The sequence below is a fragment of the Prionailurus bengalensis genome, chromosome E1 (assembly GCF_016509475.1).
Source record: "Prionailurus bengalensis isolate Pbe53 chromosome E1, Fcat_Pben_1.1_paternal_pri, whole genome shotgun sequence".
NCBI lineage: Eukaryota > Metazoa > Chordata > Mammalia > Carnivora > Felidae > Prionailurus > Prionailurus bengalensis.
Window position 1 is genome coordinate 28,504,987 of NC_057347.1, and position 60,948 is coordinate 28,565,934.

A 60,948-nucleotide genomic window follows, 5' to 3' on the forward strand; every position below is an offset into this window, starting at 1 on the left:
GGCAGTTGTGAAGAAATTAATATTTACTGGTGGTTGTTGTTGTATTCAACTTTAAGTAGGTTTTTACCAGTGGGCCTACCTGATGTCCAGACAGAAAGAGAATTTAGTCAGGAAGGGAGCTGGGGGGAGAAATGGAAAGAGAGGTGAAGGTGAGGCAGGCGTGAGTCATGGAAGTCTCCAGCTCAAACTGTGAAGTGACCCCAGGGAGAAGGGTCCACAGAAGCAGTCCCTGTAGAGCCTGGGGGATAAAGCTGTTTTAAGCTAGTCTGTGTGGCTGCTTCCTTAGCAATCAAATGAGTGTTAGCAGAGCCTGTCCTATCCTGGGAAATTCCTTTGCTGATCGGTGGCCAGCGGGTATCGAAAAAAGGAAGGGCAAAGTCTAAAGGGTATGACATGTGTCTGGAGAGAGAAAACCCTGATCACCTAGACGGTGGTGGGTAAACGTCCTGTCAGAGGTGAAATAACCTAACAATTCTTTCAGGGATAACCTGGGTAGGGAAGTTTGGGGAAGAGGAAAGAGAAAAAAAAAAACCAAACTTTTATTTCAGCCTCTACCGTAGGCCAGGCAGAGTTGTTGTTGTTTTTTTTAAAGTAAACTCTATCCCTAAAGTGGAGCTTGAACTCACAACCTTGAGATACAAAAAGTCACATGCTGTATCTACTGAGCTAGCCAGGCACCCCATAGATGGCATTTTTTATTTTTTTATTTTTTTTTTATTATTATTTTTTTAATGTTTTTATTTTTGAGACAGAGAGAGACAGAGCATGAATGGGGGAAGGTCAGAGAGAGAGGGAGACACAGAATCTGAAACGGGCTCCAGGCTCTGAGCCATCAGCACAGAGCCCGACGCGGGGCTCGAACTCACGGACCGTGAGGTCATGACCTGAGCCGAAGTCGGACGCTTAACCGACCAAGCCACCCAGGCGCCCCTAGATGGCATTTTTTAAAATAGCAGTTTTGGGGCGCCTGGGTGGCACAGTCGATTAAGCGTCCGACTTCAGCCAGGTCACGATCTCGTCCGTGAGTTCGAGCCCCGCGTCAGGCTCTGGGCTGATGGCTCAGAGCCTGGAGCCTGTTTCCGATTCTGTGTCTCCCTCTCTCTCTGCCCCTTCCCCGTTCATGCTCTGTCTCTCTCTGTCCCAAAAATAAAATAAACTTTGAAAAAAAAAATTTAAAAAAAAATAGCAGTTTTAATAAGATATAATTCACATGCCATATAATTCACCCACTTAAAATATACAATTCAGGGGGTGTCTGGGTGGCTCTGTTGAGCATCTGACTCTTGATTTCTGCTCAGGTCATAACCTCTCAGTTTGTGAGATGGAGCCCTGAGTAGGGCTTGCGCTGACAGCACGGAGCCTGCTTGGGATCTCTCTCCCTCTCTCTCTGCCCCTCCTCATACTCTCTCTCTCTCTCTCTCTCTCAAAATAAATAAATAAACTTTTTAAAAAGTTTATTAAAAAAAAGAAACAGAGATAAAATAGACAATTCAGAGGCGCTTGGCTGGCTCAGTTGGAAGAGCCTCCAACTCTTGATCTCAGGTCATGAGTTCAAGCCCCACATTTGGTGTAGACATTACTAAAAAAATAAATAAATAAACTTAAAAAATAAATTAAAATAATAAAATATACAATTCAATGGTTTTTCGTTTATTCAGAGTTGGGCAACCATCACCACTATCTAATTCCAGAACATTTTCATCACTCTAAAAAAGAAATCCCATACCCATAGGCAGTCATGCCCCTAACACCATTTTGGCCCAATCCCCACCCTAGGCAACCACAAATCTACTTTGTCTTGTTTGTCTGGTCTAGACAGTTCATGTCAGTGAAATCATAAGATATGTGGTCTTTTGTGACTGGCTTTTTTCACTTAGCAATAATGTTTCCAAGTTTCATTCCTTCATCTCTTTTGTTTTTATAGTTTTTTTTTTTAAGTTTTAAGGGTTTTTGGTTGTTTTTTTTTAAGCTCCACACCCAACAGGGGGCTGAAATTCACAACCCTGAGATCAAGAGTCATGTGCTCTACTGACTAAGCCAGCCAGGCTCCCCACTACCTCATTTCTTTTTATTGCCAGGTAATATTCCATTGTCTGGATATGCATTTTGTTGATCTGTTCACCGGTTGATGGACCTTTGGGTTAGCCCACATTTTGGTTACCGTGAGTAACGCTGCTATAAACATTCATGTACCAGTTTTTACGTGGACGTATGTTTTCCTGTGTCCCAGAATACATACACAGGAGTGGAAGAGCTGGGTTGTATGGATAACCGATGTTTAACCATGTGGTGCAGGGCCAGACTGTTTTCTTTTACTAAATTTTTTTTTTTCAACATTTATTTATTTTGGGGACAGAGAGAGACAGAGCATGAACGGGGGAGGGGCAGAGAGAGAGGGAGACACAGAATCGGAAACAGGCTCCAGGCTCCGAGCCATCAGCCCAGAGCCTGACGCGGGGCTCGAACTCACGGACCGCGAGATCGTGACCTGGCTGAAGTCGGACGCTTAACCGACTGCGCCACCCAGGCGCCCCAAGGCCAGACTGTTTTCTAAAGCGGCTGCACCGTTTTCCACTCCTACCAGCGGTATGGGAGGCTCCTAATTTCTCCACATCCTTGCCAACACTTGTTATCTGACCTTTTTATTATATGCATCCTAGTAGGTGTGGAGTGGTATCTCATTGCTTTCCCCGATGCTAATAAAGTTGAGCATCTTTTCACGTGCTTATTGGCGATTTATATATCTTCTTTGAAGAAATGTTTATTCAGAGCCTCTGACAATTTAAAATTTTGGTTATTCGTCATTTTCTTACTGAGTTGTAAGAGTTCTTTATGTATTCTAGATACAGGCTCCTTTATCAGAGATACGATTCGCAAACATATTCTCCCATTCTGTAGGGTTTTTCACCTTCCTGATGTTGTCCTTTGGAAGCAAATGTTTTGACTTTTGACGAAGTCCAATTTCGTTATTTTCTCCCTTTTACCACTTGTGTTTTTGATGTCATAGCTAAGAAATCATTGCCCAACCAACCCAAAGTCACGAAGATAATTATTTGCTTCTCTGGGCATTCTGTTGGTGTGTGGCAATTTTGGGTCAATTATAAAATAGAGACAGAGTTAATTAATGCATTATTATATCTTTGTTCTATAAAACTAATTTTTCTTGCCTTTATGTCAGCAAAATCATGAGTTATATCATTATAATCCATATTTTTCACACAATTCATATTGTATTGACAGTAATATCTAAAGCAAGGGTCAGCAAATTAGGCCCACTGGGAAAATTCAGCCCACCGTATGTTTTTGTAAGTTAACATTTACTGTCACACAATCTCAGTCATCCATTTATTTATTGTCTATGGCAGCTTTCCCCACAACAGCACAGCTGAATAGTTGTGGCAGATATCACAGGCCCCGTTAGGCCTGAAATATTTACTATCTGGCTTTAAACAGAAAAGCCTTGCCAACCTTCAATTTAAAAGATTAAAAAACAAAATGTAATTATATTCAAAATATATACATTTCATCAAAAATGTTAAAGTAAGTGTCAAATATTTAAAATGTAAAGTTATAGTCATGCTTCGGAGTTTCCTCTAAACATTAAAAATTATCTATTGAAATTCAAATCCAAATTATAATTGGGGACCTGGGTGGCTCAGTCAGTTGAGTGTCCGACTTCAGCTCAGGTCATGATCTCACAGCTCGTGAGTTCGAGCCCCGTGTTGGGCTCTGTGCTGACAGCTGAGAGCCTGGAGCCCGCTTCTGATTCTGTGTCTCCTTCTTTCTCTGCCTCTCTCTCTCTCAAAAATAAACATTAAATTTTTTTAAATTAAAATTATGATAAACAAACACCAACCTTTAAATTAAAATACTCTAGGGGTGCCTGGGTGGCTCAGTTGATTGAGCATACAACTTCTGCTCAGATCATGATCTCACGGTTCGTGGGATCAAGCCCTACATCAGGCTCTGTGCTGACAGCTCAGAGCCTGGAGCCTGCTTCGGATTCTGAGTCTTCCTCTCTCTCTGCCCCTCCCCGGCTCACACTCTCTCTCTCTCAAAAACATTTAAAAAAATGTTTTTTAAATAAATTAAAATACTCAAACTGATGTTTTAATTTAATTTTTTTGGAAATTTTAATTAAATCTTTTTTTTTTTTTTAGAGAGAGAGCACGAGTGGGGAAAGGGGTGAAGACGGAGAGGGAGAGAGAGAGAGAGAGAGAGAGAGAGAAAGAGAGAATCCCAAGCAGGCTCCATGCCCAGCGAGGAGCCTGATGCGGGGCTCCATCTCACGACCCTGAGATCATGACCTGAGCCAAAATCAGGAGTCGGAGGCTTACCTGCCTGAGCCAGCCAGGAGTGTCAAACTGTAACATTTTTACAAAAATAAAACTGTTCTCAATTCTAGCATTCAATGTCCATCTAGTGATAATGTAAGTTATCTTTATCATGCTTCACGTCATATTACCTACATACATGCGCATTTAAGAGTAATAGGAGTTGTTTAATATTTCAACATGTTTCTCAGTCCCTCTGTGTAACTTTGGCAAATGCCACACTAAACAGTGTGGACCACAAACGGAACATGAAGAGAAGCAAGAGAAATGGATCTTTAGCACGACTGGGAAATGCTACATTATGTAAAAATCTATTGCATTTATGCCGTCTGAGAGAAAGGACTTAACAAGTTAGTTTGTCTTTTCTCTTACCTAAACCCTGTGCCACTCAAATCCACAGCATTCTGTCCCCAACACAGAGAGCAGCACAACCCATTCTGTTTCACAGACACTGGGCACAAGCTGTGGAGAAGTGCCAATCTGGGGCCTGAAGAGCATCTGACACGAGGATCGATATTTAGAAGTCATGCTGGTTCCACACTGAGCATAGAATCGAGAGTAACAGAGGCACTCGTGGGTTTCTTTTGTTTTTTTCTTCTATATGTAGCAGGTACTACCACTTATGTGGAAAAAAAAAAAAGGTACCACATTCAGAGGCCTGTTTATGCCTAAAATAGGTATATCCCCTTTCCTAAGGGGAAAGGGGATTTTTAAATACTTCGTAAAATCTACGTAACAAAATCGAGGCACCTGTGGTTTTGTTTGTTTAAGATTTTTTCAAAGTTTTAAAAAAATATTTATTTCTGAGAGACAGAGAGACAGAGCACGTGTGGGGAAGGGGCAGAGAGAGAGGGAGACACAAAATCCAAAGAAGGCTCCAGGCTCTGAGTCGTCAGCGCAGAGCTGGACCTGGGGCTCAAACCCCCAAGCCGTGAGATCATGACCTGAGCCGAAGTTGAAGGCTTAACTGACTGAGCCCTCCAGATGCCCCTAAGATTTTTTTAAAATTTTTTTTGTTTATTTATTTTTGAGAGAGACAGAGACAGAATGCGAGTGGGTTAGGGGCAGAGAGAGAGGGAGACACAGAATCAGAAGCAGGCTCCAGGCTCTGGGCTGTCAGCATAGAGCCCGACGCGGGGCTCGAACTCACAAACTGTGAGATCATGACCTGAGCCAAAGTCAGACACTCAACTGACTGAGCCACCCAGGCACCTCCCTAAGATTTTTTTAAAGTAATCTCTACACCCAGCATGGGGCTCGAACCCACAAACCCAAGAACGAGAGTCGCATGCTCTAATGACTGAGCCAGCCAGGTGCCCCAAGGTGCCTGTGTTTTTAAAATAAATGTGTATTTGTGCTATGTGCTGAGACTAGAGCGGGAGCCTCTCCTGCCTGTGTCTGAAGGCCGCATTCCTGGGACAGGAAGAGATTGGCATGAAAACCTGAAGTTTTAGGTAGAATCATTGTGGAATTAGTAACTAGGAACCAATGTCTCAGTACAGAATATCTTATTGTAATTCCAATCTATAACCATATTGTGGTCCTCAGTCTTTAAATAAGTCTGGTCGGTTGGCTTCTCTTAGATAAGAGATCTTACCATCCCATAAAGGTATAGAGGATGTAGATGTTTGAAATGTTTTAGGAAAGCTAACATATTAGAGAATTTAACCTATCAAATTTGTGATTTTAATTTGAAATGTTTAATGTCATTGGATTTTTTTAAGTTATATTTCTTAAGTTTATTTATTTATCTTGAGAGAGAGAGAGAGAGAGAGAGAGAGCAAGCACGGGGGAAAGCAGCAGAGGGAGAGAGAGACAATCCTAAGCAGGCACCTTGCTGTCAGCGTGGGGCTCCATCTCACAAACCTGTCATTAGATATTTTAAATTTTTTATTAAAGTACTCCATGCCTATGGGGTGTCTGGGTGGCTCAGTCGGTTGAGCATCCAACTTCAGCTCAGGTCATGATCTCTCAGTTCGTGAGTTTGAGCCCCGTGTTGGGCTCTGTGCTGACAGCCTGGAGCCTGGACCCTGCTTCGGATTCTGTGTCTCCCTCTCTCTGCCCGTTATCCGCTCATGCCCTGTGTCTCTCTGTCTCTCAAAAATGAATAAATGTTAAAAAAAAATTTTTTTTTTCTTTTTAAGTACTCCATGCCAGGGCACCTGGGTGGCTTCCAACTCTTGATTTTGGTTCAGATCATAGTCTCATGGGTCATGGGGTTGGAGCCCGGCATCAGGCTCCGAGGTGACAGCACGGAGCCTGTTTGGATCCTCTCCCTCTTTCTCTGCCCCTCCTCTGCTGGTGCATGCACCACCTGCCCGCCCCCCCCCAATCCTCTCTCTCAAAAGAAAATAAATTTTTAAAAAAGGATTCCATGCTTTGCAGTGTAAACTATGTTCTTTTTAAATTTTTATTTGTTTGTTTGTTTGTTTTTATTTGAGAGAGAGAAAGAGAGAGACAGACAGACAGACACATGGGGCTCGATGTGTGGCTCGATCCCACAACCCTGTGATCATTACCCGAGTCAAAATCAAGAGTCTGGCCGCTTAACCAATTGAGCCATCCAGGCGCCCCAATGTAAACTAGATTTTTAAACGTAGTTTAAAAAGTGAAACAGTGACTTGAGACAACAAAAAACAATTGCTCCTGGTCGATTCCAGTAGTAAACATTTTCCATTCTTTTAGCTCTTCTTGTAATTGCCTCCACGTTTCTGTGATATACTGTTCTTTGGATTCATCAATTGCAGATGATATTCAGTGACTTCTTATGATGTATGAGAGTGTTTACTTTCTTACATCCCCTATCCAACTTCCAAATACAGTAAAATCACAATTTTTGCTCGGATCCACATTTCACATTTTAGTTACCATGACTATGTAAATATTGTTCAAGGCTGATCCAATAGTATACAATGATTTTACTTCATCTCTTGTAAGTCTATGTAGTTTTCCTGGAATTAATAATTAACTGAGTTTTAAAATAAACATTTCTATTTTAGAACAGTTTTAGATTTACAGAACTATTGCAAAAATATAACAGAGAGATCCCATAAAGCCCTCACCTAGTTTCCTTTATTATTAACAACTTACATTACTTACACTAAGGTATAGTTGTCACAATTAATGAATCAGTAATGATGCATTATTAAACTTATTCTATTCAGTTTTCCTCAGCTTCTCCCTAATTTTCTTTTTCTGTTCCAGAATCCTGTATCCTTGGACTTCTCCTGATCCTGAGAGCTTCACAGACCTTTCTTCTTTTTATGACTTCGACAGTTTTGAGGAACGCTAGCCAGGTATTTTGTAGAAAACCATCAGTTAAGATTTGTCTTATGTTTTTATGATTAGGCCGGGGTAATTTATTTTGGGGAAGAAGACCATTCTCATCACATCATGCCAAGAGTATGTTATCATCAAGCATATCATGTTATTGATATGTTGGCATTAACCTTGATCCCCTGGCTTAAGGGAGTATTTACCAGCTTTACCGCTATAACATTAACTCTTCCCCCCGCCCCATTTCTATACTGTACTCTTTGGAAGGAAGTCACTATGTTCAGCCCACACTTAATGAATGAGGAGTTAGCTTTACATAAATTATTTGGAATTCTTCTATATGGGAGATGTATCCATTCTCCCCATTTATTCAATACTTATTTGTACAGTATGGACTCATGGATATATATTTTAAGTTTATTTATTTGTTTTTGAAAGACAGAGGTGGGGGAATTCCAAGCAGGCTCCCTGCTGTCAGCACAGGGCCACAAACTGTGGGATCATGACCCGAGCCAATATCAAGTGTCAGATGTGTAACTGACTAAACCACCCAGGGCCCCGTGGATATATATTTTTTATACTTTGGGTTATAATCCATTACAAGTTTTTTTTTTCATTATTGTTTAAATTGTCCCAGCTTGGCCATTGGGAGTTCTGTCAGGTACCACCTGTATTCCTTTGACGTATCTCCATCGTAGCAGGATTTTTTTTTTTTTAAAGCATTCTCTTACTTTCTGGCACTAGAAAATGCTACAGGCTCATATTGTATTTTTCCTGCTCCAGTTCTAGAATCAGTCGTTTCCCTAACAAGTCCCGGCTCCTTCTACTGGAGAATAGTATTAGAAGCCAAGATCTGGATGCTTGGTGTGCTCACTGCCACTGGGGTGCTTTGCTTCTAGGCCCTCTCAGCTGACAGAGATAGGAGATACACATGGTGTACTAAACCATGTATACATACATATCTATAAATATTTTTATAGGTAGCTATATAAACATGAGTTCATACCATCTCCGACTCTATCCCGTTACCACAGGGATCATTCTAGTTCTTCCCCTTGCTTATCTGTAAGCTCCTATTCTGACAAGGACAACATAGCTCTCACTATCAGCCATCCACTTACCCGCTGGTTCAATTCCAACACACACACAGTTTTTTTCAGAATTATTAACCTGGGAAGCAATTCGTTTATGTACAGTTCCTTTTGTCTTTAGTTTTACAGACTGCACTCATTTCCAAAGTTACTTAGGTCAGATCTTCATTCTCCCACCACCTTCAGAGAAGTTGTTTCATATATTTGCAATGTATTTAGAATCGTTTGGTAGATTCTGCATTTTGTACTGGGTTCCCTCAATCTCCTAAGTGATATTTAAAATTTGTATGCATTAAACTTTATGCTCTTTATGCTATAAAGTTCTATGGGCTTTTAAGATAAAAAGTTCTACAGGTTTTAATGTCTTATATTCACCATTAGAGTATCATACAGAATCACCCTAATAGTTTCATTCCCCTCCTCCTGAGCCCCTGACAACCACCAATCTGTTTATCATTTCTGTAGTTTTGTCTTTTCCAGAATGTCATATAAATGGAATCATACAGTATTTAGTGTTTTCAGACTGGTTTCTTTCCCTTCTCAGTATGCATTAAGACTCACCCATGTCTTTTCATAGCTCATTTCTTTTCATTGTAATTAAATTATCCCACTGTATAGGTACACCCATTGTATAGGTACACAAATCTCATTTTTCATGCACTTAAGTTTCTTTGAACTTACCATTAAATCTTGTAATACTCCTCAGTATTGAAATGTTTCTTTTTCTTTTTTTTAAGTTTGTTTATTTATTTTTGAGAGAGAGAGACAGAGAGAGTGAGTGGGGAGGGGCAGAGAGAGGGAGAGAGAGAATCCCAAGCAGGCTCTGCACTGTCAGCACGGAGCTCGATGTGGGGCTCGAACTCATAACCCTAGAGATCATGACCTGAGCTGAAACCAGGAGTCGGATGCTTAACTGACTGAGCCACCAAGGCACACCTGAAATGTTTCAGTAGAAGTTTAACATGATCAAGTTTTTTAGATGATCTGTCTGTTACTTTTTTCCTGTTAGAGACACCACACCTGCAGTTTTCCAGTCCTGCTCCAATCTAAACTAGCTGTCCTCAAAAGAGCTGCAGCATTGTCCTCCTGGGTTTGTCCTCTGACATCATGCTGGAAATTCCTTTGTCTCTTTCTACATAAACTTCTTGTTTTCTGCAACCAATGTCTTCTTTTTTCTTGGTTTACTCCTTTTAGTGAAACATATCTTCCGGCACCTTGCTGAGAAATAATGAGTGGAAGGTATATCACTGAAAATTCTGGCTTCACTCATGATCAAGAGTCTGGATGTGTAAAGAATTGAACGTTGAAAACAAATGTTGGGGCGCCTGGGTGGCGCAGTCGGTTAGGCGTCCGACTTCAGCCAGGTCACGATCTCGCGGTCCGTGACTTCGAGCCCCGCGTCAGGCTCTGGGCTGATGGCTCAGAGCCTGGAGCCTGTTTCCGATTCTGTGTCTCCCTCTCTCTCTGCCCCTCCCCCATTCATGCTCTGTCTCTCTTTGTCCCAAAAAAATAAATAAACGTTGAAAAAAAAAGAAAAAAAAAAAGAAAACAAATGTTTACTCAGAAACGTCAAGGAATCGTTCCATTGTTGTTGTTTTAGCTTCCAGTGTTGTTAATGAGAAATCTAATAATGTTCCGATTCAGGGCTGGGAGTGGGGGTAGGTGACCTGTTTTTTTGTTAAAAGCTTTTAGAATATTTGATCTATAGGATTCTAAAATTTCACAATGATATAACTTGGTAAGAGTTTCCTTTTTGTTCATGGTGCTAGGCATTTGGTGGTCTATCCATTTGAAGACTCATACCTTTTAGTTCTGGAAAATATTTTTGTACTATCTCGATAACATTCTCCCTACCATTTTGCCTTTTTGGGTGGGGGAGGACACTCAGTAGTACTTTTTAACCTCTTGAATTCTCTGATTTTCTTACCTTTTCTCTCCTTATTGTCATCTATTTGTTTTTCTAGTTTCTGAGAGGTCTCCTTGATTTTCTCTCTCAATTCTTCTGTTTTGTTTCTTTTTCTTCTTTTTTTTTAATGTTTGAGAGAGGGAGGGAGAAATTCAGAGTGTAAGTAGGGGAGGGGAAGAGAGAGGGAGACACAGAATCTGAAGCAGGCTCCAGGCTCTGAGCTGTCAGCACAGAGCCTGATGCAGGGCTTGAACTTCTGAACCATGAGATCATGACCTGAGCCGGTCAGATACTTAACCGACTGAGCCACCCAGGTGCCCCATGTTTTGTTTCTTTAATTCTTACTATCATACTTTGAAGTTTCAAGAGTGTTCCTTTCTTAGGCGCCTGGGTATCTCAGTCAGTTAGCCGCCACACTCTTGATCTCAGCTCATGTCTTGATCTCAGGGTCATGAGTTCAAGCCCCATGTTGGGCTCTGTGCTGGGCATGAAGCCTACTTAAAAAAAAAAAAAAAAGTGGTCCTTTCCATGATTGTTTCATATATACACCATATACACATGCATGGTCTCCTTCTTTCCTATTTATTTTCTTTAGTCTCCCTCTTTCTTGTTGGACATTTTCTTTAAACATCTGGCAGTTCTTGAAAGAATATCCAATGGAAAAAAGACAGTCTCTTTAACAAATGGTGCGGGATAACTGGACAGCAACATGCAGAAAAATGAAATTAGACTACTTTATTACACCACTCACAAAAATAAATTCAAAATGGATGAAGGACCTGAATGTGAGACAGGAAACCATCAAAACCCTAGAGGAGAAAGCAGGAAAAAACCTCTCTAACCTCAGCAGCAGCAATTTCTTACTTGACACATTCCCAAAGGCAAGGGAATTAAAAGCAAAAATTGGGACCTCATCAAGATAAAAAGCTTCTGCACTGCAAAGGAAACAATCAACAAACCTAAAAGGTAACTGACGGAATGGGAAAAGATATTTGCAAATGACACATTGGACAAAGGGCTAGTAACCAAAATCTATAAAGAACTCACCAGCTCCACACCCGAAAAACAAATAATCCAGTGAAGAAATGGGCAGAAGACATGGACAGACACTTTTCTAAAGACATCCAGATGGCCAACAGGCACATGAAAACATGCTCAATGTCGCTCCTCATCAGGGAAATACAAATCAAAACCACACTCAGATACCACCTCACACCAGTCAGAGTGGCTAAAATGAACAAATCAGGAGACTCTAGAGGCTGGAGAGGATGTGGAGAAACAGGAACCCTCTTGCACTGTTGGTGGGAATGCAAACGGGTGCAGCCGCTCTGAAAACAGTGTGGAGGTTCCTCAAAAAATCAAAAATAGATCTACCCTATGACCCAGCAATAGCACTGCTAGGAATTTACCCAAGGGACACAGGAATGCTGATGCATAGGGGCACTTGTACCCCAATGTTTATAGCAGCACTTTCAACAATAGCCAAATTAGGGTAAGAGCCTAAATGTCCATCAACTGACGAATGGATAAAGAAGATGTGGTTTACATATACAATGGAATACTACTTGGCAATGAGAAAGAATGAAATCTGGCCCTTTGTAGCAACATGGATGGAAATGGAGAGCGTTATGCTAAGTGAAATAAGTCAGGCAGAGAAAGACAGATACCATATGTTTTCACTCTTATGTGGATCCTGAGAAACTCAACAGAAGACCAGGGGGGGAGGAGAAGGGGGGAAAAAAAGTTACAGAGAGGGAAGGAGGCAAACCATAAGAGACTCTTAAATACTGAGAATAAACTGAGGGTTGATGGGGGGGGGGTGGTGTGGAGAGGAGGGGAAAGTGAGTGATGGGCATTGAGGAAGGCACCTGTTGGGATGAGCACTGGGTGTTGTATGGAAACCAATTTGACAATAAATTTCATATTAAAAGATAAACAAAAATAAATAAACAAACAAATAAACATCTGGGAGTTCTTGACTGGCCATTCATATTTATAAGTAGGCACCACATAGTTGACTGAAAGCAGCATATATATGGGTAGGACTTGACTGTAGGAAGAACTGGCTACAATTCTTCTGCTTTTGGTCAAATTGAAATTTTCCAGAGATTCTATCATGGTGTCAGCCTCTACCACCTATGAACATGGTACCCTGTTTCTCTTCCATGGGTTGTGTGAGGGAGTTTGGCTTGTGGTTCAGGTGCTTAGGTTTGTCCTTCTGGGACTCTACCAGTCTGCTGAGTCATCTACTGCCCCCTTCCATTTTCTATTTTCTACTTTTCCCACTTTCTACTTCCCTGGATGGCTTAAGGCCTCAGATGTCTTGTACGTTTTATCCAAGATTGATCTTGTATTTGGTCTTTATCCTCATGTTTTTTGAGATGAGAATGGGATCGAAATGTCCATACTGTACCGTCTGAAAATCTGAAGTCTTCTGGAATCCTGCTTGTTTAGAAAGGTTTAATATTTATGATTTTAATCTGAAAAGTTGAAGAGAATTTGGTTAATTTTCTACATGGAATTTTATAATTATTGGGTTGGTAAGGAGTGTTACGTTAGGAAATTTCGTTTTGTATTAGATTTTCATGATGGCCATAAGTGGCATATATGGGTACCATTCCCAGCACACTTCTGCACCCAGGGTTCTGGGTTCAATGAATTATATCAATTAGATGTACTGAAGCCCTAATACAACAAACCGTAAAACTTTCTGCTACAGACAACTATCTATTATCTAAACATCTATTGTCAGCAGCAAAATAGCTACATAGTAATGTCCACAATGAAGGTCTCTGACCAGTTGCATGGAAATGATCCAGCTGTTCTCTCCCACTTCAATAATACTTACTGCACACGCTCAGTTGCTTATGGTTGGCATACCAGAAATTAAGTTGAAGGAGATGGAAGATTGGGATAATCAGTCAAAGCCAAGACATCAAAATGACAGTATCAAATGTCAATATACTGAATACCCAAGCATCGGTGTGTATTTACTGGGCAACCTCTTTGTGCCTGTGCTACAGGCTGAAAAGAAGAAGGCATGACACCTTTCCTCTTGAGGGTTTCAATTTACTAGAAGAATCACGACAGACCCCTGAGTGACAACGACCAAGTAAGACAGAAGATAGAAGTGTGGCAAGGTCCATCTTCCTGATAGACACTTTGCAGTGTGTAGTGCTGGTAAAATCTGAGGTTGCCAGAGTCCAGTCTCTAGCTTCTCGAGTGTTGAGAAGCAGTTGCATCAGTGTCAGTCAGATAGCACAATTCAGTGACAAGGCAATGTGGTGGTGGCTACTATGACTTCCGAATGGCATCCTAGGCAGCATGCTGGATTTTTTGTGTCTCAGTAGTTCAGGTTCTGGCCTCCTCATCTCCGCTTTCCTGATTGTGGTGGGGGAAGCAACATTCTTGATGGGTTCTGCAATGCTCCGGGAATCACACCAAGAGGTATGCCTTGAACCCACTCCTCCATTGCTCCCAACAATTTTGCAAGTACCTAATTTCCTGTATTTAACCCCTTTCTGCTTAAAACACCCAGAGTGTTTCAGCTTTCTGCACTGAATCCTAACTGATGTAGGAATAACATTAGGAATCTGAAGGGTTTGAGAGAATCAGTTAGATTAAATATGTAATTACTTAATTTCTTTAATGTTTTATTTATTCTTGAGAGAGAATGTGTGAGCAGGGGAGGGGAAGAGAGAGAGGGAACAGAGAATCCCAAGCAGGCTCCACGCTGTCAGCACAGAGCCCGACATGGGGCTTGAATTCACAAACCATGAGATCATGACCTGAGCCAAAGCTGGACACTCAGCTGACTGAGCCACCCAGGCACCTCGATATATAATTACTTTAAAAGTTGATGAACTACTTATTTAGCATGCAAAATGTTGAGGATTTTATCTTTTAAATATAAATATTAATTGAACGTTAGTCATAGAATAAGTAAAAATAATGGATCTTATCAACCTAAGGTTGATCTTAAAGACTTAAGAAAAACTAAACTTTAAAACTTAAGAATTTTGGGGGGCGCCTGCATGGCTCAGTCGGGTAAGCGTCCGACTTCGGCTCAGGTCATGATCTTACACTTCGTGGGTTTGAGTCCTGCATTGGGCTGTGTGCTGACAGCTCGGAGCCTGGAGCCTGCTTGGGATTCCGTCTCCCTCTGTCTCTACCCCTCCCCTGCTCACGCTCTGTCTCTCTCTCCCTCAAATAAACATTAAAAACATTTAAAAATAAAAAAATAAGGGGCGCCTGGGTGGCTCAGTCGGTCAAGCGTCAGACTTCAGCTCAGGTCATGATCTCATGGTCCGTGAGTTGGAGCCCTGCGTCGGGCTCTGTGCTCTCTGTTCAGAGCCTGGAGCTTGCTTCAGAGTCTGTCTCCCTCTGTCTCTGCCCCTCCCCCAGTCACTCTCAGTCTCTATCAAAAAATGAATAAACGGTAAAAAATATATATATATTAAAAATTTAAAAAAACTTAATTTTAATATGTTAAATATCAACTGAAACGTGAGTATGAATAGTAACCCCTTCCAACAGAAATCTCCCCTCAGACGTTAAAAACAACATTTAGCACTATCTCTCCAGTCCCTCAGAACCTAATATTGGAGAGCGTTCAATGAAATCTGTTGAGAGAATAAATGAGCAACAATAACATGAGAAAGATTTCATTGCCACGATTTTCATGATGAAGAAAGTGAAGTTCAACAATGTCTCTTCCTCTGTGGGCTCAAACCTAGTTTGTGGGGACAAGGCTAAACGCACCAAGAAGGTCGGAATCACTGGTAAATACGGGCCCTGTTACGGTGTCTCCCTCACAAGGGAAAATGAAGAAGAATGAAATAGCATAGCTATTGCTATAGTATAGCTATACTATAGTATAGTATAGCTATAGCTATTCCATAGTATAGCTATACTATAGTATAGCTATAGCATAGCTATAGTATAGCTATTACATATATAATAGTATAGCTATTACTATAGCAATAGCTATAGCATAGCATAGCATAGCTCCTTCTGCGCCAAAACCAAGGTGAAAAGTTGAGCTGCAGGGACCTGGCATTGTGGTTCCTGTATTAAAATGGTAGCCAGTGGGGCCTGGACCTACCCCGCTACTACTGCCGTCACAGTCAAGTCCACCATCAGAGGACTGAAGGCACTGAAAGGCCAGTAGAAGCTGCACCACTTGAAGCACTTCTAGCCTACAGTAAATGGGTTCATTTATGTAACAACAACAACAAAAAGTGAGGTTCAGAAAAGTTTATCACTAGACCAGTAGCCTTTAAAATTGGGTGTATGCACCCAGACAGTATGTGATAAAATACTGTATTTAAAAATTTTTTTTTAATGTTTATTCATTTTCGAGAGAGAGAGACAGAGCACGAGTGGGGGAAGGTCAGAGAGAGAGAGGGAGACATGGAATCCGAAGCAGGCTCCAGGCTCCGAGCTGTCAGCACAGAGCCCCACGTGGGGCTCGAACTCACAAACTGTGATATCATGACCTGAGCTGAAATCGGACACTTGACGAACTGAGCCACTTGACCAACTGAGTACAGGCGGCCCAGTACTGTATGTTTTTTAATTAAATGTCTTATTATGTACACAATAGTGTAAAAGTCATGCATATTATAAAAACATACATACGTGAGAGATTTGTGCTCAAAAATGTTTTAATGATGGTGTGAGTGGTCAGGAAACTTTGTAGCCATGGTAGACCAAAGGCACACTGTCAGGATAAGTGTCATGTACCCCTGAAGTCCAGCCTCGGGCCTGACAGAGTAAGAGTGTTCCATAAGTGTTCAGAATGAGAATGAATCCACGAACAGATGAATAAGTGAACACAAGGACATTTATTTATTAGCCCAGATAATACAACTAGTAAGTGAAGGTGTCAGGATTCAAATTCAAATCTGCTCACCTCCCAAGTCCGTACTGTTATAAGAACATGTCACTGCTCAGAAACAGATCAACAAGGAGAAACCGAAGATGTTTTTCCAACTAGTTAGTTTTAAAACACACACGCATACACACACACACACACACACACACACACACACACACACACACGCCCCGAGCAACAGAGAAAAGCATTACGTTAATCAGGAGGTTTTTATCATCCTGTCAGCTTTTCCACAAGGGAGACATTCTTCAGAAACATAGAAAAAGGCAAAAGAGCTACATCACATTCCCTCCAGTTATATATTTGGTTAGCACTAGAGGCTACATCCTGCATCTGACTAGAGGCCAGGGACACTTTTGTTTCTCTATGTGATATGTGGAGGGAATTTCAGAACTTTTTTTTTTTCCCCACAGCATAGGCCATATCTCCCCCCTGAAAACAAACAGAGAAATTTAATTAAGACAAGAACTTCAACCTACTTTCCACTAAGCTATATACCCACAATATCAAGTTAGTCGCAAAACAGAGTTGAGTTTCACTTATTCCTTCCCCAAAGAATAGTACAGGGGACCACCAACTGAACCACAAATGGTGATAATCCAAGGGCATAGGTCTTCAGAGCCTGAATAAGAACCCCTGTAAAATTAGTGGGAACTTCTGTGTGAAGGGCATTCTACTGCTAGTTGACTTCTACATGCTATCACATTTAATCTTTACATAGACGCTGGGAAGTACTATTATTATCCCCATTTTATAGATGAAGAAACAGAGGCTTACGTTAAGGGACTTGTGCAAAATCACACAGCTAGTAAATAGTACAGGGGATTTCAACAGAAGCCCGTCTTTCCACCACACCAGAGTCCTGGATTCCAGAATAGGACACAGAGAGTAATGCCACTGCCTGCCCGTGGTTGCCATTATGCAACAAGTGAGACCTTGGTTATTTTGTTAAGCCACTGAAATTTCTGGGACCGTTGTATTACTGCAGCCTTACCAAACAGAAGTTGGTTGAAGCATGTTTATTGACTGTTTGTTTATAGTGGTGTAAACTTTGGAAACTGATTTAATAACTTGGTACTGTGCAAATCATGCTTAGTGAGAGCCTCTATTACTCTATACTATCCCCAAGTATCTCCTTTGATTTAGGAGAAAGGCTCAAAAATGATCGGCACTCCACAGGGAAGAAGACTGAATCTGTGGCAGTATGGCTTTGGCATTCAAATAGTTGAATATAAATTGCTGCATCAACATCTAGATAAATAAATTGTTTTAAGGGCAATTAGAGTATTTGAAGAATACATTGTCACATGGAATTGTAACTGGAGCCCCAAATAGTCCTATGTGTACTTGCAAACTAAGAGTTTATAAGAAACTTTCTGGAACTGTGACTTGAGAAAACATTATTAGAAGAAATGCCTAGGGGCACCTGGGTGGCTCAGTCAGTAGAGCATAAGACTCTTGATCTCAGGGTTAAAGTTCAAGCTCCATGCTGGGTGTAGAAATTCCTTAGAAATAAACTTTTTTTTTTAAAGAAATTTCTATAATTTTTTTAAAACCTGGATTTAGTTGAGGCTGAAAAAACCACGTTAGAGTGATAAGCAGTTATTGTATCCAAAAAGGTGAAAGATCTGAGTAATCTTTTAGACTGTTTCTTTTGTGTTAAGAAGCCTACCTAATGGGGCTTTCTAGTTGCACCAATTTAAAGCAACACCCACTTGCTCATTTTGAGAAAAACTATAAAGAAAGCTTTTTTCTAAATGCAGATATTTTAGACTGAGAAGCTGAAAATACTGCTTGGGCATATAAATTGTTTTCGGTGAATTCGTGCCATGCCTCTATAAAATTATTATAGAGGCTTAGGAACGTATGGATAGAAATACTTCTTACCTCATTACTAATGTAGATATGTTTTTGTGGGGATGGCTTGTTTAAGCTGTTGCTTGCACTGTCCAAACTGAGATCCAAAAGGTTACATAAAGGCTATTGAGACCTGTTTTTCAGCTCTTATTAGAGGAACCGGAAAAGGAAAAATGTACTGGACTATGTTGGGCTGGCAAGATTCATCCTTGCCTATGTACTGGGAGTGTCCTACATGTGGTTTAAATTGTGAACACTCCAGACTTCAGAAAATACATCAATGTCAGCCCATTATGACCTGATGAAATTGTTCTGGTGGAGTTGGAGGGAGAGGTTATATTTCTGCAGAAAAGAGAGGAAGTTCCTCTAAAGGCAAACATTCTCATTCTCAATCATCTTATATAAAGACAGATTCCAAGACAGGAAATGCAGATTCTGAGCCAAGGGAAAGAATTTTTCTCCCCTGGAGTCTGGATTCTACGGAGAGTAGACAGTAACTTGGAAGAAATCGCAGCTGGTGAGGCAGAGTGGCTCCTGGACACATGCAAGCAGGTGTGAGCCAGACAAGGAAGAACCTCATGGGCATGGGTCTAGATTATAGACTACCCAGAGGTCCAGCATGATGGTACCAACACCAGCCTAAAAGCCAGTGGGATCCTAGAACTGTAGAAGACGATCTGCGACTTTTAGAAATTTCATCTGCAAACCCCACAGTGAGTGGACATTAACAGATACTTCCTTAGACCAAAGCCTGTTATGAACTCTTTGCAGGTCACATTACTTCCATGCAAGAATGGTTCCAAAGACCTGCACTCTTGCACTGGCAATTCTGAGTCCACTAGACTACAAAAGAATGTAGCCCAAAGAAGCAGAGCAACAGCTCCTCTTCAAAGCTGGTCCAAATGGCAGGGCAGTTGGTTGCCAGCAGGTCTTGGTACCCTATCCCTAAACTGCAGTAATGGCTGATGAAGCGTGAGTAAACAATGAGTCACTTGAAAAGCGTACTACTTATGTTTACAAATATTAGCAATGTAAGTAAGATATTACCCATGACAAAAACACTACAGAGAGAGGGAGAGAGAGACCATGACAAAACTGAATTTTTGAATTAGGTTTAAGTATTAAAAAAATAACAAAAGCAGGTTATTTTTCCTCCCAGTCAGAGGTTGGCAAACTTTTTCTGTAAAGAGCCACATGGTAAATGTTTTAGGCTTGTGGGCCACGGAGTCTATGTTGCAACTACTCCACTCTGCAAGTAAGTCTAGAAAAGTAATTCTAAGAGTTTTCAGCTAACCTGGAATACCTTTTAAAACAATAAAGAAAAAATAGTCATACTCTCAAAACTTCAAATAAAAAATTTTATTGAAATTATCTCGGGGCGCCTCGGTGGCTCCATCTGGTAAGCGTTCAACTTCAGCCCAGGTCATGATCTCATGGTTCGTGGGTTTGAGCCCCACGTCAGGTTCTATGCCGACATCTCAGAGCCTGGAGCCCACCTTCAGATTCTATGTCTCTCTCTCTCTCTCTCTCTCTCTCTCTCTCTGCCCCTCTCCCACTGGTGTTCTCTCAAAAATAAATAAATATACATTTTTTAAAAAGATACATTTTAGGGCACCTGGGTGGCTCAGTTAAACGTCCAACTTTGGCTCAGGTCATGATCTCAGGGTTTGTGAGTTTGAGCCCCACACTGGGTCTTGTTGACAGCTCAGACCCTGGAGCCTGCTTCGGATTCTGTGTCTCCCTCTCTCTCTGCCCCTCCCCAGCTCCCACTCTGTCTGTCTGTCTCTCTCTCTCTCTCAAAAATAAATATTAAAAAGAAATTTTAAAAAGAAATTATTTCCAATATAATACATGGTAGCATTAACATATAATACTATTACTACTAATAATCATAGCTAATATTTACATAGGACTCACACTGTCAAAAAAGGGTAGCACTTCTAGCAAATAAAGCATATCTGCTATTTTTTAAAAGATTTTTTTATGTTTATTTATTTTGAGAGTGAGTGAGCAGGGGGAGGGGGAGAGAGAGAGGGAGAGAGAATCCTAAGCAGGCTCAACCCCATCCGCACAGATGTGGGGCTTGAACCCATGAACCATGAGATCGTGACCTGAGCTGAAATCAAGAGCTGGACGCTTAACCAATTGAGCCACCCAGGTGCCCCTGAAGATTTTATTTTTAAGTAATCTCTATATCCAACATGAGGCTCAAACTCACAACCCCCAAATCAAGAATTGTGTGCTCTACCAACTGAGCAAGCCAGGTGCCCGTCTGCCATATTTTTTTAACAAAATTCCTTAAAGAGCCAATTACCCCAATTAGGGAATGTACAATATGAAAAGAGTTTTAATTTTTAAGAGAAAGAACTAAGCAGGAAGAGGGAGTAATGATAGTAACAGGAAGAAGAAGACATGGTGAAAATATATCTTTGTAACAGACAATTTTAAGAGCTGTTTTCCGGCAAAATCATATTCTATTGTTATTAATAATGGGACCTTAAAGGTGGGAAGAATTAGCCAAAAACAAAACAAGAAGAATCAAAGAATAAGGGAAGCCAGTCCTAAAATAAGATTACCAAGGGGCACCTGGGTGGCTCAATCAGTTAAGCATCAGACTTCGGCTCAGGTCAAGATCTGACGGCTCATGAGTTGAAGCCCCGTGTTGGGCTCTGTGCTGACAGCTCAGAGCCTGGAGCCTCCTTCAGATTCTGTTCTCCCTCTCTCTTTGCTCCTCCCCAGCTTGCATTCTGTCTCCGTCTCTCAAAAATAATAAAAAATAAACAATTTTTTTAAAAAATAAGATTACCAAGACTGTATTATTAGATGACTTATTTGGGCCTGTAAAGTGGCCATCATTATTATGCTGTGGAATGAAAAATAATGCTTGTACCCATTGTGTCTACCCACTGGTAGCAACACGACGAGGTTTCCATAGAAACCTTCTCATCTAATTCTGCTCATCTAATGCCCCACCTCTTTCAAACAGCAGTCAGCAAATGGTCAGTAATATTCATTTTAACAGAGATTTTACTGGTAGGAAGTTATAGTAGAAATCTGTCCTCAATATAGTTTATTAAAGAGGAGACAAATATAAATGAAATAAAAAGATATATGCTATTTCTTCCTTTTTCAGAGAATATTTTTATCACTGAAACAAGCAGAACAAGGGAATAGAGTCATGCAAATGAACTGTTCCTGGAGGGAACTCCTATACACAGCAGAATCAAGTGCTCCTAATCTTTGGGTCTCTTCGCCCAGAAAAATAACAGTTATCCCCAAGGAAGACAGTAGGGATTGACACGTGTGTATGGAAAACAGGATTTCCAGATTTGGAAAGATGTATTTCAGTGCAAATTACTCTAGAACACTCCTAATTCCCAATGCCCTTAGAGAAATGGTACTAAAAAACTAAAAATGGTATTAAAAAAACACAATTTTATTGAGTTATAATTTACATACTATACAATTCATTCGCTTTGTGTACAATTCAATTATTTCTAGTATGTTTACAGAGTTTCATAACTATCACCACAGGTACAGAGATTTAAGTGTTTGGCAAATCACTGAAAACCTGCGTCTTGTAATTTCAACTTTCATGGTAATTAACTCTTTGAATTTTTTTTCTCAAGTAATTATTTCCAGGATAAAATATAGTGCTGACACTAGTATATACTTACTAAATTGAATCAAAAGGCTTGAAAATTTTTTGAGGAAGTTTTCATAAATAGCGACAGTGCTGAAAATAAGGCAGTTTCTGAGAATTAAGCTAGTAAAATCTATACTTAGTAGATTAGTTGGTTGTGGGAGCAATCCATAAAACTGCCAGTGAATGTGTAAGTGAGGAGTTTACAAACACTCTGAATCCTTAATTAAGATGAAGATGGGGGTGCCTGGGTGGCCCAACTCTTGATCTCAGCTCAGGCCATGATCTCAGGGTCCTGAGTTCAAGCCCCACACTGGGCTCTGCGCTGGGCATGAAGCCTACTTGAAAACAAACAAACAAACAAACAAACAAACAAAAAAGATGAGGATATAATCTCAGGAGGCAAGGTGGAAGTGGCTGTAATTTGGTCCGCAGAAATCTAATCAATTGTCTAGTATACTGTTTAGACAAAGTCTATGTGCAGATTAGCCTACAGAAAGAGAATTGCCAATCTTTACCCAGCATTGTCCAGGGAACAGACCCACAAAACCTATGGAGGTATGAGTTTTCCTGTCTTTGAAGAGGTATACTCTGAGATGGGGCAGGGATCATTTTTTCAGGCCTCGCCATCGTCTCAATGAAATCTCTCAAAACAATTCGCCTCATTTTGCTTTGATTCCTCATTTACTAAGCAACTGTCTGATATGCTTTCCAGACCCGCCAAAACAGTTATCTTTGGTTTGTATAATTTGAGCATCCTGGCTACCAAAAATTAATCTGTCCCCAACAAATGAACAAATGACTTGGTTTATTTTCTTAGTTTTTGCTCTTGTGGACTAAAATATGTTAATCAACTCTGGGACATTGATATTACTATCACACCCGGAACTGTAATAATCACCAAACTAATGTCATCCTGGGAAATCTCGATAAATGGCCAGACTTTTCCTGCTACATCCTGAATTCATCATGGACCCCAGAGCCTATAATTTGGTTACGTTCAAATACAATAAAAGGAGCCAACAGAGGAACAAGAATGTCTTATTCACTCTATATTAAATTCTACTTGGGGCGCCTGGGTTGGCTCAGTTGGTTAAGTGTCAGGGTCATGTTCGGCTGGGGTCATGTCTCACCGTTTGTGGGTTCGGCCCTGCGTTGGGCTCTGTGCTGACAGCTCGGAGCTTGGAGCCTGCTTCGGATTCTGTGTCTCCCTCTCTGTCTGCCCCTCCCCCCACTCACACTCCGTGTCTCTCAAAAATAAATAAAATTTTTTTTAATTAAAAAAAAATTTCTACTTGTATTCCTCTGAACTGAACAAAATCAGAAATGACTGCATTAAATTGGACAAGAATAAATCAAAGCCAATTCACAATTTTCTTATTTTTCTGGAACAAAAATGTCTTGAAATTAAAAGCAACTATGTTTAAATCACTTCAGTTATCATTAACATTATTCAACAGATGAACTTGAATAACTCTTAAGTGGAGGTATAAAATAACAAAGTGTGCTAACTAAATAACTATTGAATGAACCAATCAATACATGATATGCCTGCAACTTTTTAAAAAAGTCTCATCTCTTCTGCTACTAACTGAATAGGACAGGGCTAGAAACTGAATCAATTTGTCGAAATAGTGTCTTTTTTGGTCAGCTTCTCATCTTAAAAATGATCAGGTTCGGGGCGCCTGGGTGGCGCAGTCGGTTAAGCGTCCGACTTCAGCCAGGTCACGATCTCGCAGTCCGGGAGTTCGAGCCCCGCGTCAGGCTCTGGGCTGATGGCTCGGAGCCTGGAGCCTGTTTCCGATTCTGTGTCTCCCTCTCTCTCTGCCCCTCCCCCGTTCATGCTCTGTCTCTCTGTCCCAAAAATAAATAAACGTTGAAAAAAAAAATTTTTAAAATGATCAGGTTCTTTTGTTTTTATTAAAAGCTCACTGTCAAAAAAATATCATTGAAGGATACTCAGTGAAGGATGGTCTGAAAGATAATCTGTCCTTCCCTCTAACATTTTCAGAGATTTTTTCCCCCTGTGAGAATCTAGACACCCCTTTAAGAATCTGATTACAATTTCAAATCCTCTTTGAAGAAAAAGTACATGCACATATACACACAATTTTGGAAACCATCACAGAGAGTTCAAACACAACCAGAGATCCTCTATGGGTCCGTTGAGGATCAAATTGAATTTGTATTTTGGGATCACTCAGACGTTTGTAAAATGCACTGTCAACTTTTAGAACTAAGAAAACATGCCATTCTCCTAAACAACCTATTTTTTAATTTCAAAGGCATTTAGACTTTTGAATATACTTGTGTTCCCTTCTTTACCATGACTTCCGGAATGAGCTGAGTGAGACTTGCAGTGCATCTTTAGGAACCGATCAGGATATTACTGCTGGCATTTTGTGTAGTAACCTCACCCTGATTTCACCTTAATCCCTCCCTGCTTATTTTCCCATTCGCCCTGAGTTCTTGGTCCAGTTCTAATAATGTTTTATGGTATCTCCGTAAATTGCCTCACACACATCCTTGGGGACTGTTGCAAACAAATACAGAATATGAAGAAAATCATCCTTAAACACAGGGTGCAGATGTTTTAGCATATTTATGACTGCAGAGTTTTCTTAAAAATTGAACTCATTACTAATATTTTAAAAACCCAACACTTCACATAAAAATCCAGACTTCAGGGGCGCCTGGGTGGCGCAGTCGGTTAAGCGTCCGACTTCAGCCAGGTCACGATCTCGCGGTCCTTGAGTTCGAGCCCCGCGTCAGGCTCTGGGCTGATGGCTCGGAGCCTGGAGCCTGTTTCCGATTCTGTGTCTCCCTCTCTCTCTGCCCCTCCCCCGTTCATGCTCTGTCTCTCTCTGTCCCAAAAATAAATAAATAAATAAATAAATAAATAAATAAATAAATAAATAAATAAACGTTGAAAAAAAATTAAAAAAAAAAATCCAGACTTCAGAGGTCTCTCTAAACAAGTTCCTAACTCCCTGGGCCAGCAGGCAAGAGGGCTCAGTCCTGAGCAGCAACAGTGGTCTCCAGTGGTCACAGTTCTCACGCATCCATTTTGCTCGTTTATATTACCTGAGAGGCCCGGAAGGAGTTCATAAAAGGGAACAAACTTCAAGATTTTGCACACACACACACACGCTTTTCTCGTTCTTTCAAAGGGCTGGATACATAACAGGCACATCACTCTTCAAGCCTTCACTGGACCTCTCCTCTGAGGTAGGGCTAGGCAATTAAAGAGAAGCTGAGGTCTGAGTCCTGGCTGACTGAATACAGCTCAAACCACCGCCACTACATCAAGGTGTGTTGAATTGAGCCATACAAAGTTAAGTTTTAAACCGACGGTGGAACGGTACTTGGTGCAAAGTATTTACCAAGGAGTCTAAGCTGGGTTGCCCTAAATGAGACCCTTATCTAAGCAGCTCACCGCCTGAGCGCAGGAAAAGGGGCGGGAATACAAAGTCAAGCCTCGGCTCCTGATTGAATCACAAGCCTGAATCACAAGCGGCGGAACTCCTGGACTAGCAGCACTCTCCGAGAATGTCCGCGTTTCCGGAGCAACGGCCAGGTCCCTTCCCCTTTAACTCCGCCCCCGGCAGTCTTTCCCGCCAAAGGCCGTTAACGCCGCAGAGCATTGTGGGACACAGCTCAAGGCTAGGTTTCACCAAAGGCTTTCAAGGCGCGGACTTGTTTTTAAAAGGGACTCGTTCCTGGGAAGGTTGAGTATCCTTTAAGACTCGTCAGGGATTAGTAGCCCGTTTACCGATGGATCTGTGTTTAATTCTTACCAAACGACTGGTCACTTCACTGGCAAGCCACTCCGCAAATCGGAACGCGGGGAACTTTTTTCTCCCCTCGCGCGGAGGGTGACGTCGCACGTGCGTGAGCGTACCTATCGCAGTGCCCGTTACGCTCTTGCGCGTGCGTACTGAGATCGAATAGCTGCTTCCTCCCGCTTCTCTTCCTCCCTCCCCCCATATCCGTGCGCCGAGCTGATAAAGGCGCCATTTTGGAGGGGCCGCGGGAGACGTGGTGTCGCTGCGGGCTCGCTCTGCCGTGCGCTAGGCTTGGTGGGAAGGCCTGTTCTCGAGTCCGCGCTTTTCGTCGCCGCCATGTCGGGAGGTGGTGTGATTCGTGGCCCGGCAGGGAACAACGATTGCCGCATCTACGTGGGTAACTTACCTCCAGACATCCGAACCAAGGACATTGAGGACGTGTTCTACAAATACGGTGCTATCCGTGACATCGATCTCAAGAATCGCCGCGGAGGACCGCCCTTCGCCTTCGTTGAGTTCGAGGACCCTCGGTGAGGCGGCCCGGGGCTTGCGGCCTTGAGGCAATAAGTTGGGAGTAGTTGGGAAAGGCCTTGATACAAAGAATGGGGAGGTGGGCTCTTAGGTTGGGGGTAAGACGATGTCGCCCATGCAGGAGTCGAGTAAGGAGCCGAGTCGCTGTGGCTTCTCTGGTGACTGGGCCCATGGACGTCCCCAGAGCGGACTTTCGGTCTCGGAGCGGGAAACTGAGGCGCTGAGGGCTGGTGTAGTGGTCGGGAACCTGGCGTGCTTCTGGGTGGGGGAGGGGCCATTCCTATTATGCAGCGCATGTGGGCTCTTCATGCTGGGTGCGCATGTGCGGGGGGCCGCTAGTTCCCGACTGAGTTAGCTGCCCCTCCCGGTCCTTTTTCTTACGCCTTTTGCTTTCTGTGATCACGCAGAGACGCGGAAGACGCGGTATACGGTCGCGACGGCTATGATTACGATGGATACCGTCTGCGGGTGGAGTTTCCTCGAAGCGGCCGTGGCACCGGCCGAGGCGGCGGCGGGGGTGGAGGTGGCGGGGCTCCCCGAGGCCGCTATGGCCCCCCATCCAGGCGTTCTGAAAACAGAGTGGTTGTCTCTGGTGAGTTTACTGTTCGTGTGGGTTGTTGAGAAGGGACGGAAACCACTTTTAAGTTTTTCCTTGCGTGAGCAGTGTTGACAAATGCAAGTTTTTGTGATAGGTCTTAAATTAGTTGCTCGGGTAAATTTAGTAACAAGGAACACTGTAGTGGAGATATACCTGTTACCACGTAGTTATTTACTATTAGGTTGAGTACCTAGAATATGAAGATCTTTGCTTTGCAAGTAAGTTTGGACTCTGGATTCCAGGATCTTAGCAGCTCTTAACCTAGGATCTTGAGTCTAATTAATTTTAAAGGAGTTTTTGTTCTAGTGTAAATTTCAAGTTTAATGTGAAATATAGAGTGAGTGGTGTTGAAAAAATACCTTTTTAGGACTGCCTCCAAGTGGAAGCTGGCAGGATCTGAAGGATCACATGCGTGAAGCAGGTGATGTATGTTATGCTGATGTTTACCGAGATGGCACTGGTGTCGTGGAGTTTGTACGGAAAGAAGATATGACCTATGCAGTTCGAAAACTGGATAACACTAAGTTTAGATCCCATGAGGTAGGTTTTTTACACTTACTCTTTTCTTTGGCCAGAATTGGATACAGTGGTCTTAACAGTGGAATTTGAAGGTAAGATTCAGGCAAGGGTGTCCAAGTAAAGTACCAGATTTCTGGTTTTAGTTACATTGTATTCGTTCAGCATGCCTGAAGACAGGTGAAAGCTTAGATCTTTCAATCGAAAGTTCTGTCTATTCAATAGGGAGAAACTGCCTACATCCGGGTTAAAGTTGATGGGCCCAGAAGTCCAAGTTATGGAAGATCACGATCTCGAAGCCGTAGTCGTAGCAGAAGCCGTAGCAGAAGCAACAGCAGGAGTCGCAGTTATTCCCCAAGGAGAAGCAGAGGATCACCACGCTATTCTCCCCGTCATAGCAGATCTCGCTCTCGTACATAAGATGATTGGTGACACTTTTTGTAGAACCCATGTTGTATACAGTTTTCCTTTACTCAGTACAATCTTTTCATTTTTTAATTCAAACTGTTTTGTTCAGAATGGGCTAAAGTGTTGAATTGCATTCTTGTGTAATATCCCCTTGCTCCTAACATCTACATTCCCCTCATGTCTGATAAAATGTATTTTAAGTGATGTCATAGACAGGATTGTTTAAATTTAGTTAACTCTCCATGCTCTTCAGACTGTGATATTGTGTAAATGTCTATTCTGCTCTGGTTTGTGTGAACTGGGGATGTTGGGGGGTGTTTGTGGTTATCTTACCTGGGGAAGTTCTTATGTTTATCTTGCTTTTCATGTGTCTTTCTGTAGACATATCTGAAGAGATGGATTAAGAATGCTTTGGATTAAGGATTGTGGAGCACATTTCAATCATTTTAGGATTGTCAAAAGGAGGATTGAGGAGGATCAGATCAATAATGGAGGCAATGGTATGACTCCAAGTGCTATTGTCACAGATGAAATTGGCAGTATTGACCTTATACTAAAAGGCAAGGGTTTAAAGTGATTATATACATCTACCTTAAAACACTTGCAAACATCTTATGCAGTTATCTTTAGCTACAATTGCTTTGCTCTTTAAACCTTGGCAATTGTGGCAAATGTTACATTGCCCATTTTGTAACAGTTTATTTTGCTCCCTTCCCCCCTTTTTTGTTTTAATAGGGACTAATGTGGGAAGAACTGGCTAATTTGTCACAGTGCTTAGTTACAACTGTTAATGTGTGACCTGCTGTTGGTGTACATGTGGGTACAGGGTGTCTTTAATTCCAACCAGATAGAGTATAATATCAATACTGCTAAATCTGCATGTCCTCTGTGTGACTGATATAGCGTTGCTATTTCATTTTTTTAAGACAAAATGAAAGCAAAATAGAGAATTCCAATGTATCGGTGTAGATAATCTAGTTGGGAATACTTTTTAAGTCTCACCTTCCCCTTTTAACTAATATTCATAATTGACTCGTTTAAAACACTTTAATTTACAAATTAAATTGCAGATGGGAGCATTAGGTTTAGTTTAGACTTAGGGTGGGTAGCAATACCAGTAAACTTTTCAACTACATAACTTTTTGCAACCACAAAACCTGTAATACGCTGTACAGTAACAAGTGTTGGCATTATCAGTTGAACTGTAAATATAAAATGCTTCTTCCAATTAGTCTCTATGATGATTAAGTTTCTAAAATTTATCTGAACACCATTCAGAAACTTGTTTTGGGGAATTTGATAGTTATTGATGTACATCTGTTAAACTGATGACAGACATAACTCATCATTCCCCAGAAACCTTTTTTGATTACAGTATCTAACATTTTGCCTCCTCTTTTTTGGTTTTGCTGGTTATAAAGGTTTGGATTGGAGAGGGCTCACTGGATCCCAATCCTTGGAGCTGGATCATTGGATTCAAATCATAATGTGGATAGGATAGGGAGGATGAATTACAAGGATTCATGGAGCGGGATCAGATTACCAGGAACATAGGAGTGGATTCCTGCCCCAACCAAACCGCATTCGTGTGGATTTTTTTTTTTTTTTTTATTCAACTTAATTGGCTATTCCAAAGATTTTTTTTTTCCTATTTTTGACGATTGGAGCCCTTAAGATGCACGATGGAATTGTGTTTTGCATTTTTTGGTAAAAGGAGCAAAGCGAGGACCTGGAGATAATACGCTGGAGCAATCTCCTTGGAAGGATTCAGCACGAGTAGATGGTAAACATTTAAAGGGGAAAGGGGGGGTTTGTTTAAAATAGTAAATCAGTAAGTCACTTCTAAATTTAAAGAACAAAATTGGAGTTGAAGAATAAGTAGGTTTCCAATTGGCTATTGCCGTTTTTCTTTGAAAAAAAAAAATAAACATTTTTTAAAAAACTATGCATGGTTGTCCTTTTTCCTCTTCATGTAAAATTTTAAGTGGGTGACTATCCGTTAATACTTTGATAAGATACTGATTCTTGTGTTATGTATTAGTAAATTAAAGCTTCTTGAAAGGTAATCTCTAATAAATGGTATTAGCCATCTCTTAATGTTAATTGTAAAAGTCTTCAGGGAGATAAGAAGGAATTTGGTGTATATAATATGGTAAATGGGATGATCTAGTTTCTGAAAGATAAGTTTCCCGTACTTTGACAAAAATGATTAGAAATTTATAGATGTTTATTTTTTGGTGATAATCTAGACAGCATAGGTTTTTGTGCAAAATTTGGGTAGTGACTAGTTAATGTTAACTTGGGGATAGTGTTGGAGATTGTCAAGCTCTTCTCAAAAATTGGTAAGTATTAAATGTTCAATTCACAGAAACAAATTACTTTGTTTTGAAATGTGAATACTACACTAGTATATTAACTGCTTATATTTGAGTGAATTATTGTTAATAAAAAGCTGGGCTTTAAAATTTTGCCTGTGAACCCTTGTCAACCATAAGATTATTCTGTATCCAAAACCTACCAGAGCAGTGATTTATAGCTTAGTCTGCTAGTTTTTGTATCTTTTTACTTGACAGCCCCTTGGTGCTAAATTTTCAGTGAATTGGGGAAGTAGATTTTTAGTTAAAATCCCTAATGTTTTTCTTTTGATTTCCTCATAGCTAGTCAAAAACCATCAAAACACATTTTTTGCACCCAAAAGAAATAACTAAATCTTAACATTTGCCTTGGATGCTAATCAGAGTTGGAAGCTGAATTTAAGACCACTATGCAGGTGACATAATTTCAAACCTAGAAAAAACTAGACCTGATCTTGGTGGTAGAGGAAATGGGCCCCGAGAGAGATTTGCATAAGGGCACCTAACCAAAACATGTAGATGAACCTTGTGGAATGTAGGGAGGAAGGGAAGGGATCTTAAGTTCAAAACAGATTCTTTATTTAAGTAAAGAACTTGGTATAGACTAAGAAAATCACTAGTTCTTATGCAAGAATTCAAAGTCCAATGTTCAAGAAGTGGAAAGATTTTTCCTATTAAAACTGACAAGTTCTGTTTTATGTGTAGAACATAAGTATTTTAAACAACTAATTTTGGGAAGGTTAATATGAGCTAGGCTTAAGCCTGTGTTCATTGAATGTGTTGGAAATCAGACCAAGATGAAAATGCCTTCACTCAAGATTGAGTGCATTAAACCTAAGTTGAAAGATGTATTCTACTAAAAATCATAGTAGTTCCAACCTCAGTAATTGAAGTGAGATGAGAAATGTGTCATAAATACGCTGTCTGAAGATGAGAGGACTTGACTGCATATTTATGAAAGATAGATGGGTGCGGGTCCAGACCGCTGGAAGCTGTGAGGGGAGATGTAGGCTTTGTTGGTTTTGTTTTGTTTTGTTTTGTTTTTTCCAGTCTTAGGAAATGAGTCCTAAACCTCTCCTGTTTTGGCAGCTACTAGGAGAAAGTCACATTGTTTTAGAACTAAAAAAGCTGCCCTGTATTGTTCCCCTTTTCTCTCCCTATTTGTGTCTCCTTAGAATAGTGTAGGGAACCTATAATTAGTTTGTTATTTTCTAACCAAGGAAAAACTCCTCTAAGTCTTTCTAAGAAGCAATTATTTTTCATAACGTCAGATTGAATAACCCACCTTGCTGTTCAGCCCACATCCTTCTGGAAACAAAAGGTAAGAAACCCATTTTCTGATTTGTAATTGTTTGGGATCTGAATTTTATTTCAAAATTTTGTTTACTAATTTTTTTAAGTTTTGTATAACAGATTTTCCTCATTTAAAATGTTTTTTCTCCTAAGTTTTATACTTTTATAAATTTTGAGTGTTCCCATGGACACTCATTGTAGTGTTTAAGTTGAATAAGATGGATTTAGAATTTCAGCTTTCTCAGTTTTATCTTTGAAACATCTTGCTCATTAGGGCTGACGTGGGGTTTTTTTGTTTTTTTTTCAAGTTTTCTGTGTAGATGAACTGCGTCTTTTCACTTTGTATATGAAGCGCTGAAATTACAAATTAAGTTATATGTATGTATTTATCATAAGTAGTAGTAAAAGCTATTAGGCTGAAGTTCTGTTGTTACATAACCATCCTTTGGTTTCACTTAGTTTTATCCCGGTATAGAGTGCAAAGGCAGAAAACAGGTTCACAATCTCTTATCCAAAAAACTCTGAAAACAAAATTTGTTGTTGAATGTAAAACCCGACCAGAATTGATGCCTTCATTTTGCACTTTCTGGGGCTACGCGGTCTTCTGCAGAAATATTGGTGTTTTGTTACACCGTTACCATAAGCTTTGCTGAGGGTGTTACATGATACAGGGGCTATATACCATATATTTTAATATTATAAAGTGAAAATGACTCTAAATTTCAAATACATTTGCCTCCACAAGTTTGGGTAAGAGATTGTAGAACTAATAGAATGAAGAGCTAAACCTGTATAACTTTGGGCTTGTGAGTGAAAAACCTGTTAAGTGTGGATCCTTTATTGAGATGTAAGTTCCCCATCTTTTTAGGCTGAAGCAGCCACGAGAAAAAAGGTATGACCCACATTTCTTTATATTCTGTCGCTGTTGTGGACTCAACAATTGTACTCCACTGAAGGAAATTCTGCCATCCTAGTGTATGTAGTGGTACATTTTATTCTTGGGGGGTAATTTTTTTCAGTACTTTACAGGAGTTTACATTGATCAGTCTGATCCTATATGAGAAGCTGGGATTGGCATGAAGTAATGAGATTATAAGGAAGCATCTGTTCATTGTGTTCATTTTGATTGCCTATTGAACAAATAGCAATCCTGGCAAAAACTTTAAAAAGAGGCCCAGGAAGTTAGACTTACTCCTGTGATTGAGGACTTTGGGGATGCTTCTTGATTAACTTCAAAAGCTATACCTGACAGGCTTACATTAAAGGTGGTTGTGATTTTGTAGGAATCGAATTTTTGTTACAAAAAGCACTTGATGCTTCTGAAAAAATAAATTGAATAAATTAGTCTTTGTCATGTAGAAGTTAATTTAGGCAGAAATAACCTCATAATAAACATTCTAATAAGTTCTGCAGCTGGGTTATTGGGGAGAGAAAATTTACACTTAACGCATACCTTTGCATTAAGGTGGTTGCAGTTGTAGGTAGGTGTGCAAAACAGATAGATGAAACAATACTTAAGATCTTGAGTTCTGCAGATCCTGGGTGTTTGTCTTTATCTCTTAAGCACAAAGGAGTTAACGCGCAACAGAGTTAAATGTCTTAACTCCTGTAATTTAGGACTGTAATCTGGCAACTATTGATAGAACTATCGGTGTGAAGATAGTGGAAATTGAGAGCCTCTATAGAATGCTATATTCATCTTCACCAAATATGAACAAAACCACTTGTAGGGATGCCAGATGTCTAATTTTCTTTTTCTTTTTTTTTTTTTTTTTTTAATATTCCGCTCCTGTTTGAATAAATGCTAGGGAAAACCGTATGGCCACTAGAGGGGGCTATTACACAAAATCAACCAGGAAATTATCCCTACTGTAAAACATCCCTAAAGCAAGGTGGAAAGCAACTGCCTTAATCCTATTAGCTTCAAAGTTAAGTGGGGTTTTTTGAGTAAGTTTCCTTACTATAACTTTACCTTTGCCTTCCCATCTGTTGAGTAGGAATCCATTTAGGTCTTGAATAGAGATTTACTAGTACTGAACGAACCTATAAAGAAAAATGTCTAGGTTTGGGGACTTAGGAGAAAACGCTGTAGGTGTGAATTTGCTTGTTTCCCTGTTTCCCTTGTACACCTACAGGTATAGATCAGTAAGGCCAGAAGTATAAGAATTGGATACAGGAGTAGATGTGCTACACAAAGCAATCTAGGCATAAAATCAGTCCTATACTAGGAAAAACAAATATGTATTCTGGGACCTTTGTTGCTTGTTTATATGACGTGAAACAGGTTTCTGGAATCTTCTTTCTTAGCATTACTGAAAGACTTAATGAGTATTAGTGTGTCTTAAAATCCTGCTTATTCATCAGGTTAACTGTTTACATTTGTCTGTTCTCTAGGCTTTGCTTAACTAGACACACAGTATCTTGTGACCATAAAGTCTGTACACATAGTTCTCTTGTCATGTTTACTTAATGCCATTTTATATTAAGAAAGCTTAAATTTCAGCATTCGTCATTCCCATCATTCCCCTCTCTATAACCTTATATTGCAAAAAAACTCAAAGGACACAAACTTAACTCTTGTTTAAATTCACTATAAAAATACTGTTAAAAATTTTTAGGTCCAGTCGATGATACAGTTTACTCAAGAAAATGGGTATGGGAGCACACACCTTAAAACATTGATGTTAGAAACTTGTATGCTTTGAAGAATAAGATTCTAAAAGAGCAAATAAAAGTATTTTTCCAAGAGAGAGCAGAATCAAGTTTACACAGAGGTTGCCTGCTTAACTAACATTTTATGTGGCAAGTGTAGCCACAGAAGGTGGTTGCTGACTAGCAGGCTTGGTGCAGGTTGGATTGAGAGGACTCTAGGTTGATTATGCCTGTGTCTTTAATCTTAGCAGTGTTAGCTATGGGGTCTCCTTAGCCGAACTTGTGAAGAAGCACTCTAAAACCAAAATTGTACAATTGGAACTCCAGAATTGACTGTAAAAGAAAAAAGCTGAACTTGGAGATTGTAAATTGCCAGAGGCATGGTAGAATTATGTCCTGAGGTGCTATTAGGGAAGCCTTAACACACAAAGTTGGGGATAAGTTTTCAAGTTGTGGCAACGATTAAGGTGTAAAACTTAGGAATGGACTGCTGTATCAGTCAAAAGACAACCGACAGCCTTTAAATGGGACTTGGAAGTACTGGGCTGAATCTCTCCTGCCCTTAAAGTGGCTTACTTGGAAATTTGAGTTAACAACATCTACTGTATGGTCAGTGAATTTTAAGTGTGGTTAGAATTTCATTAGTATCCTCACCGCAAGCCCCAACTGTCCACCAGCCACTGTTGGTACGGTGATTTTTTTTTTTTTTTCTCCCAATGAAAAATTTATCCTGTCACTCCCTACTAGAGTATTTTGAAACCTCATTGCTTGGAGGTTAGTCTTAGAAATAAGGCACCTGAGGCCTTTGGTAACCTAGCCCCCAGCCTACCTTTATAGCTTCATCTCTAGCCCTCCCCCTGATACGCTCCATATCCCAGGACGTGGTGTTCCCCAGCATTTCTTGCATTTGGTCCTAGTGTTTTTTTTCTCCTGCAGTGCCTTCCATCTCTTCATTTAGAGAGATTTAACATTGGATAGTATGTCAAAAATCACCTCCTGGAAACTTAATGCCCGTCATACGGACAGAATCATTCCTTTGTGTGTGGACACAGACTTGTGTGTGTGTACCTCGAGTATAGCTAGGTCACCTAGCTTGCTTGCACTATCCGGCCATCTACTTCAACTTCCTTGTTTCATGAATTTTAATTTCCTGAGGAACCAAGGTGGTGTCTGGCACGATAGTCACTAAATAAACTTATTTGAATGAGCACTATTGGTCCTTCCCCTGTTCCCACAGAGTATTTCTACTGTATCTTAACTTTTGCCATTCTGTCTTGATTATCAGTGAGTTGTTTATGTATCTGTCTTTTCTAACAGGTCATAACCTTTCTTCCTCCCCCTTCCAGGTATAGCACAAAATAGCTATGCACTGAATAGACACTCAAGATAATCATTCAATTGCTTTGGAAGAGAAACCTAGAAATTTGAATTATTTCCCATTCTGAGTATCTTGAATAAGTATAGGTCTATATTTTTTCTGTGTCTAAGTTGGGAATAAATCTTTGTTATTGATTGTGTAGTAGTAGAAGCTAAATATTTGTATGTAACATTAAAATATCATTTTCCATTCTGTGACCTCCTGGAGTGTTTCTAATTATTTTTGGAGACTTTTTTTTTTTTTTGAGTTATAAAATAAACCAAAAGTGACATCCACGTTTTAAGGCGTGAAATGTTGGCTGGCACTAAAACAAAGACAACTGAAAATGGTTCCTTTATCCTCTAAAACTAGGTAGTAAAATTGCATACCACTTTCTGTGTAACCAGTTTTTAGCCCAGTACCATTGTATCTACAACTTGAACTAGAGCTTATTTGCCAGATAACAGTTCAAAATGCTGTTCAGTTTGTGTTCCATCTCCATTTGCCATACCAGCATCCTTATCTATACACCCAAATTCGTTACTGAAGTGTTTTAGCTGATTTCATGTCAACTCCCTTAATACGAATCAACAATAGGTCTGCCTTTCCAATTTATCACTATTCTCAATCACATCTTCCCTTGCTCTGGTTGATTTGGTAAATAACAGACCATGCTTGTTTTTACTTTTGTGTGTTTGTAGACCTTTCTCCTTCCTTCCCCATTAGTCACCCTGAAGCTTCAAGTCCTGATCATCCTCTGTTAAACTTCATTCCTGAAACTATAAACTTCACATTTCTTCTCTGTGATGCATTTAATCTCACAAATTTATTTTATTACTCTCGGAAGTTTTGTGTTTTTTTAGTACCCAGTGAGGTTTCTGTAGAAGTATTTGTATCTCCCATTCAGCCAAATGCAGTGCTGAAAGAACTTTTATTCCTTAGAAGCAACACACTATAGAAGTCTATTTCACAAGCTTGGGTTAACTGGTTGGATTGAGAAAACTATTGTGTTCTTAACACTGCATCAAATAATGGCTCCTCAGATGTGAAACTAGGAAATTCAAATTTAAATTCTAACCTAATCCAAGTAACTTTTCCCATTATAATGTTGCCCCAAGATCAGTCTTACAAAGTCCAGAAGAAAGTTGTTTTTGTTTTTGTTTTTGTTTTGGTAAGCTGTGCACACTCTGAGAATAGATCAAGAATTGATGCTGTTGTCTCCCTAAGGGTAGAATGGTTCCCTCCTGGTGCTTCTTGCTATGTCTCCTTTTTACATCATTCTTAGTCACGGTTTTTAACAGAAGAAGCTTTAAATTACTTCCAGACTTTGTGGTCATACCTCAATGAGAATTCCTGCAGATTTCCCTTTGGGTTGGATTCTTTTGGTGGTTATTTATCCAAAAAGGCATTCATATGTGAAGATTTATATAGAATTTAGGAAATGGGTAATATATTTCCTTGGTTTGGGAGAATCTTAACATGACTCCGGGACCCTGCCCTGGTTAATTGTCTCAAAGCCAAGAGACTCAACAAACCTCTCCTTCACTACCAGCATCCCCGTTCCTTTTGCCTCTAATTCAACCACCCCTTCATGATCAGCTAAAGACGTAAGCATTCTTGGACTAATTGCACTATAATTCTGCTTTGCTTTTCTTCACATTTATATATTGTTGCATATGATGTATGAGCTTGCATGTTGCTTTTAATCTGTTGTATAATTGTTTTGTGTACATATATTTCCCCTGGCTACATAGTAAACTGAGCAAGCACTGTTAACTTTTTGACACTTCCAAGATGCTCATATGCGAATACCTTAATGTTTATGAATAAATCTGTTCATAAAATCCTATACAAGTGCACTGCATGGCTTAAGTAGTATGGTCCTCTAATCAGATTGGGCTTATTTCCAAAGTAGTGACTTCAAGGGTTCATGCCCTTGCTACCTTTTTTAAAGGAAAAATGCAAAGGCATTAAATACCTTATTCTCAATGGTAGTAGTTAACTATTCCATTAAATACTTTGATTCATTTTAATCTTGGAGTGGCATTAGCCTCATTTTGCAGTTGAGATAATAGGCTGAAAGATACTAAAAGTGACAGGCCCAGAACTTGAATCTTGTGACAAATTTGTTCATTTTACTACCACATTGCTTTTTTTTTTTTTTTTTTTTTTTTAAGCCAGCCTGCCTTTTTCAGTGTGGTGGTTTCTAGGGGCTTAAGTGAAAATCACCTGTAATATCCACCTGACGCCACCAGGGTGTCCCATGGTGCTGTCTTTGATCCATGTTTTAGTCTTAGTGGCTGTGGCCCAGAGCTCAGCAGCAGGAAGGTCAGGTGATCCCTGACTTTCTAGTATGCAGTACAAAGCCAGCATCAGAAATGCCCTTGCCCTCTTTTAACTCCTACTAGTCAGGCTAGCCTCAGGGCACAACCAGGGCTTGGCTAGCCACTCCTAACTGGGGGCAGGCCACAAAGGACAGTAAGATAGAAAAGACCCTGTGAATGGGTAAATGTCCACAAACATGCATTTGTTCTAGTAGCTGAATATACACTTAACACAAATTTGTATTAGTGAAAGAGATCCACTACAGAAAGATTGAATTGCTTTACTACTCGAGGTAGATGAATTTTAAAAGCCAATGTATGGTGACTTCAGTAATAGTCTGCATTACACTTAGCCCTGAGTATGTATACAACTTCTTAGGCATCCGTGTTGATATTTAACAATCCTTTATGATGATCTTTGGTGTTAAAGCTATAATTTATGTGAGAACTAATGAGGTGAAGTCTAGTAGTAAAGAAATCAAATGCCTGCTTTAAATTTTTTTTTCCTTCCAATCCTTTTTAAGCACTTCATACAAATGTCTATGATTATTTTCAAGTTTTAATTTCTCTACTGGGAGGAGCTCCATAAAAGTATGCCCAGTGACTAGTACAGTTCCAGACATTTAATAGGTGCTCAATTAATACTTATATATTGAAATAGCAAAACTTCCATAAAAGCTATGGGATGGTGATACATGAGCCGTTTCTCTAAGGAGAGAGTTAGTGAGCACTTTGATTTGTCTTTAAGCTGATTAGAACCCTTTTGAAGTGGGAAAGTAGTCCCTGAGAGGTCCTGGACTGCCTTTCAAAATATGAATGAAATATGTCATTCTGGGTAGAAATTAGCACAGCCTCAATTTGACCTTAACCATGCGGTATCTCTAAGATTAGGTGTTCACCAGGGCTCTTAGAGCTACCAGGATAGGCTTACTAAGTTAAACATTACTGATGGCAGATGTTCGGTTGGTAGTGCCCTTTTCCCTTACTGTTGCCTGTCTTCCCAGTGTGTCCCCATCCCCAAATTCTTGTGGTTTTAAGGAAATCACTGGAATAAATCCTAAACCTATCTGTAGTAGTCCAGTACCCTTTTCAGTTTTCTCATGTCTTTGTTGAGAGGCTAATCACAGATTACTGTACCAATTTGGACCCTTCTGTCTGCTTTGCCTAAGTGATCAGAATAACTGAGCTAAATTAACATATCAAACATATGGGGGCTTCCTCAAGCTTCATGAGTTTTTCTGAGTGTACTGTGTAGGGGACTGGATGAATAATTAGGAATAAAAATTACTAGTTCCAGTGTTCCTGAGAAGCATCACTAAAGGATTTTTTTCATCCCTTAATTATAAATCTGTAAATGCATTAATAGATTGTTCTGAAGATGCACTTCCATGTATGAAGAGTAAGTATATTGCCTTTCCTATGTAAAGTGCAAACTACTAAAAGGCAGAAATGTGTATCCTAACCCCCAGAATGCCTGTTTCTGGGATTACTTTATACCTACCTGATGCTCCCAGAAGCTTTTTCACCGGCTTAGATTGACCATTTGTGATTAAGTGTTGAATGAAAGGTGAGAAAAAGTGAAAGGAGAGGTGGGGCCGGCAGAGTAAGCTGGAAAAACGAGGAAATAGCTGGGAGCTGAAGGGGGGGGGGGGGGGTACTTATGTAAGGTCAGTAAAACAAAAAGAAGAGGACAGGGTCAGGCCTTGGGGCTAGAGAGCTAATTCTGTCAACTAGTAGAGATTTGTATGCTTTGTTGAAAAGAACTTCAGGAGAAAAATCTAGATTCTCCCATCTTCCCTGTTTACCAGAGTAAATTGTTCAAGTCAACCTACACTGTCTTCTAGGAATTCTGGTCCTCTTCAATTCTAGCAAAGAGCTTGTTGTCTCTGCTCAGGCAATCAAGGATACAATGTTTCGAGTAGTATTTGTGGATAGCTGTAAGCTTGATGTTTTATTCACAGCTTAAGGAGCAACTGTGGAGTACAGCTGTTGTCCCTATGTTGAGCTTTAACAGCTTGCCAGGTTCCTGCACCTGCTTGTAGGCCTGGACCCAATGACTGAGCTTTAGGCAATGTCTAGTTCAGGGACTGCTCAGGGTCAAGAAACATCTTTAAAGGAGTGAATTCCCTCCTTAGCCAGATGTTATGCTGTCGTGGCCTTGTGTTGCCATCTCTTGGCTTACTTTCTAGAGTGGAGCAGCCTTCCTAAAGCTTAGTCTAGCTAGTCTTGTGATGCCGCATCAGTGTCTTAGGTCACCACTGCTCACTTCTCTCATGCAGGGAGCATAATACATCAGTTCCTCAACACCTGTTTCATTATTCCCTGTTCCCTTTTTTACCAGGAATGGAGGGATCCACAGCAGAACATCAAATTGACCCGATGAGGCTTTTGCTTGATTCTAGGTCCATGAAAGGGAGAGGAAGGACTACGGACTCAGAAAGAGGGAACCATAAGATCCGCCTGTATTAATTAATATGCTAACTCTTTGGAGATTTCTGAGAAACACAATCCTTCCTGAATTCTGGACTACTAAATCTGGTGTGAAGAAATTATCAATGAGGTGTGTCTATCAGGGTTCGGGTTAAAGAATATTCATTTGATTTATCTGTTTTCGCTCCGCCCCTACTCTTCACGACATTTGGACAGGCATTAATAAGTAGTGATCTCTTGTTGCAAATGAATAGTGTTTTTCTGGTAATGCAGATGAAACAGCACAATGCTGTTCAGTTTCATTACATCCATCTTTTAACTAGTGGAATGTGTGTGGGGTGGAGGCTAAAGCCACTGAAAAGAGTTTTACCTCTGTACCAGAATAGCTTCATGTAAGGATTAAATTTATGTTTTTGCCTATTAGCATGATGATGTAACTGAGCTAAGCTTTTAGTTGGGTTTAGGCCCACCAAGTTTGTGTGACTTGTTAGGTATCAACTTTTTTCCAAGCTGAGCCATTACCCGGGGCTTGGGGCATCTGAGGGCAGGGAGGAACAGGTGGCCAAAGGAGAAATGTTTGGTGCCTGAGAGTATGTTTTCCAGTTGTATTGAATTTCTTACTTGGTGTATTTTTGACCTGTCTTACTTTCTTTCCTTCTTATGTGCTATGCTATTTTGCTGGCTATTTGTTAGATGTTCTCTGTCATTTAGGAGTTGTGAAACGGAAGTTAGCTTTTCTACTTAAATGCTTTGTGGATGGAACTGATAGGTTTAACACTGATTTCTGGTAGCTTCTTTCTAGAAGAGTTAAACTGATAAATGTGTTTCTGTGGCTTTGGACTTGTTTTTGGCATCTTGGGGATGTGACCCTTCTTAGAAACAAGTGTTTTAGAACCCTCAACTACTAGCTGAACTAAATGCCTACCAGGAAAATGAGTGGATTTATTTCCTTTACCTTTGTTCTCTGTGATTGTCTAGCTGTCAAGGAACTTAAATAGGTATTCAGAGAAAAAAATTCTCCCTTGTTTCCCCTTCCTCACCTTACCAGTTAAAGCAGAAATAACTAGTGATGACACTTTAGGTGGTAGAATTGAAACACAAACCCAGCTTCTGACCACATGGGCCACAGGCAATTGGCTTAAGCCCTTAGTGTGGTTATGAAGTTGGGGTGGACTGGAAGGGGGTGGGGAGATTACTTCTGCTTTCCTCCTGAGAAGCTTGGCTGGGTGTTGTTGTTTTGGTTTGGTTTGGAGGAGGGGGGCGGGGTGCTTCCTTTGGTAAAATGTTCTTCCTTTCCTCCTTGATTGCACTGAGGCTGGTAATGAAGGGTAAACACTTCTCTCTGGCCAATGTTTTTTTGGTATTTGCAAATATTCCATTCTTGGCTTTTCCTAGATTTGTTGTCAGTTCTAGCTTTTTTGCATGAAGAATAAGTCCATTAACTTGACAGATTTGAAGCGTCTTCTAACTTCTTTGGAGTAGATATTCCCTACTGAAAGTTTTGGATTTGATTTGTTGTTCAATTTGCTGAGAAGTCTTACTTGGGGACAGGTAATTGACAACAGCAGAGATGTTTCCTATTCCTAGGATTCTAAATCTAATTATAACCCCAGTGTACTCACAGGATTTTAAAATTCTCTCCGAAATAGGAAGGAAATATCCTGTTACTTTCTAATGTTTGCTAAAAGTTGTCTTTAGAAAAGCTGATCTAAGTTTTCAAGTAATCTCTACCCCCAACGTGGGGCTCAAACCCATGGCCCCCACATCAAGAGTCACATGCTCCTCCAACTGAACCAGCCAAGCGCCCCCTAGAAAAGCTGATCTTAATAGGTATCTTCCTTTGTCGTGTCATTAGCCTTTTGTCAACTTACATTAGAGCTCTTAAAAAGAGAGAGGGATGAGGCATGGTGAAAAACCTGTTACTTTGAAAGAAAGTGAGAGGAATAATTAACTGTTTTTGCGGAGTTCATAGCCCCAAAATTAATCTAGAACCAACTAATAGCACCAATAAAAATATTTACTTAGGACTTCTTATATTACAGGAAATGTTCTAAGCATTTTACATACATTTCTCATTTAATTCATAAGTCATCACTGTGAGATAACATATTTTGTCCTCATTTTCCAGATGAGGAAATAAATCCCTGGAAGGGATTCCTCTGCTGGGGCAGAGGAAGTGGGAAAGAAGAACCTGAATAAGATGAGGAGGAGGGGATCTTGAGTTTTATTTGGGTGGATGTAGGCACATTTTTTTTTTCTTTTTTTTGCTTAGACACCAAACATTTCAGTTACCATATTCGAAGGTAACACCACTGATTCACCCACTGAAAGTTGTTCACAGTAATCAGGATGAATTTACTGTCTTTAGACATCCTTAGTCTTTTCACTTTCTCCAGTACTGTCTGTGGAAGCTGGTTTGAGGAGAGGCTCATTTGTTTGTGGTTAAGGATATTATCTGTCCTATCAGTAGAAATGCCCCTTCTAGGGATGGAGTCTTTAATCTTATTGGTTAACCTCCTTATATTCCTCAAAACGTTTGGACCTGATTGTTTTTGAGTAATTGTTCCAAAATTTTGGATATTTTCCCTCCGGAAAATATCCTAAGGTTTAAAATTTCATCTGAATTTAAAAAGTTGTTAAATTTTCTTTTTAAGGGAGGGTTTGGGGAGCAATCAGGAATTTGGGTTTCCTCTCATGGATAGAGATAAAATTAGCCATGTTCCTCAAGAAAAGTGATACTTCTGAATCCCAGCTCTTCGTTAATGAGAACTGGACTGTTTTCACTTGACCTCTACTTCCTGTTGGTGGGAAACAGGTGCTGTGAGAAAGATTGCTAGAGAAGGGTTTCTAGATCTCGGAATAAGTTCAAGAGTCTGGCAATATTGTCATTAGAATAATGGTCTTCATAAGCACTAGTTTTCATGATCCTAAAGCTTCATTCTTAACACCCTTTGAAAGGCTGTAAAGTAGGAAAGGCTAAACTGGGGAGGAGGAAAACTTAGCAGATAAATTACATAGACCTTGAGGTGAATCTGTGCTCAAGAAGCAGAGACGTGGAGTCACTGAATGAAAATGAAAGAACAGGCAGTGTCTACGGTCAGAACTGAAAGGTTTTAGTTTACCTAGTTAATTCCTTAGATTTACATCTTAGTTCCCTCCTTATCTTGCATGTGCATATAAACTTAGGCTTACTGAGCCATTTTATTTTTCTCCCCAAGTAAGACTAATTTTATAGGAGACATAGGGGCCACTGCAGCAGCTTAGCTGAGGAACGTATGAGAAACTGTTCATTTTCTGTCCCCTCCTGTCTTAGGCTGATCTGTCCCTTGATGTGCTACCTGCTTCTGCTACCGACCCATACTGCAGACTTCTCATTCATCCCCAAGGCCTCCAAGCAATGTCCAATAGGGAATCGACTCTAAAAGGAACCAGACCAGACCAGACCAAAAAGGTGTGCAGCCCTTTCATTGTGGTGACTGAGGGAAGGAAAGAATGGGAGGGGGTATACATGTGTAGTGGATGGAAGGGAAACAGACTGTCAAATTACTATATCTCTTCAGTGTCTTTTAGAATAGAATTCTGCAACCATACTATCACTATTGTGTAAATATAGGGGAAGTTCAAGATGGTGACCTTGATTAGAATGTGTCTGGAGAGGAATAAATGGAGTGCGTGAGATAAGAGACCGTTGGTTATGAAAGATGTTGAAGCCCTGAAATAATGTGACCATCTGAGGAATTTTTTTAAGCCAGAGTTTATAAAAATATCACCAATACAGCCTGCCCCCTCACTGCCCGCCACAGGAGACTTCTTGGACTGGAGACATTTGTTTAATAATAGCTTGTCTCTGATATTCCCAGTAGCTACCTCTCTGAGGAGAGGATAGCAAACGTTCAGGACATCATCCTACAAAGTTCCAGTAGCAGTGACGCCTACACGGAAGACTTGGAACTGCAAACAGAGGCTGGGGTCACCTCGGTGACATCTGACGCCGTCCAACCACAAGTTCGATTTTTGTTCTGTGGGGCGAGAGAAAGACTGTACTAAAAGACAAAAATAATTTCTTATCTATACTTTCTCACTTGTTTCTGTTTATTTTTTTGGCGGGAGAGGGGGATGTTCGGGCAAAATTTCCTATCCTCTCTGGCGTTAAGGGGAGGATGGGAAAGCTCAGCCCTTCGCCCAAGAATAAGCCAGTAATGACATCTCTACGCGTGGGAAGTGTTTCCCTCAGCTGGGAGGATCTGAGGCTGCACCCCAGTGGGATTCCTTGCTAGAGCTGGAGGGCCGCTCCGAGGTAGATGCACATCGTAAGCAGGAGTGCGGAGGGGTTAGCTGGCTGGGGATGAAATACCAGACGGGAGAGACACTCCAAGTCCTGGGGGCTTCCCCCAATTTGGAGGCACGGTAGCGCGGCGCATACGGGACTGAAGAGCCAGGTGACCGCCGTGGCCTGCGCCTGCCGCCGAGGGTCTGACAGGGACGCGACGCTGCCGGGCACCGCGTTGGAGTCCCGGGAGACGGCGCCGCAGTGCCCAGCGAGTCCGCGCCAGACCCTGGCGTCCTCCATCTTCTCTCCTGCGCTCCCCCTGCTCCGGCTGCCTGAGCCGCGGACCGCAGCACCACACACCCCCGCGGGGGGGGACGCCGCGCCCCATCCCCGCCCCCGGCCCCACCCCAGCCCCCCCGCGGAGGCCCTGACCCCACCGCCGGCGGGCGCTGGCTGAGCTCCGACGCGGCGAGTCTGCGGCGGGGACGCCCAGAAGGGGTCCGGGCGGCTGGGGGCGGCGGCGGCCGGGTCGGGGCTCCCCCCCCGCCCGCGCTCGCCGCGGCGGTGGTGCGTCCCGGAGGTTACCGGAAGTGGCCGCGCTCGGCGCTGCCATGTTGAGGAGCCGCCGCTGCCGCTGCCGCCGCCGCCGCCGCCGCCGCTTTGTTGTCGCCTCCTCCGGCTGAGGAGGCTCCCCGAGCGGGGGGAGTGGGGAGGAGGGGGGTCGGCCGCCGCAGCCATGGAGGCCAACTGGACCGCGTTCCTGTTCCAGGTACTGGGGGCCCCCCCGGGGGGGGCACGGGGGGGACAGGGGGGCCGGGCCCCGGGCTGGCGGGCGGGCGGGCGCTCCTCCTCCCCTCCCTCCCGGCTCCGCTCTCCGGCCCGGCCTTAATCCCCCTTTGTTTTTCCGCCCGCCCGCCCCGGCGGAGCGGGGCTGCTGAGGTGAAAGGAGGCGGCCTCACGGGGTGCGGGGGAGAGAGCAGGCCTCGGGGTGAACCCCGGGCCCCCCCTAACACACTCACGCACACGCACACACCCTTCCCTCCCGCCCTGAAGGGGAAGGGAGGAGGCCGGTCGCTGTCACCACCCGCGGCCCAGAGAAAGGAGGGCGCCGGGCCGCTGGATAGCGCGGGCCGCTTGGCCACCGCGCGCTCGGCCCGGGCCCGCACCGTGGGGTGAGGGGGGGTCCCCAGGTCCTACTCTGAGACACCCCCCCACACACACACACTTCATCCATCTTTCGCTCTCCTGCCGTTTAACCTCCCTCCCCTCTTTTTGTGTGTGTGTTGACTTTCTGACCCCCCCATCCCCGCGAATAGCGGGTATCTCTGGGTTCCCCGCCACTCCCCCTTCCCGCCCCCCCCCCCGTGTTTACCCTGTTGGGGGGTGTTCTGAGTGAGTCTCCCCTCCCCAAACTTTTTCACTGGATTACATTTTTTCTCTCGCAAGCCTTTGCCGAACCTTGGCAGCTGACACCCTCTCCCTCTGTCCAGCTCTCCCGCCGTCCCATTCAGCCCGGGGAATCCCCCAGCCGGGCCGGGGCGGGGGGAGCGGTGGGGGCCGGGATTCCAGGAGGCCCGACCTTCTCCCGGAGCGCTTTTCCCTCTCGTCCCACCTCGAACGTTTCCTCCTACCAAGTGGGGGAGACGGAAAGTGGAGACAGCAAACAAAGTCCGCTTACAAAGCCCCCAGATGAGTCATTCGTTGGGGTGTTGGTCTACACTTTCTGCAAGAAACTTAAAAGTGACTGTAGCCGATACGTTGGCACTCCTCTTGCCCGCCTGTTTTAGGTGGGGGACCCCTGTTGGGAAGACCTAGGCTGGAACTTATTTTTTCCCTGCCTCATTTCTATTTGCAAACGAATCACTTAGTGGGCAGTAGTGATGAGCTCACGGGAAAACTTCGGAACCGGAGGAGGTTAAGAAGCTTGTCACTTTAAATGCGTTCTTCCCGCCTCTCTGGGTTATTTTCCTTCTTTGAATAACTTTGTGAAATCCCAAACGCCTTGCTTGGGCGCTGGAGACCTTTGAAACTAACCAGGAATGGATGCAGAATTCTCAAAAAATCCTCCCAGCCACTGGACCCATCCCAGTGGAGATAATATAGGGAATTGGATAATTCAGACATTACCTATTGTGTAGAGCTGGTATATTGTTTTCAAACATATTTTCTTTCAAATGTGAGTAAATTTGATTTTTAAGTAGTTATTGAAATATATTCGGGGTTCTTAAAATTGAAGATACACAAAATTTGTCGAACTTCTTTTCTCATTCTGATCTAGTATTGTTTTATCATGCTTTAAGTCTACCTAAAAAATGCATTGGGGAAGATATGATGTATAACTACCTGGCATCCAGATTGGTGTAAAGGTGGCAAATGCCCTCTCTAGAAAACGCTTTCAAATGGTCTTTTTAAAACATGGGATTAATGGGTCACCTAAGTGATTTTCACTTGAGGAATGCTTTAGATTTACCATATTAAATCTGCTGTATGTAAACTTAATGGTGATTGAAAAAAAAGGAGAGTTCTTTATGTAAAGGAAAAACCTATAACTAATTTTTGGAAAGCTAGTTAAACATTTTTTTGGAATACTTTTATTCTTTTCCTGGATAAGACAAATGCCAATCATTTATTGATCAACTTGTTAATTAGACTTTATATTATTGAATTTTTTTCCAGCAATTAAAATCTATTTCTCCACCTGATGGAGAAGTGTGAAAGCTAATATTTGATCCTGGGCTTGGCAATGTGTGCAGTGAAAATTGTTGGAAAAATAATTTAGAGCCAAAGACAGTGGAATGGGTTCAGAGAATATTTCAGTCTTTTCTATAGAAAGGTATGAATAGACTTACTCAGTTTCAGTTTTAAGTAATTTTCCCTGGGGAAATGGGAGAGTTAAACTCTCTCGTTTGTTTTCTAGAGCATACTGTGGAATTTATATTTTAAAACAGTTTAATACCTGCTTGCTTTCCAGATAACCTGGTGGAAAGTGAAAGCCATAGCTGTTAAGATGTTTGATGGATGATTCTCCTAACAGGACATTCAAGATATGACTCACTGATGCTAATTTGTTTCAGTACAAAATCTTTTGCCCTCTGGCACTGGAGATTTCATGGTGCTATATCCTACCACCCTGGGTGATGAAATAACATTTCTGTTTTGTTTTTTGCCAACCCCAGAAAAAGGAAGGCTTGGGCAGGGTTAAAAAAGCCTTCAAGTTGAAAGAGATGGGAGATAAAATGAAAGCTTTGGTTTGATGATACTAGTCAAATAAAAGTCTACCCAGAATTTTTTTTTTTCTTTAATCACTTAACTGAAGGCAGGCCATGGTGGTTATTTTACTCTGTCTCTCCCTCAGTGAACAAGTTGGGGAAATCCAGTTCCCCTCTTAGAAGGCTTCACGTAGAAGTGTGGGGATCCTAGGCATCCTCAGAGAGTGATTCCCATAGTGGTCGAGGCATTCTACAGCATTTCACCCAAGAAGCAGGGACCTGGTGTGACCCTCGTGTGAGAGTGAGCTTCAGCAATGCTGTAAAAATACTTTATATTGCCACAGACATCTGAATTGGTAAAATGGCAGTAAGTGCTTTTAGTACTCCATCGAACTAATGGTTGTTCAGAATTGAAAAATGCCTCTAAACACTATAAGTCTGAACTTTGGCCAGAAGATTTGCATTCCCTATTATCTGATCTGTTAGCCTTTGAAATTGTATATCGTGAGCTATCTTCAGCTATTAACTGTTTGTATACTGTATGGAAACTTGGGTATACAGGTTGGAAAGGGGGTAAGATTTGCATCCAAATTCTGTGAAGTTTCTACTAATGTCTCCTGGGCAGACACTGACATTTACAGTAGCTCCATAAATTAAATTAAAAGTGGACTGTAATTCAGTATGATCCCTGAGTCCAGAAACATACTCGTAAGTAAGCACACAATTTCTGTACTTCCAGGACTGAAAGGGTGATTCAACCAAAATTATTAAATTGAAACTGGTAGCTGTGGATACCACACTTCCTAATGATTTGGGGAGACTGGTTCCAGGCTTAGCTGCTGTGCTGCCATCACGTAAATATTACAGCTATGTGAGATAGACACTCTTATCCATCAGAGGAGAAGCTCTGAGCATGTGTGTCTGTCTCCTTGTTATTTTCTTCTTAATCAAGTTAACTGTAGGATTTGTGATTATAGAGTGAGAAGGGTAAATAAGTGGCTAGGGTGTCTAAGATGATGGGATGGGCCCTCCTAGGATGTTGTATGCTTAAAATATTTGGAACTCTTGCCTTCGAATGCATGTATCTTTTTAGGATTACAAAACTCAAGCATAGGGGCTTGAGCCCACTATCAAAAGTTGCAAAAATAATGGTGGTAAAAAGTACAACGTATCAGGAAGAACTATTTCAGGAATTTTCCCCATCATTTCCTAATTGTTTATCAGTATGGAGAATTTTAAAAGAAGCAAAACCAAGAGAGTAACTACTCATAAATACCAAGGACATGATCCACGACAAAATTTTGGTTTCAGTGCAGCTAAAGAAAATTTCTAGACAGCGTCCAGTTCTGGAGTGGAGAAGCACATTATAACAGCAAATGTCTAATACTTTAACGAAACATCCAAGTGCTGGAAGAAGATGAAAATGAAAGGAATTTTAATTACTTATGGTTTGTGTTCTCTTGCTAGTCTGTCTTTGAGAGTTTCAGGTTTGAACAACTAGTGTTGTTAAAGGATGCAGATTTCCAGCGTAAGAGTAAATGAACTGGGAAACAACTGACAGGTGTTTTGCTGTGGGCTACCTTCACACGTGCCTTCCAGGCTGATTAATAGCAGGTTTAATTTCAGTCAATCTTTTAGTAATAAAGTAAAGTAAAAACTTTAAAAGGAAACTTACCAAACCGCGTTTGTATTCAGAGAGCTAGATTCCTGTTATCTCTTAGCAACAGCCTCCTTCCTCCAGCACTAAGTTTTCTGATGGAAAGGGAGAGACAGTGCCTTTCTTTTCCTAGGTAAAATAGACAAATAGATGATTATGTGTATACATGTGTATGTATATGAATGTGTAGTGTGTGTGTTACTGCAGTAAGGTACTCGCAGATACTTAGTCTGGAGTGTGACTTTTTTTTTTTTTTTTTTTTTGGACAAGTTATTTAAACTTGGTTTCAGCACTGACAGACTAATGCAAACTGATTCCATCCGCTGGTATGTCCCTTATGAACCAGGGTGGTGTGTAGTCAGCTGTTTGAAAGCAAGATCACTGTCAGCAACTTGGTCATAAAAGTTTTGTGTCTGCACAGTGATTTTAATGCTTTGTACTGGAAGCTCTAAGGGTCTCTAGGTGGTTGCTGGATCACTGCTTCAGGGAGTAGCTTACAGGCTCTTTGATTGTTTCTTCTGGTCTCTGTTGTCTGTGGGACATGTTGAATTTTGAAGGCCATTGTGAGAGGCTGAGTTTCTGAAGTGTAAATGTTTGGTTTTAGGCCCATGAAGCCTCCCATCACCAACAGCAGGCAGCACAGAACAGCTTGCTGCCCCTCCTGAGCTCTGCTGTGGAACCCCCTGATCAGAAACCATTGCTTCCAATACCAATAACTCAGAAACCTCAAGCAGCACCAGAAACATTAAAGGATGCCATTGGGATTAAAAAAGAAAAACCCAAAACTTCATTTGTGTGCACTTACTGCAGTAAAGCTTTCAGGGACAGCTATCACCTGAGGCGCCACGAGTCCTGCCACACAGGGATCAAGTTGGTGTCCCGGTCAAAGAAAACTCCCACTACGGTGGTTCCCCTCATCTCCACCATCGCTGGGGACAGCAGCAGAACTTCGTTGGTCTCAACCATTGCTGGCATCTTATCAACAGTCACTACATCTTCCTCGGGCACCAACCCCAGCAGCAGTGCCAGCACCACAGCTATGCCCGTGACCCAGTCTGTCAAGAAACCCAGTAAGCCTGTCAAGAAGAACCATGCCTGCGAGATGTGTGGGAAGGCCTTCCGAGACGTGTACCACCTCAACCGGCACAAGCTCTCCCATTCGGACGAAAAGCCCTTCGAGTGTCCTGTTTGTAATCAGCGCTTCAAGAGGAAGGACCGGATGACTTACCATGTGAGGTCTCACGAAGGAGGCATCACCAAACCTTATACTTGCAGTGTTTGTGGGAAAGGCTTCTCGAGGTACTGCATTTTGCTTTGCTTTGCTTTGCTTTCATTATGGTATCAGTGAACTTCAGTTTTGTCTCTTTGCGATCTAGAAGGTTTATGTGAGAATAGCTGTGGGCAGGCCTGTGTTGTTAGAGGAGATTGGTGATAGATAAAGTATTACACCTCCAGGTCTCATTTCAGTGTGGTGTGGTTGGCAAGTGATGACACAGTGATTAGCTTAATATTTCAGCTGAGAAGTGCCTTGGTGGACTGGGGTCTTCATTTGGCACATCAGTAATTCTGGTCACTGCAAAACCACCAATTTCCAATTCACTCGGGTGACTAGATACGAGGTTCACTGTGCAAATCAAAGAAACTTATTTCCTGGAAGTTGGGATGACCTTGGATACTCTTAGTAAAAGTCGTAGGAGGACGTTTTTCCGTTTATCTGTGGTTACTAACATTTCACTAATTTTCATTTTCAAGGCTTTTAAAATTAATAGAGTAGTAGCTGTCTTTGGCAAGTGTTAGGACTAAAACTTTGGGTATTTTATAATTTAAAGAACCAAGACCTAACATGATTTGATGTTGACTAGGAGAGAAAAATTAACAGGTAAAGGACTAAGACTTTTGTTTGTGGTAAGAGAGGTAAGGAGGCTTGCGCTGGGGGGAGGGGGAGTTGGTAATTCGGCTAGCTTTCTTTAAAATGCCCCCCACCCAAAGCTGCCAAGCATGTAAACATCACAGTGAGTAGCATTTCTCAATGTGTGTTCCATTACATCTTCTGTTGAAACTCTCTCTTTCACAGGCCTGACCACTTAAGCTGTCACGTAAAACATGTCCATTCAACAGAAAGACCCTTCAAATGCCAAGTAAGAGTTAAAATGACTTATCCTTAGTGTAGCACTTAATGCACATTATCCAAAAGGTCTGAGCCAATCAAGTCTCACCGTTCTTGAATAGTCTTAAAATCACTGACTTGAGTAAATGTGGTCCATTTGAATTCTGGTTTTATACGAGATAAATGACAGCTTCTATTTCTGTGAGGCAAGAGCATTTAAAAATGTAAATGTGTTGTTTTTGTTAAGCTACATTTCCCTTTCCTTAGGCAACAGTATTTATTGTTATAAGAAAAAAATTTATAGTCTGGCAAAGGTCATTATGTGTTTGAAATGAATGAAATAAATGAATGAAATGCTTTAAATTATTTGCTGGGTTGATGATTGAGGTTGTTTTAACTGTAATAGAAGAAAACTAGGAATTTTCTCCCAAATGTTATCACTTACTGGATGTTTGTCTGCCAAATTGGGGTATTTTCTAGTTGTTTGAAAATCTGTTGATTTTATTTCACATAAGTTGTGATAATGAAAAGGTTAGGAATCTTGCTAAATCAAATGACTTTTTTAGACCTCAGTAATTTTAGTTTGTTGTTGGAAGTCTTTTTGTGCTCCTTTCAGTTAAATGTGTTAATGACTGACTTTATTAAGTAAATGATTTGAACTGTAAGAAAAATCCAATTCGAGGAAGGAAGCTAGTGTCATTTGAATGAGTGCCTGCTATGTGCGAGGCCTCGGGCCAGTCTCTTAATCCCACCAATAGATTTGTGAGGTAGGTATTATTTACCTTCATTTTACAGATGAAGAAACACATTCCAGATAGGTTAACTAATTTGCTCAGTGTTACCTTGTCGTGAATCAAGGAGCTGGATTTAAATCCAGGTTTAACTGACTCTACGGCTCACATCTTTTCAGTACTTACTCTGTGTTGATATTTTTTCTTCCCTCAAAACGTAAGGGTCTAAAATTCATCGAGTGTTTTGTCATGATGGCGATTCTAGGTAACACATGCAGTTCAGATTCAACTCAGTCTGCTTGCGGACATGGATAGGGTAATGCCTAGAATATAACGTACTTTAAAATGAGTAGAACAGGATAGTCTATATTTAAAAAAAGTTTTCCTCCCTCATGCAGACGTGCACTGCTGCCTTTGCCACCAAAGACAGACTGCGGACACACATGGTGCGCCACGAAGGCAAGGTATCGTGTAACATCTGTGGGAAGCTTCTGAGTGCAGCGTACATCACCAGCCACTTAAAGACACACGGGCAGAGCCAAAGTATCAACTGTAATACATGTAAACAAGGCATCAGTAAAAGTAGGTGACACTTCAAATTATATTTCTGTCGCATTTGAGATTGGTGAAATCTGAGTGTTTTGATAATGTATTGAAGGTATTTTCACTGTGCTGTCAGTACATTCACGTTCATCTTACATGTTTCCTCCCATCACCAAAGCGCGTAAACACACATCAATGGAGAGTAGATACTGATGTTAGAAACAGACCTCACCTGTGTGTATACAGACAGCACTGACAAGCCCTCCGCTAATTTTGCTTTCAGTCCTGTGCTTGTCTACTAACGACACCCAAGTTAGAAAAGCATAATTTTCCCGTAGCTGTTTTTCAATGCATCCCTTCTTCTATGGAGTTTGACTAAAAGGCTCTAGTGTTTTAGAATTGCGGCAGCAGAAGCCACACTAGGAAGTTGCATCTTATGCTGGGCAATTTTGATTGTTTTTATTCAGTGTTAGGAAGATTCTCAAGCATCAATGTCTCCTAACTACTGATTGAGTTAATAACATGCCCTTAATAACCTTAAAGATTGGGGCGCCTGGGTGGCGCAGTCGGTTAAGCGTCCGACTTCAGCCAGGTCACGATCTCGCGGTCCGTGAGTTCGAGCCCCGCGTCAGGCTCTGGGCTGATGGCTCGGAGCCTGGAGCCTATTTCCGATTCTGTGTCTCCCTCTCTCTCTGCCCTTCCCCCGTTCATGCTCTGTCTCTCTCTGTCCCAAAAATAAATAAACGTTGAAAAAAAAAAAAAAATAACCTTAAAGATGAAAGGAGTGTTACTAAGTTTGCTTTTCAGACCCAGATCTGTAGAGACAGGATATCCTATCCATTTGAAGGTGTTAAGTGCTTTGCCCACCTTAAATTCAGAATTGAAAATGGACTCTTTCAGGGACTTGTGGATAAAACTTGATACTTGCATCTACCCAGGCTTTTTCTTTGAGATTGCCCTAACCACCAGGAGGAAGTATATTTCTCATTCCATATCCTATTATATATGTACTTTGTGCGGCAGAAACATTAAGTTCTCACTCACAAAAGTGAGTGGGAAAGAACGTTTATTGTGTTTTAATCTCATCCATTTTCCTTCTTTGTAAGTACATTGGGTTTATTATCTAGCATGTCACACTTTGTTAACTTTACAAAAACTTACTTCTAGTGTATATTGTTGTGGTCAAGTAACCAACTATATTAGATATTTTGGTGAGTGTGAATTTGTCCATTCTAATGTTAACGAAGTTCCCTTCCAAAAGACACTTGCTTTTCAATATAGCAAAGAATTCTGTTTTCCTTTTATATTGATTTTCCCTAGTTTTCTAGATTCTTTTCTTAATTTATCTATTTTGACCAATATAGACAGAAGCAGCAAAAGAAGATGCTCTGTAGTAAAAACTATCAAGTCCAATGATAAAGGTCAGAGAAGCATGAGGAGTCTAAGTATCCAAGTTTGGGGTTTTGAAAAAAATGGCTGCACTTTTTCAAGGTAAATGTAGCGTTTCTGGTTTATCTTTGGAGTAGCATGCATGAGTGAAGAGACCAGCAACCAGAAGCAGCAGCAGCAACAGCAACAGCAGCAGCAGCAGCAACATGTGACGAGCTGGCCAGGGAAGCAGGTGGAGACACTGAGACTGTGGGAAGAAGCTGTCAAAGCAAGAAAGAAAGGTAAGATGAGGCAGTCATTGCTCAAAGTGTGGCTAAAGAAGTGTTTTCGTTCTGTAGTTTATTTTCTTAAAGCTTTGCTATTTTCTGCTTTGTAGTGTTCTTTCTGTATTGTATTATTCATTACGTGTTTCCGACTTTATAGTGCTGATAATCTTTTCTCTTGGTCTTATCCTTAATCTCATTCAGTCTGTCACTGGGGCTGGCATTAGCTTAACATATATGTACCAAGTTGTCAGGAACTTTAGTTGTTACTAAAATTGAGAATGGTTCCCTTTCCTTTCATGTATCTTCTAAAGAATCAGAGCATCACTTTTCAACATAGCTTTTTAACTTCATACCTATAGCTTTTGGCTTCTAGACTGTTGTGCAGCCATTTCAAATCAATCTTTTTGTCTATGTACCATCAGCCACGGGAGAGATTCCCGAAATTCCTTCTTTCCTTCCTGACCCCGACCACGTTTTATTTTAAATTCATAAGGAATCCCCTGGATGTAGGCTTCTTGTAATCCTTTGCTGTGTGGTTTTTTTCCCTCTTTCGCTTTCATGTAGTACGGCTGTTGCCTTGCACAGATCCCTTCTAAACACCCTGTACTTGGATAAAGATAAAAGGAATAGCCTCCTTTCTCATACATGTACTGGCATCGCAGCCAGATAGGCTTTCCACCCTTCCTCAGCGGCCGCTTGCTCCTCTCTTGAAAATGAAAATTTGTCATTATTCTAATAAAATGCTATATGGTTAGGAGAAGGGGTTGGGGGGGTGGGGGGAATGTATACGTGCCATGACAATTGCCCAGTGAGTAAAAGAAAGCATGTTACAGAGGATGTTTTACTTAAAGGAGTTGAGAATAAAATTGTTGAAGTCCTGGAAAAGGATGATGTCAGACTGAAAGGAAAATGTGCAGGGTTGGGAAGGTAGCGCATGTGAGGGTGAAAGCTCCCTCTTTGGTATAAACAAGAATATCCTTAGCAGTGCTACCATCACCTCAAAAGTGAGTTGGTTTTCTCTTTCTTTCTGCACTCTTCCATTTGGTGTTGTATTTCAGTTTGCTTGCACAATAAGACTTGATTGTTTAGCTCATCTTCTGACCTCCATGAAACAAAATGCTATTGTAGTCCCATTTGTAGCATGAATATCTCTGGAAACCACCACTGATGTTAGAAACTTCTATATTCATGTTAGTAAAATGTCACATTTGGGGGCAGAGGAGACTCCTGCCCTGAAAATCTAAACTTGAATCAACGTGTCTCTTTTTTAAATAAGATAATGTTAAGTTCCCAAACCTGAGTGACAATCAGATCACCATCTTGGGAATTTTTTAAAAATACAGATATCCGGGTCGCCTGGGTGGCTCAGTGGGTTAAGCGTCTGGACTCTTGATTTCGGCTCAGGTCATGATCTTGAGGTTAGTGGAACTGAGCCCCATGTCGGGCTCTGTGCTGACATTGCAGAGCCTGCTTGGGATACTCTCTCTCCATCTCTCTCTGCCCCTCCCCTGCACACACACTTGTGTGTGTGTGTGCGCTCTCCCTCAAATAAACATTAAAAACAAAAAACAAAACAAAAAAAACCAACCCAGATTTCCAAGATTCATGTAAATCTCACTATTGAATTTCCTGGGAGGCCTTTTTTTTTCCTTTTTTTTCCTTCAAGCTCCCTAGATAAATGATTTTGATCATCAGCCAGGTTTGGGAATTCCTGACAGAGAATATGGAGTTCCATCATATTGATCAAGGAAGGGCTGCATGTTGACCCCAGGTTCCGTGTGGGAGTATGCAGACCTCCATCTTTAGTCTCAAATGTATTTCTCCATTTTGACAGCCAGGTTACACACAGCTAGCCCACCCACCTGTCTTCTTACTGCTGTTTTCTGACACACCAGCAGGTGGTGCTGAATTTTGTTGAGGGGTGGGGTGGGGGGTCACCTCTGAGGCAGATTTTAAGAAATGACCAGGCATTGCTGGATAACAAGGACCAGGGTCCCCCAAATCACTGCAAGGGCTCCTTGATTAATTATCCCTCCTTGATATGGTTGATTTTATATATTTTATATAATTTATATGATTTATATGATTTTATGTGTGTGTGTGTGTGTGTGTGTGTGTATAGGCAATTAAATGACACTAGGCATAAAATTGTGTCAGCATCAGAAACACAAGAAATGGGAGTTTGGGAAGGAGAATATAAACCCATTGAGAGATATTTTGTCTTAACATAGTTAGGAAACCTAACCGGAAACAGGATTATTTAACTAAACAATTTTTCTAAGACTGAAATAAACATGATATTAAAATAGCCTTTTTACCAGTCCTACTTACAGATTTTTAAAACCTTAACAGAATGTAGCTTCACCTCTGAATCTTTAGAGTTCATAGCAATGAGGACGCACAACTCTCTCCGCTAGTTACTGTGTGCCTTACCAGAAGATTTTTCTGATTACCTGTTCTTGTGTGACCATTGGCCCAGCGCTGTGTAAAACAGGCTCTTTCTCCTGGCCTGCCGATGGTTGGCTCTGCCTGCATGAAGCTGTAGTGAGAATACTAAGCCCTGCTTGCTATCTCTGCCCCCCAGAGTGCCTTGCAGAAATTAACTGATCTTCCCAGCATCACTGTGAGGTAGGTACATAAATCTAAACTTGAAACCAAAAGCACCAGGCTGAACAGGTTGCCCAAGTCCTTGTGGGAGGTACAGCATCAGAAAAGAGATTCATGCACCCCGTCCCCCCAGTTCTGTGTTCAGAGAGCCTCCCTTCCTGATAACCACTTGGTAGAAAACTGTATTTTCATTCATAAAATGTTTGTCCTTTTAATTAAAAAAAGTTGATTCAGAAACTGTGCATTTTGTTCATTGCTTTGGGAGTCTAAAGGCCATTTTGTCTTCTTATTTTAGAAGCTGCTAACCTGTGCCAAACCTCCACGGCTGCTACGACACCTGTGACTCTCACTACTCCATTCAATATAACGTCCTCTGTGTCGTCTGGGACGATGTCAAACCCAGTCACAGTGGCAGCTGCAATGAGCATGAGAAGTCCAGTAAATGTTTCAAGTGCAGTTAACATAACCAGCCCAATGAACATAGGGCACCCTGTAACTATAACCAGTCCGTTATCCATGACCTCTCCTTTAACACTCACTACCCCAGTCAACCTCCCCACCCCTGTCACTGCTCCAGTGAATATAGCACACCCTGTCACGATCACATCTCCAATGAACCTGCCCACACCTATGACGTTAGCTGCCCCTCTCAATATAGCAATGAGGCCTGTAGAGAGCATGCCTTTCTTACCCCAAGCTTTGCCTACATCACCACCTTGGTAAACAGTATTATAAAATCAAAATATGGGTTAAAGTAAATATTTACCAGCAACTTACTTTTAGTTTATTAAAGCAAAAAGTAAACCATGAAATCGGGAGATTTTATTACATTAGTTAATAATAGTGTAGTAGCATTTTTCTCCAATTTGGCTGGGATTATTCAAAGTAGGGTGTGTATGTAACTTATCACTGGACCACTTTAGTCTAATCAGAAATTCCTTTTAGCTGACAGCATTGCTTAAACAGGATAGTAGTTGGCAAGATAAAATGCCAGAATTAAAACCAATCATAAAAAAGCAAAACCCATTTCAAAATAAAAAAACAGCATTATTGTTTCTAATCCCAAGAAATCATTTTATTCTAAACACTAGCAAAACTCTTCTCCCCATATAAAGTGGATGGGTGGATGGCTGATTTTAACCTGAAGTCCTAAATCCACAGATAGAGAGCTAGTGCAGAATTGTCTGTGTTTATTGTTTTTATGAGTAAATACATGCATTGTCATAATAAAATGCATTTCAGAGAATATGCATTTTACCTTTGGGAATATGTTAATTTCAGGCAGCATTCCCTATGGGAAAGGTGATACCAGCTCTGATATGCAAAGCATATGATAATTTATCATTCTAACTTCAACATATAATAGGGATTGTGACCTGATATTTGGAGATGTAAATATTGCTCAGCATATTAATCCTGATGGAATATAGCATTGTAGTTGACTTTTTAAAAAAAAAAAAAAATTAAAAAACAACAACAACAACAACCAAAATATACAAATTGTGTTTTGGTAAGAAAAGGCCTCAACTGACAGCGGAGAAGTCAAGTGTGTGGACAGGCAGACTCCTAACAAACAGAGGCCAGTGGGACTCCTTTCAGGAGCCAAGGAGTACTTTGGAACAGTTAAAATATATTGCTTTAAATTGGAAGATGCTGGAGGCACTGGGATGTGATATGCCCCTCTCTCTCCCAATCAGAGCCTGTTGATGTTACAACAGGGAAAGATGTGTTAGTTGCTCACTAGAGTTTATGTCTTATATTAAATTGTATACAGTTTTTATTCTAACCACTAACTAGGTAGTATGCCCCTTCAGAACAGCAGAGTGTATCTTTTTTTTTTTTTTAATTTCTCCTTCCGTTTCTTAATCAAGTATTGTGCAGATTTGTTCAACTTTGTAAATATGGACATCACTTTTTTTTTTCTTTGAAAAAACACTTGTATCAGCTTTGTGGTGTTTTCAGGGAGACAGCTATCTGTACTCCCTGTAGAAACCCAGCAATGATTGTGCACGTTAAGACATGTGCTTTTTATTTCTTAGCAGGATGTTTTATCTCTGTACATAAAGTAGAAACCAAAAGTTAGGGAAACAGATACTCTTTACACCATCATGCCACACATGTTTTTAAAGCATTGTGTTTAAAAAAAAAAAGTTACTAAAACCAAGACGCTGTGATTTTTTTAAGTTGCAATATGTTTTGGGTTGTTTTTTTTTTTTTTCTTTTTTAATCTTGCAGTTAAGAGAAGTGGAATTTAGTTGTATTAATCTTGCAGAATGTTTGCAGGACTGACTATCAAACTGGATGACTTCCGTTTATACCCCACTGTGTCAGTTCAAGCATCAAACACCTTACATCTGAGGCAGACTTCCTACATCAGGGACAGGTATCTGTGTGTCATTATACAAAACAGTTCGAGGGGGTTGAACTACGTAGTAAAAAATAAAATAGTACTTAGTGTAAAATAATTTTATAAATGATCTTTTGTACTTTAGGACATTAAATTGTACAACTTTTGTATATATAAAAGCTTAGGAACTTTCTGTTTAGCAGGAAGGCAACACATTCCTACACTTTTAATGTATATGTTTGTTATAATGTCCATGTAAACATGCCCTATGTTTGTGCCTTTTAATTAGTTTGTCTCAATAAACAAAATGTAGAGAAAAATATGTAGCTATGACTTTGTTACAACTGTTCTATCCACAGTACAAAGATGGTTTGTTTTTAATCTGTAGAGCATTATGTGTGGACTACTGGAAGGACTTGTGTAGGGAAGGCCCATACGTGGCCCTGCTGAGGCCTGGATTGGGCAGGTAGTGGCCACATTTGGAGGAAGCCCAATTTCCTGGCATGCAGCCCCAGGACTGGGTTCTGGCTCTGCCTGCTGGGACCTGTCATCTCTTTGGCTGGGCTGGCAATCACCGTCCACCGTGATTCAGACAGCCCAGGCTTTCTCCACAGTGGCCCAAGGAGCAGTCCTCAGTGGGGGCAGGTGTGAACCCTACCCCCAGGCTAGAGTGTGGTCGTCAGAACCCTGAAAGTATTAGTTCTTAAAAAAGAAAAAAAAAAAAAAAAAGATATATACTAGAAATGATTGTTTTATCAATTCATTGTATAATAAACAGGAGTGAGACTTCATTGTATGAGTTCAGTTAAAATGCTATTTTGTATGCATTCTTTATTCACTTAAGAAGCTTGTCTGCAATAATAAAGCCACGTCGTGTCTTCTTTTGGGAGGGAGAGAGTTGGCAGGAAGGGGGTGGCGGCGGGCCACTGAAGGGGGGGTGGTGATAGGTTGTGTGGTAAGATTCTCCTGTGTCTTGGAACTGGAATTGAGTTTTGATGCTGATGAACTGATTCAACCAAGTGTTGAAGGCACGACGGCCACCGCGCTACGAGAAAAGCAGAGTTTATTTTTCCCTTCTGGTTGTAACCTGGTTGAGAGCTTCCCTTTATCAGATTGGCAGCTAAACAGTTGTATTAGATAATCCTCAAATCTGACATCAGCCTGTTATGCTCTAGGGCTCGCTGCTTGGCCTGCATTTGCCTTTTATTGTATACCCATTTCCCTCCTAAGGTGTGCTCCTAAACGAAGGTTTCTATGTAAGCAGATGATGATTTTTCCTGTCAATACCAGCACTGTATTACTAACATGCAAAATACTGCAGATTTATTTTGACAAATTAAAGTTAACCGGTCACAAATGTTATGGATTGCTTAATATCTCAGAAGCTTCACCGGTTCACCGTGATGGTACAGCAATGTTGAAAGCACTTGCCTCTCCAGGTAGTACGCATCAGCACGGGGCTGGAGGAACAGGGAGGGAGTGATGTCCAGCTGGTTGGTACCGAGCTCCTGCAGAGAAGGGAGGGTGGAAATGCACCAGACTGACCCCACAAGTACTGCCAGTCCGCCTGA

The 60,948-nt window shown here is 41.1% G+C and overlaps 2 protein-coding genes and 1 long non-coding RNA gene across 7 annotated transcripts; all 3 read left to right on the top strand.

The window, feature by feature from the left end:
• The first annotated feature begins 21,399 nt into the window (after positions 1-21,399).
• LOC122485332 lies at positions 21,400-24,147 on the top strand. Its single transcript, XR_006297838.1, has 2 exons — positions 21,400-23,677; positions 23,909-24,147. It is a non-coding gene; the product is annotated as an uncharacterized LOC122485332 (long non-coding RNA).
• A 1,481-nt stretch (positions 24,148-25,628) lies between these two features.
• SRSF1 (serine and arginine rich splicing factor 1) lies at positions 25,629-29,786 on the top strand. Of its 4 annotated transcripts, none has more exons than XR_006297840.1 (5): positions 25,633-26,318; positions 26,727-26,911; positions 27,285-27,457; positions 28,223-28,341; positions 29,263-29,786. XR_006297840.1 is itself a non-coding variant. In XM_043583963.1 (4 exons), exons 1-4 carry the CDS (start codon positions 26,125-26,127, stop codon positions 28,259-28,261), a joined length of 591 nt encoding a protein of 196 aa, XP_043439898.1. In that variant the 5' UTR covers positions 25,629-26,124; the 3' UTR covers positions 28,262-29,786. The 4 variants fall into 4 exon arrangements, 2 of the variants coding, with proteins under 2 accessions (XP_043439898.1, XP_043439897.1); XR_006297839.1 differs by having other exon boundaries at positions 25,682-26,318; positions 27,659-28,341; XM_043583963.1 differs by having other exon boundaries at positions 25,629-26,318; positions 28,223-29,786.
• Positions 29,787-44,936: 15,150 nt separating this feature from the next.
• Positions 44,937-60,739, top strand: VEZF1 (vascular endothelial zinc finger 1). Of its 2 annotated transcripts, none has more exons than XM_043583960.1 (6): positions 44,937-45,290; positions 49,992-50,686; positions 51,462-51,525; positions 52,624-52,807; positions 54,295-54,438; positions 57,326-60,739. In XM_043583960.1, the coding sequence occupies exons 1-6, from the start codon at positions 45,258-45,260 to the stop codon at positions 57,751-57,753; spliced, it is 1,548 nt and encodes a 515-aa protein (XP_043439895.1). In that variant the 5' UTR covers positions 44,937-45,257; the 3' UTR covers positions 57,754-60,739. The 2 variants fall into 2 exon arrangements, with proteins under 2 accessions (XP_043439895.1, XP_043439894.1); XM_043583959.1 differs by having other exon boundaries at positions 45,017-45,290; positions 52,606-52,807.
• The last annotated feature ends 209 nt before the right edge of the window (positions 60,740-60,948 follow it).

What these genes read in the sequence shown, in the direction of transcription:
- VEZF1 (XM_043583959.1), top strand. Translation starts at nt 45,258, where the DNA reads ATGGAGGCCAACTGGACCGCGTTCCTGTTCCAG. An exon ending in TGTGGGAAAGGCTTCTCGAG is followed by an intron (nt 50,687 to 51,461) that starts GTACTGCATTTT and finishes TCTCTTTCACAG; the next exon opens with GCCTGACCACTTAAGCTGTC. An exon ending in TGTCAAAGCAAGAAAGAAAG is followed by an intron (nt 54,439 to 57,325) that starts GTAAGATGAGGC and finishes TTCTTATTTTAG; the next exon opens with AAGCTGCTAACCTGTGCCAA.
- SRSF1 (XM_043583962.1), top strand. Translation starts at nt 26,125, where the DNA reads ATGTCGGGAGGTGGTGTGATTCGTGGCCCGGCAGGGAACAACGATTGC. An exon ending in GTTGAGTTCGAGGACCCTCG is followed by an intron (nt 26,319 to 26,726) that starts GTGAGGCGGCCC and finishes GTGATCACGCAG; the next exon opens with AGACGCGGAAGACGCGGTAT. An exon ending in CTAAGTTTAGATCCCATGAG is followed by an intron (nt 27,458 to 27,658) that starts GTAGGTTTTTTA and finishes TCTATTCAATAG; the next exon opens with GGAGAAACTGCCTACATCCG.